We start from the raw sequence: 61,122 nt of genomic DNA, 5'->3' as shown, positions 1-61,122 counted from the left end.
ATGGTCCAAAACGTGGTCTTTCTTGGTGACTATTCTATGTGCAATTGGAAAGAATATGTAATCTGCTATCGTTGGATGAAGTAGTCTATAGATGCCAGCTGTATCTAGTATTTGGGGGTGGTGTTGAGTTCAACTATTTCCTTACTAATTTTCTGCTTGTAGATGGATCCATTCCCCCTATCCCAGAAGCACGAGGGGATTTTTCTCTGATATTCACTGTGAGACCTGGTAGAGATCCAGGAGATAAAACTCACAAAAATGTGGGGGTTCTGATAACTGGGTCACCCTGGAGAGTTTTCAACTCTCAAGACTGTCCACACTGAGCCCCAGCAATTTGTCAATTACAATTCAGGTTTTCCCACCCAGGCAATAATTCCCTGGGAGGCTCCTGTTCTGGTGGACTGTGATTCTTGGTATCAGCTGTCAGTCTCTCCAGTTTGGGGAGGGGACAATGGTTTACCTTGTGACTTCACTTCTCCTACAGACATAAGTTTGATTTTTCCATTTGTCAGCCTTTTACCTGTTGGAGGGAATGATGGCTTCTAGACTTCTTACACGCGTCTTAGCTTTTGAACTGGGTCCAAGCTTTTCCTGGTCAGAAACCGAACACGCGTCTTAGCTTTTGAACTGGGTCCAAGCTTTTCCTGGTCAGCCCATAGCCAATGACTGAGCAGACTGGGGTCTATAGGGCTTGGCTGTTTAGACTTGGACGGCTGTCTGAAGTTCTCTCTGCTTCCTCCCACTTTATCTTTCATGGGCATTACACTCTAGTACCTTGTTTGCATTCCTAACTCTGTCTCGGCATCTGCTTGCCAGGGAGCCCACCTGGCACATTTGAACATATGATCAATACTGTTTTGGTTCCAGGAGGAAAGCAGGGAAACCTGTGAACCACGGATGTGGATAATCTGACTTATAAGGTGTAACTTGCTAACCTTCGGGCTAGTCTCCACCACTCACCCTGTCACAGGTCCCTCTTTAGGTGTGGTTCTATAAGCCACCCCACATAGTGCTGCCTGGAGTGAAGACCTTAGTTAGAACCTGGCCTCTTCAGAATCCAGGTAAAGGAAGAGTTTCTGCCTCTGTGTCAAAACCAGTTTTTGTTTGAAGACCTACCTTTTCCATCAGCACCTGACACAAATTATCCTTTCTTCAAAGACAGCAGACTTCTTCTGGAAGGCTTTCATGGAAACCTTGTCTTAACACAACCAATAGTTCTATATTCTTATAAGAAGATACACGGGGAGTCATGGGGCAACTGGTGGTGGTGGGGCTCATATCATCGTGGAAAGCAATCACCACAGCGGAGCTGCGAGATGATGAAGGCTTGAATTATGGCAAAGGCTGTGGGAGTGGGGTTGGATGTGAGGCTGGGAGAGTGGGTCAGAATGGCCCAGATTTCATCACTGAGGGGAATGAAGGAGTCACTAGTGACCATCACGGCTCTGACTCAGCTACCTGGGGGATGGGGATGCATTTACTGCACTGGGGGCCCAGGAGGAGTTGGAGGGAATGTAGGGGAGAAAAGTGACTTCAGTTCAGTATCTTTTGATTTGGGGATGCCTGTGGGATATCTAAGGGAAGGCATCCCAATCGCTGCCTGACTTTTCATTTTCTTTTGTCCTGCTTGCAAAATCAGAGAGAAGCAGCATCCTGTCAGGGGCTGTTGCTTTCCCTTTGGTCCCTCTGTTGGGTTTGCTCCAACCCCTTGCCCTCAGGCAAGAGAGGAGCAGGCAGCTCAATCTGCTGGAGGCTGCAGGGCAGGCTCTTAACACAGCAGGGCCCTTCAGACGTTCCCAAACACAATCCCAGGGCTACCACCTGCCAGCATATGTTCACAGAGATGCAGCATCACAAACTCTCCGGACTGGAAGGGACGTTAGAGGTCATCCGTTCCAGCCTCCTGGTTGGCACTCTCAGATTGTCCGAATCATTTAAGAGTTCCTTTTCTGAATGCAAGAGACTCTCTTCTGACTTCTCCTTAAATATGCTGTTAAAGACACGGTCCATCCGTGCGTTTCCTTCCTCAGGAGACGTGTGCGGGGGCCTCACGTTGGTGGGTCCAGCGGGGAGAGGTGCTACAAGGCCAGATTTGAGAACACAGTTCTTTCTGTCCTTCACACTACAGCTACGATGATGGTCTCCATGGTTACCGCAGCTTCTCAGGGGTACCTGGCTGTTCGTGTTGTCTATTTCCCTAAATGTCTAATTTGTGAATAACCTGTTTAGATAACCTGCTGGGAAGTTTCTGTATGTATCTGAGAATCAAGACATAGATATATACTCAAAACAACAAAAAAAGAAGGCTGATAGGCATTTTGGGTACATTTTTTTCTTTTACTAATAACAGAAATTAGGATTGACTTGAAAAATTTCAAGTTAAACAAGATTCAATGAAAGAAACACTGCCTTCATGTTCTTCAAAGGCATGTGAGCCAGAGAGGGGCTGAGCTAACCTAATTATGTTTTCTTTAATGTGAAATAGCTATTTGCCTGACATTCCATTTGCATCTTCCCATCACATTCAAATGGCTGGGACATTGATTTTTTTTTTTTTTTCCCTCGGACTCCCTTTGAACATGAAAGTGTTTTTTCCTATTTCCCCCCCGCCCCCCGGTGAGAGCAGTGATAAGAACGGATCGATAATTACATTGTTGGATAAAAATGAATATAAATTTTATTGAAAAACAACACCAGCAACAATGTGGGGAAAGCCTACTCAACAGCCACTGGCCCACACAACTCAACACACACGTTATGAAAAGTAATCAGCTCTTAAGATTTCTGGCTACTTCTTTCCAATGAAAAGAAATGATAGACCCCAGAGAAACTGATGTGGGACACAGACGCACATCACCCCTGAACACACTACTAACAGCGAACGATGTGGCAATCAATACTGTTCACTTTGTGTTTGTTGGGGACGATCTAGTGTACTTGAAGGATTAACTGGTTTAGAGAGAATTTAGTCGTTCAGGTTAGCCTAGCATCTAAAACCCAGACCACTGGGAAAACTTTGCCAGTTTTCAGAGTCCTTTGAGAAGAGGATTTTCACAAACTTTCTTGGCACCTTGCCCCTCCTGCTTGAAAACAGGAAATAGTTCTTTATGTCTAGCCTAAATCCTTCATGCTTCAGTTAATCTATTTATTTCCTTTTAATCTCCGCAGGCCCTGAGGAGTCTGTCTGGGTGGGGCAGTGCAGCATATGGGGAACTCACAATGACCATAATCAGATTGAAACGGCGTCCAGCTGTGCTGCTGGCACACTGAAAGGAGTTAATTGCCGTTGTGGTTGTAGCCCATTTGCCCCCCACTCCCACACCCTCCCCGACCTTCTGCACCCTTCTGCCTGTGGCCAAAGCCCTGAGTGTGATCAGTCTCGGTGCTTCACCAGCGTAGTAACGAGCGCGGTCAGAGCGGTCCCTTCCGGTCCCATATCCAGAGTTTCCATTCCAAGACGTGATTTCTCCGGAAAACACCCCCGAGTATTACATGCCGTGTCTTCTCACCCTGCCAGGCAGGCCCCGAGCTCGCCTCACGGCTTGCGCGTGCCAAACATGTGCTCCGTGTGTACATGAGGAAACACCCAGTGAACTGAACATGAACGTCTCAGTAGCGAATTTCAGATTCTGCCTAAAAACCCCGGGGGATCCGCTCGCCCTCGCAGTTCTGCTCGCCGGCAGCTCCACGCTATGGGCACCAGGGGGCGCCCGTGCCATTCCACCAGACGCCGGGACTCGGGTACCAGGAAACAAAGATGGGGATTTGAATAAAAAGGCTTCAGAATGCAACCCTGAATTCTATCCTGAGCAGCATGCGTGTAAAAATTCATGAAGATTGGATTTCATTCCATGTATTTTTACTTTGGTGGAAAGAAATTCAGGTGATTTCTGACAGTGCCTACAGCTGTCTTTACAAGGGTGGGGGGCAGGTTAACACAGAGGGAGGGGTTCCGGGTTGCTCTGCAGACCTTTGGAGAGGTTGGGCCTGGTCTTTCTGGGGCAGCTCCCGTTGTGCCGAGTGGCATCCTCTGCCCACTCCAGAATGTACTGATTAGTCATATTATTTTTATAAAAAGGTACATGTTGTCCTCATCAGGACTAGCCATGGTTCTGGGTCCAGGGAGTCACATGAGTCATAGAAGGCACTTGTTATTTGGATAAAACACAGCACATTTCTTTCAGCCCATAAAATCAAAGGTGTGAAAAAAGGCTGTTTTCAGGGTGTAAGAACTCCCCTTGTTTTCCCGTCGTGGTTACTGCACAGTGGTTGTGCCTTGGGGGCGTTTGTGCATTTTCCAGGTGTGAGTGACAACAGTGCCAAAACAAAGGCTTGGGTGGCAGAGCCTGTCAGAGGGTACTGGACATAGGCCAGGGGAGAGCGCAGACCCCCATGGTGTGCTGCCCTTGTGTTCTAACCCCCCCCCCCCCGTGAGGGCTGGGTATCCCTGTCACATGGCTCAAGGTCAGGTCCAAGTTGGGTGGCAGCAGGGACCTTTGGGGAGGTGATGAGGTTTTGGGAGCCTGGAAATTTAGGCAGGCCTCTTTGGGGTGCTGCCAGGCTGCTGCCACCCACCTTGAGCTCTGAGATGGCAGGGGCAGGACCCCCTTGGTTCCCTCTGTTACCACAGTATCTCACACGGAGCCCGGTGCTTATGAAGTGCCCCGTGAACCTTTGCTGAATACACGACTGTGAGGATGATGGCAGGGAGGGGAGGCATGGGCGTCCGGCTGGCTTGGCTGTCGCTGATCCTGAGGACATGCAGAAGAGTAGTTGAGAGATAAGGGCGCTGGGCAGTGCCAGTTCTCAGGGTGAGGGCACTGACACTGGAGGGGGGCTGCCAAGCTGACAAGCCAGGAGGTAGGGAGCCCCGGCAGGGGCTCCTCGTGCTGGGAGGGTGCTGCCATGGCCACACAGGGCCTCTCCCTCCTTCCTTCTCCCCTGCCCTTGCAGGAAGGAGCCAGCCTTGCCGCCGTTGCCACGGCAACACGGGCCTGAGGTGCTGCTGAGGGCCGCTGGGCAGCTGAGGTTCCTAGGGCTAGAGAAGGCGGCGTGGAAGGCAGGACCCCAGGGGTCCCTCATGGCAGAAAAAGGCCGGAAGGGAGATGGGATGCAGACAAGTCCCCAAACAGCTCCCAGAGCAGGTGGAGGTCCCTGTGTGGGCTTTGCTGGTGGGGACCCTTGGGGGTCGGCAGAGCGCTGTTAGCTCCTGAGTCTCCTCGGCACTGTGGTATCTGCTCTACTCCCTGCCTGGCCTCCCTGCCCAGGTCTTGATTTAGGGTTATCAACAAGACCCCCCCCACCCCCCAAGGGCCTAGCAGCCTCTTGAAGCAACCCGTGCAAGTGCAGGCCAGGGCCTGAAGGAAGCCCAGCCTCTGAGAGGGCCTGGAGGGCCACCGACTCACTAGACTGAGTCGGACTGTGGGTGCTTCTGAGAGCACAGAGTCGGAGGCCTCGCATTCTCACTCTTAGGGGATGGGGCTGCTGGGGTGTCCCCGGCCCTCCCGCCATCCACCCAGGGCACCAAGAGCGGGCCCTGGGAGCCCCCTCTTGACTCTTCTATCGCCACATTCTCAGTGTTTCTGGAACTGTGGAGCCTCCAGCCAGACGCAGGCTGGCGAGCTTCCTTTTCCCACCTTCCTTCCTCTAGGGCTCTTAAAGAGCAAGAGACAGCAGGAATGCAGAAGATGGTCAGGTCCGGGGGGAAAAAATGGTAGTCTGACGCTCCCTGGGGTCCAAGAATCCGTGAGAGACGCTGAGGCTACCTGAAAGGGACTCTGTGATTCATTCAGGGTGACTCAGCCTTGCAGACCGGTCTCTCTTGGGCACGAAGGACAATTCTCTCACCATCGCGGGAAAAGCTTTCTGCCTGGACAACCTCCCTGCTTTCCCACATCAACCCTATAAAAACAACAAGAGCATTAACACGAGAAGGGGGCATCTGGGCAGTGGTGTATGGTTCACAATACCTTGGATTTACATAGCACCTTTTTCTTCTAAAGGGCCCATGCCTCCGTCCCCTTGGCCGCGGCCATAGCCAAGTGAAGCCGTGGGATGCAACATCCCCGCCTCCGTGGCCAAGTGGAGAGACTGAGGCAGAGGCCTCGAAGTGGTTTCATGCAGGCTCGGCGGTGTCCGGGGCTCTCTGCACCTCCGTCGGGCCCTCCCTGGGCAAGTGTGGGCTTGGCCCTCTGGGAAGGGGCAGAGGGGGTGGCCAGGGCACCAGACCTCACTGGGCGTTCACTTTGTACTTCAGGATGTAGGAGTAGAAGTTGTGGTTGGCGTTCTCCAGCACCATGACGTAGATCTCGCGGCAGCCGGCCGTGCTGCAGCTGCCCTCCCAGTAGCCCTCTTGATTCAGGGTCAGGGGCCACGTGTCCTGCCCCTTCACCAGGGCTTTGGCAACCCCATGGAGTTTCAGTTTGAACGAGACATTCCGGTTGGCGGGAAGCACGCCTGACAGAGGCTCCAGCAATTCATTGTCCTGCCCCCAGTTGCCAAAGCTCTCGGGGAACATGGGCCAGTTCACTTTGGTGTTGGTGCAGCACAGGAGGTAATTGAAGACGAAGACGTAGTTGCCTGGCTCCAGCCTCTTCTTGACAAAGATCTTGAGGGCAAACTTGCCCGCCTGGGGCAGCTGGACCTTCAGCTCGGCCCGCTTCTCCCGCTGTAGCTGGAAGATGTAGCGTCGCTGCGTCTCCTCGGTGATGGGGCCTTCGTCCCCATGCAGGGAAGCCAGGACGCTGATGCCCTCCTCCACATCGAAGCTGACAGAGCAGCGCCCGTCGCTGGTGTGGATGATGGGGTCGGGGTGGGAGGGCTTCACGATGCCCATCTGCTCCGAGAACCAGCTGGGTCCCACGGGCTGGTGCAGCTCGGTCGGCAGCCGGACGCTGAGGTCCACGTAGTTGCACTTGAGTGTGTACTCCAGCACTGAGCTATAGATGTCGGAGTTGCCCTTGGCAAAGATCTGCAGCTTGTGGGTGCCCACCGCTGGAGGGTATATGTCCAGCTTCATCCCGTTCTTCCGGAGGCTCAGCAGCCCATGCTCCTGCTTGCCATTGAGCATGAACATGAAGAGTGTCGGGGCACGGCTCTCAATGGTGATGGTGGCTTTCCCGTTCACTGTGGAGAGAGTGCCAGGGTCAGGGGCAGCCTGGGATGTGCCGATGTGCTGCCGAGTGGTTAACACCGGGCACTGGGGGGAAGAAGCCCTGACTCGACATCTGCTCGTTTCCACGGTGTGAATGTTTCCAGCACGATGGATTTTAGGTGATCGAGAGGATGTCCCCGAACACCGTGTACGTCAGTCGCGGCCGGCACACCACGGGAGGGGTTCCCCTCCGGGCTGCAGGTTGTTCTCTCAGGGTGAGCACCTCGGCAGAAAATCTGCCCCAGCTCTACTTGTTCGCCTCACCCAAGCGATTCTGGATTCTCATTAGATGAACGTGGCCTGGAGGCTTAGCCAGATTTGAGCAGGGGAGAGGGCGTGGGGGGCAAGGAGGGCCCGTGACTGCTTGGAGGGGCTCCCTTTGTCTCCTTCCAGTCTTAAGCCTTACTTCACATGCTCCCTCCGGCCTCTGTTTATTACAGCGGCAGTGTCTGTCGGGGAACACAGGACCTTCAAACCTGGCTGGGAGGATTTCATTGCCAGAGGCTGTGCTCGAGGGGCGGGGCTGCCTCCTTGCTCCCCCCACTGCTGCCACCCCAGGACTCTCACTTGGCTGGGGCTTGGCCTATCTCTGGAGGACTTTTGCCTCCCCTCCCCCTCTCCCCTTGCCCTCTGGTTTTGTCTTCCTCTGTCCCGGTCCCTGTTTTTCAGGGATAGGTGGTCAGTTCTCCTGCTCTACCGACCATGAGAACGCCCCTACCTGGTTGTCCCTGCCTTGCAGGACCATGGGGAGGGGCTGTGGCTCCTTGCAGAGCCTTAATCCTCTTCCTCCCTGAAGCCCCACACCTGCACCTTGTCTCAGCAACCGCCCCAGCCCAAGTCGGGTTCACAGGTGAGTGCAAAGGAAGGGGACAGACTACCCTCAGAGCCACTCTCCCCAGGAATCTTTTCCCAGTCTGAGGTCTAACGCTTTTGCTGGGGAGGCCATGCCTGGGCTCTAGAACAAGTACCTCCAAGACTTCCCCTCTAATCTGCCCCAAGGCCCTGACTCCAGGCTGCTCTGCTCCTGAATTCAGTGCTAATTCCCAACTAGCCAGTGAGAACCCCAAAGCAGCCGCAAGAAAGGATGGGCATTCACTGGCTGGCTCCCTTCTGTTTCTCCACAGACTTCTTCATCTGGAAACTTTTCCCGGCCTTCCCTTGCAGGGAACCCCTCCCCGCTGCAGTCCCCTCCTTCCCTTGCAGGGAACCCCTCCCCACTACAGTCCCCTTCCTCCCCTATAACTCATCTGGCCTCTGTCCCCACTCTCCAAAGACTTCGGTGACTTCCGTGGAGCCTCTGGGCTGCTGGCCCACCCTCCCGGCCGCACTCTTCTCCTCTCGCAGCCCCCCCCCCACTCCAGCCCTGTCCAGCCACCACTGCACATTCCCTCTGCTACCATTCCTTCTCTCTCTGCCAAACTGCTTGTGGGGTGCTTTGGGCTATCTTCTTTGGCCACTTTCTTTCTCCACGGCCTCCAGCCACTATGGGACATCTGTCTTATGTCCAAAGGAACGTGTCCCAGAGCAACAGACTTGTTACCAGTCTCTCTCGGTTGAATCTCTCCTCTCCCCTTGCTTCCTCTTATAGACAAACTCAGTGCGCAGAGGTTGTCTCAGCCTTCAACTGCTCATGGCCCCGCCCTGTTCCATCTTGCTTCCGAGTTGGCTGTGAGATGGCACAGAATTCACCTTTGATGTGGAGTCCCACCCGAGGGCCCCTGGCAAATTAGCTGCCTGGTTACTCCTGTGTTCACTTGCGTGAGTCACCATCAAACTGGAGACCAGTGAGAGTCCTGTCCCCTCCTGCCTGGCCTGAGTCAGGACCTCCTTTTTGGGACCACAGCGCATTCTCCTGCCTTCTCCAGGGTACACATCCCAGAGCCCTCACACCTGTACTTCCCTCCACCCTTTTTCCCCAAACCAGATAAGACCTTAGCACAACGTCTGACTGTAGAGAAGCCTTTTCCTGAGTCCTCAGTAAGGTCCAGCTCCCCTGGAGGCCTTTCTTGCCGCTCCACATCCCCTTCAGGAACCTTAGCATTGTTGTACTGAATTAGTTCCTGCGATGTCTATCTTCTCCATAGGGGTGAGCGCTGAGGGGAATTGGCTTCCTGCATCCTTTCCTGCGTGTCCCAGGCCTCACCAGGGTGCCCGGGCCAGCAGATTCTCTGCAAAGGATTGCTGAATGGCTGGAAGACTTGAAAGAAGGACTAACGGCCCTAGGGACTCTGTGGGAGCCTGTGACCTCTCCTGCATCCCTTCTCCCTCCACCTCCCCTTACCCCTGTTGCTGGCATCCCGCCCCCCACATCCCCTGTCCTCTTCCTTCCCTGCTTTTCACCCACCTGTTTCTCCTCCTGCTTTCTTCTCTTCCCCACTCTTAACAAAACTAGCTCTGACAAAGAAATAGTCCTTAAATATGCATCCCAGAGATGGGATCAAATTTGAGATTACTGTATATTAAGAAACCCAGTGTTTACATTCTGTGTCTCTTGCCAAGGCAAGTTCTACTCCGTGGCGTTAATTTGACTTTGGTGTGGCCTGGTCCATTCTTCCCTGTGGTTCCATGGCCCACACCAGTGAGAACAGGCTCCCTGTCTGATCTGTGCCCAGAAAACGTGTTCTTGGAGATAGCAATCTCACACTGTCATTTTAACAGCAGGAGCCGCCAGGTATTTGTAGTTTTAGAAGAGTATTCGAGAGCTCAGCAAACTGGTTAAGGAAAGTATTGTGAGGCAGAAGGAGGAAATCAGCTAGAATCAGCACAGGGATACCTGTGCTCCCTGTGCCCCTATCCCTCTACATGGGGGCTGGGGCTCACCAGCAGACCCGCTCACAGACCTCTTCATGCTAACAGCCAGTGCCAGCTCAGGTCCTCCCTTTTGGGAGTATGGGGACCCCCTACTCTCCGAGATGGTGCCAACAGGCAGGACTTTCCTGAAATGTGGGGGTGTGTGTGGGTGGCCTTGGGGGGTAGGCGCACCAACTAGGCTGTGGTGAGCCCTGTAGTGTGTCCAGGTTATGTGCCCAGCCCTGGACCAGGCACCAGGACCTTCGACATACATAAAGCAAAGTCATGAGGCTTGTGACCACAGTTCTGTACCCTCTCCCTCACAGCTGCCCCCCCCAAACCTCAGAGTGCCCAAACACACCTGGCTGGGTGCCTGTGGCCCCTGTGGGGATGTGGGGAGCAAAGGTCAGTTTAGGCCAGCCATGGGGACAGCTCAGCTATGGGTCCTGCCCTTCCTACTCCCAGGGAAGTTGGGAGGAAAAGGCTGGACTCTGCCTCCAGGAGGGAAGCCGGCAGAGATGACAGGCATCTGAGCTTGTCAAGGGAAGGAGAGAGAGGAAGGCAGGCTGCACCCCTGGAGCCAGCCCTGGTCTAGGGGTGCTTGAGTTCAGACGTTGGGGGGCTTGCCGTGTCCTTCCAGAGCATGTCTGTCCCTGCGTGTGGTGACGCCTGCTCTCTTCCAGCTCCTAAGGCCCCGCTCAGCAGCTACTCCCTGATAAAGCCTCCCCCGGTCCTCTGTCCCGGGAGACCCCTGCTGCTCTCCCACTCCCTGCTTGGACCGCCGACACACAGAGACCAGCTTGGCCGAGCCAACATGTCCTCTTGGTCTGGAGTTTGGGAGAACACAGCAAGCTAGTGAGCTTCTGTCAGGGATCCCAACTGGGAGGTGCGGACAGCCAGGCCTGAGGTGATCCTTTACCTGCTGCAGGAACTGAGAGAAACTCACCCAGCTGGGGACCCTCTGTTCCTGGCTCCCTGACAGGCTGGGCTGTAATTGGGGTCCTAAGGCCTAGGGAAACCCAAGCGTTTCCTATGCAGCTGCTTTTTGGTTTATGCTGCCGTGAGGAGGTGTCTGTCCCTGCAAATGTGACCTATGGCTGTGTCCTCCCCCGAGGGCCCGATGGCCTTGGCTGCCTTAGTGGGCATCTGCACATACACACAGCTTACAGGGAGCTCCCCGGCCCCGGCTGGGTCCCCTGGGTGCCCACATGCCTGAGGGACAGAGCTGGCTTCCCGTCCCTGCTGCCAATGTGGCAGCCACCAGCTTTGGGCTTACCTGTTCTGAGGACAGAAGTCTCTGGGTGGGCGCTCAGCATCCCTTTGTTGTAGAATTCACTTTTGTGATACATGTTGCTCTCAAACTGCCTCAGGGATTGAGGTGGCTTTAGCAGTTGCCAGTTCTTGTTGTCTGGGAAGTGGTCCTCAATGAACAGCGCAGGGTGGGTGAGGAAGTAGAATTCATTGTAGCTAGAGGTGGGGGCGAAAGCTGGTCAGTAGCCATGGGGGTAAGTAGGCCTCAGCTCTGTGGAGAAGGAGGTGGGGGCTCGCAGCGGGGACATTTGGGGACTTCTCTTGTCTAGCACCTCCACAGGAGGGGTCCTGCCAATGGGGAGAGGCACGATCTCCAGTCCTATCACCGGCACCGCAGATGGCCCCTCCATGGCTGCTTGCAGAAATAGGGGCCATGGCAAGAAGGCCTACTCCAGGTGGAGCACTGTCCAGGTGGGGAATGAGTTCTGCCTACTCTCAAAGCCCAGCAGAGATTTGAGGGAGCAAAGGCATAACCCAGGCACCCGGTGTCAGGCAGCATGATGGAGGGAGGGCAGGCAGTGGAGGTGCTGGGTGAGCAGCCCTCTTGCGATCCCTGGGCCCAGTGAGGCAAGAGCGGTCAGTGATGAGATCAAGAGAAGAATAGGGGGTGAGCGCCTGGGTGGCTCAGTGGGTTAAAGCCTCTGCCTTTGGCTCAGGTCATGATCCCAGGTTCTGGGATCTAGCCCCACATGGGCTCTCTCTCTCTGCTCTTCAGGGAGCCTGCTTCCTCCTCTCTCTCTGCCTGCCTCTCTGCCTACTTGTGATCTCTGTCTGTCAAATAAATAAATAAATAAATAATAAAAATTTTAAAAAAAGAGAAGAATAGGGAGACTCCTCTGAGCTAAAGCTTCATGCGCAGCTTGTGTTTGGCTTGTATGCCGACCTGTTGAGATTTAAACTGCAAAAATCAGAGACAACGCTCTCATTTTTCTAGATAAAAAAGAATCTGAGTCACTGAGAGATGTTATAATCCCGGGCGGATGTCACGGCTGTAGGGTAAAACCGGAGTTGGCCAGAGCCTTGGAGAAGAGACGTGCTGCAGCGCCCTGCGGCCCAGCACCCTGTCCCACCGTGGCTAACAGGGACTCTGTGCACCCACAGCACCCTTTCCCACAAACAGAACCCCTTCCTCAGTGGTGCGATGTGGCTGCATTGGGCCCAGAGAAGTGGAGGCAGGGAATTCAGACTTTCTTGTATTGTAAACAGCCAGTGGGTCCAAGGCCTGAAGGGAGTCTGCGGACGGCGAAGCAGCTCTCAACTTTCCTTCCATTCTTGTGTGGCCGGTGGGCAGATGCGGGGCTTTCAGCCCTTGGGCCAAGGCAGTGACGGGGAGCCAGAGGAGGGCTTTAGGCAGTGGACGGTGAGGGGACAGAAAGATCCAGCCCTTCCTATTGGCTTGGACCTAGCACACCGCAGAGCTGGAGGAAGCCTGGGAGTGGCCAGCAGCAAGGAGAGGTGCCCTTGGCCCTCCCAGCCCTCCCGGCCCTCCCACTTCCTTCAACCTCGTGCCTCCCTGCTTTCCACCAGTTGGACTCCCAACAGCCCTGAGATTTCTACTTACAGGAAGGTGAATTTGGAGGTGCTAGAATCCACCAGGCCACTGCCCCAGGTGCTGTCCACCAGGTGCCATCTCCCCTCCAGGTACACAGCGTTCCAAGCATGGTCAAATTCCCCCGAGAAGCTCTGCCCCGTCTGGTAGCCAAAGCCCTTGGAGTAGCCAGGCACAGTCACGCAGTGCACTCCAGCGATCCTGGGGGTGGGACGGGAGTCTGAGAGGTGGCTCCTGCTGGGGTTGCCGGACCCCTGCAAATCTGTCTATGGCCCCAGGCCTCAGGCAAGTCTGCTGTCAGTCCCTCTGTGTCTCTCCTTTTCCCTCCCTTTCACACAGCCCCATACAGACAGCCTGTGGGCTGTTATTTCCAGGGCTAAGAGACAGGGGACACGGGGCTGGCTGGTCCTGGCTGGCGCAGACTGGCTTCAGTCCCCACTGCCCGCTCCTCCCTAGAGACTGAGCAAATCACTTCAGAAACATCTTTCCCCAGATGGACCCCGCCTGAGTGCTCCACCTGGGGTCTTCAGGAGGACAATGGGTGCCGTAGCGAGGACCCCCCAAGAACATGGAAACCAGGGAAAGGATGATGTTTTTGAAGGATCAGAAAAGCTCGAAACATGTGGCTGAGGAGTTGGGTCTGGGTGACAGGGATAGGGTGTCAGGGAGGGGTGGGGTATGAGGCTACAGAAGAAAGCTGAGCCCTACTCTCTCCATGACATCATGCTCTAGGACACCTATGTTAAGACAGCCCGGGCAGTCCAGCCAGTATGTCCAGCCCTGCCCAGAGCAGATGGGCCCATGGCTCAGATCACTCAGGTCCACCTGCCAGGGCTACCACAGTGCGTTCAGGTCATATGCTGACTGACTGTCCTGGCCACAGTTTCGGTGTCCCCCACAGATGTCCTTTGAGGGGTGGAAACGTTGGCCCTTCGGCCCGAGTTGTTCAGCCCTCTCGACTGTGCTCCTCCATGGCTTACAAGCACTCTGGCACCACTTCGGGTGGCTGGGAGAGTGAGGGATGGATGGCGGTCACCTGTGGGGACCACAGAAATCATGGGCAAGCTACAGTGTCGGTGTTTGTAGCTGAAACCCTGAGGCACCACCCCAAGATCAAAGCAAGAGGCCGAGAGTCCTTCCATGAGCAGCTGGCCTTCCTCTGCAGCTGCCTGCCCACGCCACAACAGTTACCAGGGCCGGCTGCTATTCTGACCAGGGGACGCCCTGTGCGAGCCCTCTTGGGGGTCTTTGTGTGAAGGACAAAAAGGTGTTCCTTCTTTAAGAGACTTTCTTTTGAATTCTGGTAGCTTGGTATAACAAACACACTGTCTATGCTCCCCAGGATGTTCACAGTGGCTCCCTCAGTGGGCCTCCTCCAAGCATCGCCAGCTGCCCTACTCTGCGCTTGCCTCACATGAGTCAATTCTGTACTCTCTGTGTCAGCCAGGCTTGGTGGCCTCTGGGGGCCGGGGGTCTTCTGTGGACCAGCACTGCGGACTCCAGTGCCCTCAAAAAGAAGGCCAGGGGCCTCTCAGGGTGATGGAGGAAACAGCTCCACATTTGTTACAGGAACAGGGGAAATTTTCTCTATAAAAACATATGTTTCTAAATTTTTTTTTTTTTTTTAAAGAGAGTTAGAGAATGAGAGAACACCTGTATGTGAGCAAGCTGGGGAAAGGGAGTGGGGAGGGGAGAGGCAGAGGAAGAGGCAGAGCCTTCAAGAATCTCAAGAAAGCTCCACACTGGGCCGGACTCCACCTCACCACTCTCTGAAATCCAGTCACATGCTCAACTGGCTGAGCCGCCCAAGCGCCCCCAGAAAGTTTAATTGCCCACTGGAATACTGGATTAAATATTACTTATCATTTGTTGAGAGAAGCTGTGAAGCGAAATGGGGAGCCTGCTCGTTTCCACATTCCACCCTGCTTCACCTGAACAGTGTCCTGTTCCCACGTGTGCCTGGGCTTTCCTCCTCCATGGGGTGCAGGCCTCCCCTCCTGCCTGTGGCTTCACAGAGGAGGGCTGGGCCTCCCAGGCTCTCTGAGACATGCCAAGGGAACCGAGCAGCCAGGCGCCCCAGGAAGGACTTCAGGAGCACTCGGGGAACGGGGACAGAGAGCAAGAGGAACGGGATCCCGATGTCAGGTTTTTCTGCTGATAAAGGCCAAAACTTACTCCTGGAGCAGAAGGGCAGCCCAGAGGCAGGAAGCACAGGAGGCAGCAGGCCCAGCAGAAGCCCCCGGGGTGGGGTGGTGGGGAGTGGGTGTGAGGGTCGGGGGGCTGTGCATGCCTGGGGAGTCCCCCGCCTCAGAAGCTGCAGAGAAGGTAGGGGCATGATTCTGGTGGTCGGAACTGAATGTGTTCACTCAGAGAAAACAGGCGGCAGAGGGGGAGGGGCGAGAGCAAGGCTAGAAGGGTGAGATGGAGGGGCCCACTGCGGGGCTTCCCTCAGAGGCAGGGCTCCCCCAACTCAGAGTGAGTGAGAAGAAGTGTGAGGTAAGACCTGCTCCTGACACAAGAGGAACGAACAGAAGCCTATGAAATCCTGCCATCAGAACGAGGCCTGAGTGTGTGTGTGTGTGTGTGTGTGTGTGTGTGGTTGGGTGGGGCGTATGCGTGTACAGGGCTGGAGGCGGAGAAGGAGAGCAGACTGCACCTGGTCTCCTAGTAATGCCACTTGGGCAATTGTAATTTTCTTCTTTAAACTTCTGTGGATCTTCTAAATTTTCAGTAATGATTATGTGTTACTTTTAGAATTGGAAAAAAGCCATAAATACTCCTTGAAATTACATTCTTCGATGAGTTATTTTCCTTTCTTGCCCAGAAACGTCTGTGTGCATCCATTTCCGGGTGCGTGCGGAGGGATGTGGAGTCCCGGGAAGAGTTCTGCACTAAGGGACTGACGGAGGGGAGCTCTGGACCTCTGGATGTGCTGCCTATGGGGGCCTGGCCTCCGCTTCAGCACCTCGTGGTCCAGGAAAGAAGGGGAGCCCTGCACATCCCCACAGCCCTGGGGGTTGCAGTGAAACAGAGCAGGTGTCACTGTGGGCAGTGTGGCTGGCCGTGTTCCTGGGGAGTGGGCCTAGGGTACCCTCCCAGTGAGGGTGGATGTAGGCTCTGAGAACCAAGTGGGGGAGCAGCAGTGAAAGCCTGACCCCAAGCCTGGGAAGGGCAGAAGGAGGTAGAAGTGCGTGGCTGGAGGGGAAGTCACTGGGCCCAGTCAGGGGATCTGAGCTCAGTCTAAGCTCTATGGTCACCTCCAGGGTAACCTTGCCAGGCCCATCATGGGCAAAAAGAAAGGTTGGCATTACGTGATTGATAGGCAGGGCGATTCTCCTAAGACAGGCTGGAGGGAAGCTGTGAAGGCCATGGAGAATGCCTGGGGCAGAATAAAGAAGAAAAAACAATCTTAGCTGTGAGCTTACACCATGCTTGACTATGATAGGAGGATATTTTATTATGTGGCAGCAATATGCAAGGTGAATTGGACAAAGAAGTCATGATGTAAAGCATTATTGTTAATAATCCATAATTCTCATGCAAAATTGTGGGACTAGTAATTCCAGCTGCTGGTTGCTAGTCAGGATGACCCACAAACATTTCTTGCCATTGAAAGACCACTGACTTTTGTGCAAAGCATGTACCAGGCACCAGGGTTAGGGTTGTCATATCATACCATATCATATCATATAATAAACAGTATAGCCTAATAAAATATTCTGAAAGGAAAGTTCATTGACTGCCCTATATAAGTGAACCATCACTAAAATGCTAGTGATGCACACAGCCCTTTTAGGGGACCCAAAGGAAGAGGAATTTGCTGGAAAGATCTAGGAGAGCATGGAATAAGAGACAGAAGATGAGAAATGTTTCCACCTCCTCATGAGATCTGGCTGGCCATTCTAGAGCACAAAATACCATCCCAGGACATCGATTTGATAACCTCAGGCCACAGGGTCTTGGTTTGTACCCATGGTAGCTTTTAAATGGCCAACACCTGTGGTGTCAGTTGCAGAGGGGGTGCAGCCTGTCTGTGACTATTGTTGTATACAGACAGGGTCCACAGCCTGCCGTGGGAACCTGGAACACTGCATTAGCCCCACCACTGCCAGGCCCGCTCTGGGTGGCCGTGTTGTCTGGGGTGGGCCATGTGCCCTGCAGGCATCAGGCTCTGACCTCAGTGTACCTCTCCAGCTCCCATCAGCTCTCCAGGGAATGGGAGCCATATGGAAAATAAGAGAGGGAGGGAGGGATGTAGTTAATGGGAGATGCAAGAAAGCATGCTCTTCTTCCTTTTTTTTTGTACCTCGATGAAAACGCTGATTGTATTCTATCCTTTTTTAAAAAGATCTATCTATCTATCTATCTATCTAGAACACATAAGTAGTGGGGAGGGGCAGAGGGGGACCGAGAGAAAGAATCATGAGCGGGTTCCGTGCCGAGTGCAAAGCCTGATGTGGGGCTCGAGCTCATGACCCTGAGATCATGACCTGAACCCAAACCAAGAGTCGGCTGCTTCACCAACTGAGCTACACGGATGCCCCCCAAATTTTGTGATTTTTTTTTTTTTTTTTTTTGAGGAAACAGGCCCAGAGTATGGAACACTCACTCAGGCTGCAAACCTTCCATGGCTGGCCCTTTGTTTCTTTCTTTTTTTTTTTTTTTAAAGATTTTATTTACTTATTTGTCAGAGAGAGCGAGAGTGAGCACAGGCAGACAGAGAGGCAGGCAGAGTCAGAGGGAGAAGCAGGCTCCCTGCCGAGCAAGGAGCCCGATGTGGGACTCGATCCCAGGACACCGGGATCATGACCTGAGCTGAAGGCAGCTGCTTAACCAACTGAGCCACCCAGGCGTCCCAAATTTTGTGATTTTTATACCAAAGCAGAACAAGCAGAACCATAGCTTATGTTTCGCTGTTTATAGAGCCAATTTCCTGTAAATCTGACAGTGCCTCTATTTCCGCTGCACGGTCTCCTTTCCCCTTTCTCGCACCATCCTTAATGGTGAGGTCAGTAACTATAACCCGCAGTAATTATTCTCACTCTGAGGCCCTGTGTCGGGCCTTTTGAGTGTGTGACCTCAGGGCCCTCCTCTCTGACAAGCGAGGAGTCAGAAGAACAGAAAGGGAGATTGACTTGCTTGGGGACACACAGCCCACCAGTGGCCAGAGCAGCCGCAGGACTCAGCTGTCCTGACACACACTGTTCAGGAAGCTTTGTAATGTCCTTTAGTATGCCAAGATATGTTTTAATTTATAAATGAATGGGCGGAGCAAAATTAAAGGATGGTTTGTTGGAGTGACATCCTTCATCTCCGTGGGCACTAGCCTTCAGTGTATCTACAAGGGCGGGGGAATTCAGATTTCCTTTTCAGAGACTTTATATGACAAAGTTAGATCTGGGCATAACTTCAGGTAAGCCAGGACATCTGCCTTTCTCAGGAGGGTGAAATGGTCACTCTCCAGCCTTTGGGGCCTTTGGAAGCAAGTGATGTGTTGGGATCGTCTGGGACATCCGGCTGAGGAGAAGCGGGCCACTGCTCTTGCTCTTTGTGACAGCAGGAGGATGGATGGGGAACCAGCTGACACCTGACTGGTGATTACCAGTCTCCCCAGCATCAAAGCCTCAAACAAGCACGAAGTTCCAGGCTTTCCCCAGAGTCTCTGGAAACTCTGCCAGCTGGTGGCGCCAGAGTCATGATCACGGCGGGGGGTGAGGTGGGGGGGGGGTGGGGTGGTACTGGAGGCTGACTTGGTGGCAGGAATCTGGGAACTGAAGCTTGGCCCCTGCAAGGAGGGTAAGCAGAATTCATGAAGGCCGAGGGGAACTGAGGCAGAAGAGGGGACACTAATGCTGGATGATGGGAAGTCAGAAAGAAGCCAGACCAGCAGTTAAAAGCACTGCACTAACAGAAAAAACTCACATCGGTTACCTGGGAAAGACGGTGAGGAAATGAAGGATGTTGCAAAAATATCTGCGTTCCCCACTGAATGACTCTATTCAATCAGTCTTTAATGAGGCTGCTGCAAGGAGGCAGAATGGACGGGCAGCAGTAATGATGGCCGTGTGGGTACTACTTTTGCTAAGAGGCCGTGCTGACAGCCGAGCCGGGATCAATCAGCACGTGAGGATTGCATGTCTTCTGTTATTAAGGACCCAGCTAATGAATTTACAAGACCTCTGGCAATTATTCGGAAAGTAGGGGAATTAGGAAAGTGATGCATGGGCGAGGTTACTGATCTTTAAAGCCAAAGTTAAAGGGATCCAGGGAACCGTGAGCTACCGTTAACCGTCTGAGCAGCGAACAGTTTTCAGATGCTGACTGCCAGGATGGAACCTGGCTTGAAATGATGCAAAATGTTGGGATGTGATTTAATCATCAGCTGCAGCCCAGAGGAAGGCCATTGTTAAGCATCCGGATCAGGCCCCAAATTGACAGGTTCACTTGAGGCAAGTGTCAGTTTTCTGAGTCTATGTGTGTCTGCGGGACAGTTCCACTGAGTGACAGTGTTCCCATACTCAAGAAAGGCAAAGTTAAGAACAAAAAATGAAAACAACCCAACAACCCCAAAGTCAGGTGAGCAAACTCCGAGCTGCATGTTCTCACTTAACCCTAGCACTGCCAGCAGGCACTACGGTCCCCATGTACAGATGGGAAAACTGAGACTCTGAGAAGTTACTGCCTTTCCGGAAGGAATGCAATTAACAAGTGGTAAATTGAGGACTGGAAATTAAGGACGGGGGAGCTGAGGACGGCGAACGTCTTTCTGACTTTCAGTCTGGCACCCCTCAGCACCATGCTTGGAAGGCTTATAACTGGATAAAGAAGGATGTATCCTATGACTGAAAAATCTTATGCCTGAAAAATCAAGTTGGCCAGCTAAGATGAAAATTACACTTTGAAAGGTGCCAGGCACAAATAGAGCTGAAAACAGACTGAGGATTAGTCCATGATTTAAAATGAGAGGGAGGTCCATTTCATACAAATCTGCTATGAATATCTTGTCATTTCTGGTCATCCTGGGCCTATGGTGTGTAGGATTCTGAGCTGGGTATTCACAGGGGTAGCAGAAACAAAGAGAGGGCGGCTGAAGACACATAAAAGACCTATTAGCCCCACAAGACAGGTAAGGAAAAATGAGCACAGGTAACATGTATATGATAGAACAGAGTCTGGGAAGGAATGTGACAAAATGTTAAGTGTTATCTCTAAGTGGTCAGAGTGACCTAATTTTCTTCTTTTTGCTTCTGTGCCTTTTATAAATCATCTATAATTAATAAGGAATTTTTTTTATTATTTTGGAAAAGTTACTAAATAAAAGCATATGGCAAGCCCAGAGCCCATGTATATGGTGTGTTGATGATATCAAGGGAAGGGACAATGTGGGGGGGTTGGAGGGGTGTTTGACCATCCAGGAGTGGGGCTGGAAGGAGCATTAGAGAGAGGGGAGTGGAGTAAGCTTGAGGACAGAGAAGTGTGGGCAGTGTCTCAGGGTGCAGGGCTGAAAGGGAGCTAGAGGTTGGATTTTGGAGGACTTTACAGGGCAGTATGAGCCTGTGGGTCCTGTTTAGGAACCCAGGACCTAGGGAGTCTGGGCAGATGGCCAGTGAGGATCCCGTTTCCTGGAGAGGCCCCCGGGCACGTTGGGGTACCCAGGGCCTGGAGCTGGGGTAGGAATGGGAGGGGTGGGAGGGAGAGCCCACTCTGGTAGAGTGGATGGGCTGCGGAAGGGCTGGCATCCACAGGGGCCTGACCTGTCCTGGTTGCCTCTGGGACGGGAGTGTCAGGGGTGGGGCGTGGAGGTGGGGGACACGAAGAGCACGTGGTGTGGGGAGGTGGGAGAGCCCAACAACGGGGTGGTGGGGGAGGGGTGGAGGGTTAGGCCAGGAAAGAGCTGTGTGACTGCAGAAGCAGGACGTCTTGGGCTGTCTGCGTCAACATGTACACACATCCCCGACACGTCACCTGCCCACCTGTGGAACCCTGAGTGTCTGTTGCTGCACTTGGTTTGACGAATCTGCACCTGAGTCCTGGTGGGCTGACATGGGTGCCTGCGAAGGCCCACTACCAGAGGCCTGCAGACATGGTGGGCGGAGCCTCTTCATTTCCCTGGGGAAGAGGCTCTTCAGCAGCCTCCTGGGCTCCCTGTTTCCCGAGGAACCCAGCAGACCTTGGATTGTGGGCACGGGAAGCTGTGAGGTTGGCGGGGCTCCACCAGCCTGGAATCTCTCTGGAGGTCACCTAGAACCTCCAATGGTGCCTCCGCACACAAGTGGTTTCCTTAGCTGCTGTTACCCACTGGGTGGCCTGGCCAGGAGCTCATTCCCAGAGCAATGAAAATGGAGCCTAAAGCCTCTAAGAGAAAAGCCTAACTTCCTACTTATTCAGCTCCTCTAACTGACAAATCCTTTCAGGTAGGAGATCATCTGTTTCCCCTGAGAGAGGGACCCCGTGCCAGCCCGAGGACAGGCTTTCACTGTCCCCTTGGCGTCAGCAGCCACTGTCCCACTGCTCCCAGACCTGCCATTCTTCTAACCTTCAGCCAAGCAGAGATCAGAGAAGGTGGAAAAGGGGCCTTTTATAACCAAATTATCTCTGTGCTTTCATCTGCCATTATGTTAATGCATCGCGAAACCGGCAGATGGTACAAAGTCAATTATGCTGGTGTTAAAGAGGGAGAAATTGACCTTTTCAGGACTCACTTGGATTCCAGAGCAGAGTTTGCAAACTCCGTTTTCAGGCCTGGCATGTGGGCCTTGAAGGTATGTGAGGCGCTCTGGAAAGGGAGAAGTGGGGGAGGGTCGCAGTGGTCAGCCCGGATATGCCTACCTTCCGTGGGACCCCGCTCGTACCTGCACATTTTCTCAAAGAGTCCAGCGTAGCCGTCACAGTTGGTTTTCTGGGTCCGCAGGATGTCTGTGGGCTTGAAGGCCTGGCGGTCCTTCTCCTGGGCAGCCTCGACATCATACTCTGGAGGGCAGAGAAGGCTGTGAGTAAGCAGGTCCTGGGAGGCAACCAGGGGTGGTTGCCTGTGGCCTGTGACACTGTCCCCACCCTCTGCTGGCTTTTCAGCACCATTTGGACTGGCCTCCCTCAGGTCCCGAAGAAACCACCGCAGGCTGAAGGGAACCAGACCCAGCCAGGGCAAGCTATGGGAAATGTCACCTCCTTGTGCAGGTGGCAAGCTCTGGGAAATGTCATCTCCTTGTGCAGGTGGCAAGCGGGAGAGTGAAGTATCGGCAGAGCAGGCTGCCTGGCTCGTTAGGCCTCTGAGGAGAGGCTGGAAGGGAAGGGGGCCAAGACAGCACCATGGGGTGAGGCCCTTGTCCTCTGCCCTTGTCCTTCCCACCACACAGCTCCGTAAGCAGTTCCTGGGAGGCTTCTCACCACCCTGCTGCAGCTGCTACCCCAAGGTCTCATGCTGACCCACAGGGGGCGCTCTGAGCTACCGCTAAATGGGGCTGCTGGGTAGTGAAGGCCTGGCAGGAGGCCCTGAGGCAGGAATCACTGTGGCCGCTGAGGGCATGAAGGGAACGTGTGTGAGGGTGGCAGGCAGGAAATGTGTGTCTTACTAATGTTCTGTTTCTGATTCTGCTCCCTTAAGGCCCAGGCTGAACAGAGCTGCTGGCTTTGGGGAGGGAGGAAGTGGCCTCTCAGGCTCTGGTCAGATACTCTACCTGCATCCTCTAAGCTGCATTCCTCACTGCTGCTCTGGGAGGACAAAGGAAAAGCCCAGTGGCAGCAGATCAGGAGAGCCCCTCCGCTGGTTAGAAGGTCATAGGGAAAATGCTAGAAGTCCACCGTACCACCTGGCTCTTCCACTGACTGCAAGGGGCAGCATCCAGCATCCAATATCCCCCTAGCAACCCCTGGGGGGCCTGGCTTGACCTGGCCAGACTCTCAAGGCTGTCCTGTGCAGAGCTGGGGACAGGTGCACAGGCCCAGGCCCAGGCCCAGGCCCCCTGAGGTTGCTCTGAGTGCCTGGAGATGGGGCTGAGGTTGTGGGTGTGGGAACAGGGAGAGGGAGGGGCTAGCCCACTCTTTCTGGCACTGGTGCTTTAATGAACCTTCCCTGTCCTTCTTGGGGATGACCTTCTGTCCTGGGTTCTCAGGTCTGTGCTGAAGGTTTACCAGGGAGCCAGGACTGAGGGAATGCTGCCCTTGGGTAAAAGGCCTTAGCTCTGGTCACTGGCTGTGGACAGATGGCCATGGGGGATCCCCCACCCCATGACCCTTTATGGAGACTGTTAGTACAAGGCATGTTTTACCCTCCTTGGTTAGTCTTTGGTAATTCAACCTAGCCATCTGTGAACTCTTCTACTCTACTGTCCGTCTCACGCCATACACACTTGTGTTCAAGTGAATCCCAGATGGTCTCCTTTAGGAACAGGGTCCTTCAGGGAGTGGCATCAAGGGAGTCCTAGAGCCAGCGGCACCACAGGTGGGCCTACCTATGTGGTGGCAGATCCAGATCCAGATCACACGGACCCTCTCCAGGTCACTGTGGGCCTCCTGGAGCAGGTCGCTCACCAGTTCGTCCAGGCCACTCTTGACCGTCACCTGGGGGGTGGGAGGGATGGGCTATGTCAGGGCCTGGATGAGGGTTGTGGGAGCCCCAGTGCCTTGCTACTGGCAGTCGGTGCTGCTTTTCCTCCAGGCAGAGAAGGAGGAGGAGAGGGCCAGAGGCACAAGGGCTTGGCTGAGGCAGACTTTGGTTGGGGGACTGGACAGATCAGGGAGTGCTGACCAGCTGAGTCACTGGCCCTAGAGCCACACACCCTTCCTTGGCAGACCCTGGAGCCATCCAGGTGGGTGGACATTGGGCAGCTGTAGCAGCTCCTACCCATATTCAGTACCACCCAAAGTGATCTATGGACTTAACACAATCTCTACAAAATTCCAACAACCTTTTTTTTGCAGAAATGGAAAAACCACTCATATGAAATGGCAAGGGGCCCAGAATAGCCAAAACAATTTTGAAAAAATAAGAATGAAGTTGGAGGGGCGCCTGGGTGGCTCAGTGGGCTAAGCCACTGCCTTCGGCTCAGGTCATGATCTCAGGGTCCTGGGATCGAGTCCCGCATCGGGCTCTCTGCTCTGCAGGGAGCCTGCTTCCTCCTCTCTCTCTCTCTCTGCCTGCCTCTCTGCCTACTTGTGATTTCTGTCTGTCAAATAAATAAATAAAATCTTTAAAAAAAAAAAGAATGAAGTTGGAGGACTCACATTTCTGGATTTCAAAACCTACTATAAAACTATAGTAATCAAAATAGTGTGGTACTCACGCAAGGATCATATAGGTGAGTGGAATAGAATTGAGAGTCAAAAAATTAGCTTATACCCCTATGACTAACTGACTTTTTTGTCAAGGATGACAAGTCTATTCAGTGGGGAGAGAATAGTCTCTAACAAATGGTGCTAGACAACTGGATATCCACCTACAAAAGAATGAAGTAGGACCCCTACCTCATACCATATACATAAATTAACTTGGGGCGCCTGGGTGACTCAGTCAGTTAAACAGTCAACTCTTGGTTTTGGCTCAGGTCATGATCTCAGGGTTGTAGGATTGAGCCCTGTGTCGGGCTCTGGGCTCAGTAAGGAGTCTGCTTGAAATTCTTTCTTTCTCTCCCTAAATAAATAAAGAGATCTTTTTAAAAAGTTAACTCAAAAAGGATCAATGGCTTAAATAAAAGAACAAACATAATAAAACTCTTTAAAGTAAACACAGGAATAAATAACCATGACCTTGGATTTGGCAACAGATTCTTTGAAAGAATGCTACAAGCACAAGTTACAAAAGAATAAATAGATTTATTGGGCTTCATAACAATAAAAAACCTCTGGGCATCAAAGAACATGACTGAGAAAGTGAAAAGACAACTTAGGGAATGGGAGAAAATAGTCACAAATCACATTTCTGATAAGGGATTAATATCCAGAATATATAAAGAACTCCTGCAACTCAAAAAGACAAACAGCCCAATTTTAAAATGGATGAAGGATTTGAATATACACTTCGTCAGAGATATATAAACGGCCCATGAAAAGCTTCTCACATCATTAGGAAAATGTAAATCGAAACCACAGGATGCCACTTCACACCCACTAGGAGGGCTATAGTAAAAAAGATAGTAAGGAGGTGGAGAAATTAGAACCCTTGTGCCCTGTAGTGGAAATGTAAAATGGTGCAGGTGTTGTGGAAAACAGTTTGGTGGTTCCTCAAACAGCTGAGCAGGATTATCATATGATCAGTAATTCCACTCCTACGTATATGCCCAAGAGAACCCAAGAGAGCGAGACAGACACTTGTTCACCTATGTTCATCGCAACATCATCACAATACACAGAAGACAGAAACAACGCAAGTGTCCGTCACAGATGGACAGGTAAACACATGAAGTATAGCTCTACAATGAAATATTATTTATCCATGAAAAGCAATGAAGTTCTCACACATGCTACAACACGGATGAACCTTGAAAACGTGAGGCTGTACAAGCCAGACACAAAAGAACAGGTACTGGGTGATTCCACTTAGGTGGAATATCGAGAGTAAACATGTTCAGAGAGACAGTGAGTAATCCAGAGGTTACCAGGGAGAACAGAGAGTGACAGTTTCATGGGTATAGAGTTTTTGTTTGGGGTGATGGTTGTACAATATCGTGAAGGCAGTCAGTGCCACTGAGTTTCACACCAAAAAATGGTTAATGTGGCAAATTTTAAATTATACGTATTTTACCACAATTTAAAGAAAGAACATATAAGGTTTTCTTGCAGGGGCCCTCGGGAGGAAAAATGGCTGGGGTTGTAGGCAAGGCAGCCTTGACTACGTTTAATCTTTCTAGAGAAGCTGGGGCAACTGGGTGCTAAATTCTTGCCTGCGTCTCGGCCAGCCCCCACCCTACCGTACTCCCTGAGCTCCTGGATCCTTTCCACCACCCACCTCAGCACTCCAGGATGTCCTGTCTGACTACAAGGAGAACTCGACCCCGCTTCTGCCTCCCACCTACTCAGCTGCTGCCTGCCTCCTTTTTTTCAATGTCTAGCTCCAGCCCCACAGTTCTCGTCTTTGTGGCTCCTTCAGGGCCAAGGACAGCGCCTGACACATCGCAGGGCCCACACTCCAGCCTGGGTGACTCCTGACTTAACCTCCTGGCTTCTGGGCCATTGGTCCTTACCTCCCGGCTCTACCAGGGCCTGGCAGGCTCTGGACACCCACTGCTTTGTGGCTGGGTCTCTGGCCTCAGCTGGGCTCCCAGCACTGCTCTCCAAGCCTGGCCAGCAGCCTGTCCTGTCCCTTCTGGCGGCCATTACAACACATCCCACCCTCCTCAGACCCCAACACACCACCCTTCTCTCCCTCTGAGACAACCTGGCCTCAGACTCAACAAGACTCAGGCAGGATTTCCCCTCAATGAGCCTCCCTCCCGTGCAGCCAGCCTCTCCGTCAGCCTTCGGTCTGGGCCTCTTGTCTTTGCAGGCCTTGCTCTTCTCAGGCAGTGCCCTTGCTCACCTGTGTCCTTACCTCCTCCCTTCCGGTCCTGGCTGCCCTATTCCCTCCTGTCTTCACCCCCTCCCCAGATCTTCTTCTTAGGGCTACCTACATCTCACCTCCCTTTCTCTGCCAGGTTCCTGTGGGGTCTTCTCTCCACTCCCTCCTCCTTCACCCCTGCTTTGTTCCTCAGCCTGGCTGAGTCTGGCTGAGGATCTGACGCTTCTCTCAACTCCCCCTCTGGGAATAGGAAATGCTTCAATGAGGAAGTAGTGGAAATGAGTCAATCCTGACCTCACTGGACCAGACTGAACGGCTCATGCTATTGACCATCCCTGACCTCAGGGAGATCTCCTTGGACCTTCGAGAACATTGATCCTTCCTGGTCTTGCCCTGGTCTCAGGTGGCTCACGGCCCTTTTGGACCTCCTGCCCTGTCCTCCCCAAGATGACACCCACCCATGGCTTCAGCTCTTAGCTCAATCTGTTGGTTCCTGGATCAGCGTTTCCTGCCCAGATCTCTTCAGGCTGGTGAGGGTTCCGGGCTTGGAGACGGGCTGCCCAGTTGTCACTTCCCATGCTGTTCCCCAGGTACTAAGGCCGAATGCTCCAAAACAAACTCGTCACCCCTGACCCTTGCTCCCTGTAGTGAGGAGCAATCCCACCCTCCCTCCGTCCCTCAGTCCAGCAGCCTGTGAGCCCCCTGCCTTACACCTCCCTCACACACACCGGGATGTGGTCCTCCCTTCGCCTCCAGCTCAGTGCTGACCTTTCCACTCCTCTCTGCTCTCATTTTCCCCACTTAATCCATGTCACACCTGCTCCTTCTGGGACAGCGGACCACCCCCTGCTGATGGTCCTGCCTCAAATCTGACTCTGGATTCAGGTCCCTATCCATCCACTCATCAATTCACCAAACTAGCTTCCTGAGCACCTACTAGGTGCCAACCACAGGGTGGTCTTTTTAGACTATAGATGACCTCCCTGCTTACCAGCCTATGGTGACTCAACTTCGGCAATGGACCCAGCTTTGTGGCCCTTCCAATCAGACATACCTGCAGGGTGTGCACCCTGGGTGGGGGGCATGTCAGGACTCCGTGGGCAGCACTGGGGGGATGGAATGGGCTTCTGTCCTGGGTAGGGGTCTGGTGCCTTGGCCTTCTTTTCCCCATCCGTATGATGTGAATAAGCACTCTAGGCCATCTGACCAAGGGACTGCAGGTGCACTCAGAAGGCACCCGAAGAAAGGCTTCATTATCCTGACTCGGGAATCTCCAAGCCACCTTACACAGAGGGGTTTGTTCCCTTACCTGTGAGGCATAGGTGTCCAGTTTCTCAAACTGCCGCAGGTCCAGGGGCATGGATTTCAGGCTGGACCGATCCCAGGGGTAGGCTGCAAACGCAGGAAGGCTTGGTCAGCTACTGAGGCCTGCTGGCAAGGGTGGCCTGGCCCAGGCCTTTCTGTCTTTTTGAGGAGCTGGGATTGCCCGACCTTCAACATGCTTCCCAGAGCTTGAAACACTACTCCCAAAGGGCTAGATCTCCTAAAAGAGTTCTTTAGTTAAATGGGCTTGTGAACAATGGCAACTCCTCCAGTTCTTCTGGAGACTCACAGGGGATCTAAGCCTATTTGCAGACCCCAGGAAGTCAGCAGTAAAGAAACTGGTTTCCCCTCAATGAACTCAGCAGTGTTCAGATATATTAATGATGGAACCCCCTTCTCCCCATCATACAGTTTTCTGCAGATTTCCTGCTAACTGTTCCAGGAAAGTGTGCTTTGTGGGAAGCATCCAGGAATGCTGCCAGTCCCTGGCGGGCTCAAGGAGGGAGGGTCTGTGCCATAGCCACGGCGCCCAGGGTGGAGGGCACCCTGGGTATCGAAGGAGGGTGTGCTAACACCAAGCCATGCAATCTTCTGTGGGTTTGGCACTCAGACAAGCTTCCTCCCAAACCCACAGTTAGCTGGAGATTGGAGGACCCCAGGAAAGCCAAGTGTGTGCTAACGACGTGTACTCCAAGTGCTGTGGGCAGGCTTCAGAGGGAGGCTGGGCCCCACAGTCACTCATCTGTGCTCTCTTTTCTCATAGGAAGCCAGGACACAGCACAGCCCCAGTCAGCTGCTGCAGGGCTAACTGACCAGTGGTCAGACCAGCCATGGATGGGCAGCAAACTCCTGTCTCAGGCTGACAGGGAGCCTGGGCTCTGGCAGGGTCCCTCTTATTCAGGGTTCCCTTATTCAAAAGGCCGACCAAAGCAGGCAAGGTGGGTGGGAGGCCAGGGTGTAGGTGAGGAAAATGAGTCCAAAGGGACACTCATCCCAGAACTCGCTGATAACCCAACTCCCCTGGGAGGGGTGCTCCTGGGCCCCCAGGGGACGGCAGCCAGCTTGGAAACCACAGAGCAACATGGGAAAGTGGGCTGGGGGCTGCATGAAGCCTTGGTTCTCACAGGGGCCTGACCTTCAGGACCTCCCCCTCCCTGGGGGCTGCTGGACTCAGCCACTAGGCTGCAGCACACATCTGTGGGGCCCCCAGGAGAGTGAAGGAGATGGTGGATTGCGTTGTAAGGTTAGTGGCACTCTGCTCCCTGGGAGGGTGTGGGCTGGGAGTCCCCTGTGGGCAAACACAAGAGAGAAGGTATAAAGCCTTGGTGCCCGCTGAGGGGGCTGTGGCTGCTTCTGCCTGTGCATCCCTCAAGGTCTGTGAGAGACCCGTGCCTTGGTGCCACAGGCCCAAGACATGGGGTGAGGGAGTGGAGGAGCTCCTGCACAACCCTCCTGGGCCAGCATCAGCTGAGGGACAGTGGCAGCTGGTTAGGATGCTGGCCAACTTCTGGCCACAGAGGAGCTCTCAAACTCCAGTCAGCTGTCTGAGCAGGCCATGTGGGTCCGCCCGCACTTCCCCACTGCTATAAGGTCCCTTCCTGTTAAGAATCGGGCCTTCCTTCCTTACAACCCCATTAGCTCTGATACATTCCCCAAGGTTGCTTTGCGCTGCATTTTTGTTTCTTGCTGACATCTGCAGTGGCCCCTAGAGGGGTTTGGTCTCTTTGACCCCAAGCCTCTGAGTGGGTCCTCACCACCTCACGGGCTCAGACACAACCAAGATCTAAGGGCTGTTCCTCTCCCGAGAGGGGGCACAGCGCGCTGGCGGGGAAGGCAGGCTTCCCAGACCCTGAAGCTATGGTGGTCACTCACCAGCCCAGCATTTTCTTTCTGTGTTTTTCTATTCCTTCTAAAAGGGCCAAGACGTTTCCTGGACCCTTCCCAAATCTTCTGCCCAGTACACTCTTACCCTGGGGCTCCCTGGAGGCCTAGCACCATTGTGGCTCACATCTCTGATTCTGGAGCTGGGATCTTTTGTCCCTTATTACTTAGATCACTGTCAGTCCCTATCCTGTGTGGTGTGAGCACAGCCCTTGTCCAGCCACCTCCAAGGGAGGAGTTAGGGACCAGCAGCAGGCTCTCAGTGCCTTCTCCCTCCACAGAATCCGGGTCCTGCCACTCTCTGACAAGGGCTAGCAGGCTGACCTAAGTGGATATGAAGTGGACTTACATTTAACAGATTTCTGCTCAGCACAACTCTGCAAATGAGGTCTCCCCCGCCCCCACTGAAAAGAAGGATGACATTTCTAAAATAGGACTCAAAACCCTATTACTAATTTTACCCTTTCTTGGTTCCATTTTACAATATCTGAACATTAAAAATACCCACAATGATTTATGCCTCATTAAATTTACCTTCTGAAGAGATTACATAAGCTCTAAATATGATTTTGCATAAATACATTTAAAATACCAGTGGCATTAACTAAATTATTCTAATTTTAAAGCAAAACAATGGGAAGAAGTGCCAAACTCTACCAAACCTTAGACGTCATCTGGTCTACTGAGAGGAAAACTGAGGCCCACAGAAGGTGAGTGAGGGACAAAAATAGAATTAGAAGGCAGGCCATCTATCATCCCATTCAGGGTTTTACCCTCTGTCCTGTTCTGCGTATTCACATGCCTCCTACCTTACAGATGCTTGGCATTCCATTTAAAGTTAACACAGTTCTGAATTCTGTTTTTAATATGTTTTCTGTAATGGGTTGCCTTGTTATTGGGGTTTATGCTTCAGCTTTGGGGTCACATGGTGTGTGAGCTTCTCATTACCCTGTCTGTGTCCATGGCAGACATTGCTAATCAATCATGATTCTCATCCCCATCCTGAGCCCAGGGGTGGCCCCCAATTCTCACACAGATTGGCCTACGAGGCTAAACCAATTTACCATCCCACAGAATGGCCCCAGAGCAGGCATTGCAACTCACCGTGGGCATCTTTCGTTCCAGGCTGCCGGGGTCTTGTGTTTCCATTTTTATCACTTTGTAAACCTGCAATATCCCAAAGGTCAGAAGTGGAGACGCTTCAAGAGAAATCCAAATGCAAGCACAGACAATAGTCTAGGTGGTGGTCCTGGCTTCTGACCCCTCCTTCTCACTGTTTTCCCCCCGCCTTCTTGCTCCCATATCACCCACCATCTATTACTGCTGGAATGACCCTGGACTTCCTCCTGTGGTTGAGGAAGCACTGGCAACAAGGAAGGAATGACAAGAGAGAGAACGGTGATCTGTGAGCAAAGGTAGGATTTACTCTGACATCAACACTTAGTGTTCCTTTGTGAGTCTGCCTGGATCCTGGAGCTCCCGCCTTGCTCTGGAGTCCCCTGCCATCTTGGAATGCATCTGGGGTTGCTAAGATCACCAGTGCATTCATTGCCAGATAAGAGCTGACCACGGGAAGAAATGAATGTGGGGCGAGGGAAAGGCAGTTCCTATGGAGCTGAAACCCAGAAAGGTCAAGCAATCATTAAATGATTCCTCAGGAAGGAAGGCTCAAGGCAACCAAATACTATTCATCCTGGACTTTCACACAGAATGGTTGCCAAGGGTTATTAGCCTCCTCCAGGAGAGGGGCTGCTGCTTTGAAACCAGGTCAGGAAGATGTGGGTCCCTGATGGAACCAGGAGGAAGTGGGGAGTAGGGTGTAAAGGTGGGCTATTTTACATACCCTTGAAACCCACCGAAGTTTGTAAATATAACAACGGAAGGATGCAAATGAATAGAGGCACAGAGAAACAGTGGTCCTTGTGTTTCTTACATCTATATTTTATTTCCATCTCCATTCTTTGGTAGAGTGATGAGGGTTCAACAAGAAGCTAGCGTTTCTTGTGCACTTCCCATACCTGCCTTATGCTTTAGACTCTCTCATTTAACTTCACAACAGTCCTATGAAGGAAGGTGAATTATTTTCCTCCTTCCATAGATGAGGAATTTGATTCCAAAAGGAAAGTTAAGATACTTGTCCAAGGTGAGAGCAGAGATCTGAGCCCAGCCAGTTGACTCCAGGGCCTGTCTGCTCTACACCTGACTGCCTTTCTGAGACCCTGACCTCCGATGGCTGCAGGAGAGGCAGCCAGAAGGCCCTGCCTTGCCCATGCATGGACATAGAGAGAACCTGAGCCCTGGCTGCTCTGGAGTCGACATTCCTTGGCCAGAATTTCCCTAGGTCTCTTTAGCCATAAGGTAGACAGATGTCTGGAGAGGACCAGACATCTGGAATAGACATCATGGGCCTGGGTCTATGCACCTTGCACAAAAGGCAGGCAAGCATGTGGCTAAGAGTATAGGTCTCAGGCAGACCTGGTTCTGACCCCACTTCTAGCTGGTCCTTTGGGCTGGTACTTTACCTTTCTGTTCTTCACTTTGCTGACTTATAAGGTGAGGATAATGTTGGTTTATAACAAAGCACTAAAAAGCTAATGAATATAAAATCTTTACCACTGGGTCTGCCACTTTTGGGGAAGACAATAAATGGTATCTAAAAACAACACTCTTGTGATAAAATTCATCTTTAGCTAAATGCCTTGGGTTACCCACACTTAATTGCACAGACTCAAGAACAGTGGCTATCACTTATGGAGAAAAGAGGCCCCAGAATGAACCCATCATGCCTCTGCCTCCTGCCAGTGTGTAGACCTACGTTACTCTTCTCCTGCCCCCATAAGAGGCCTAGTTTGGGCTCTGGCCCATTAAGTGACTTTGATTCCTCCCTGCCAGCCCTCCACATACATGCAGCCCTGTACGTACGTACGTTTAGCCAAGGAGAACTTCTTGAGCAGCTGGGGCATGGCATCTCGAGGGTGGACCTCCACAGTCAGCTGTGTCCCTGCAAAGGAAGAGGAAGTGATATTCTCAGCTGGATGTTGCCAGAAAAGGGTGCAATGTCCCGTGACAGATGTTTGAACAACAAAACACAACTGGTTTTAAGCTTTCTTCTGAATATACAAATAACTCTTGTTTGAAAAATTAAAAAAAAAACAACAAAATACAAGCAGTTTTCAGATCCAGCAAGATGGAATAAGAACATTCTACCTTGTCTTTCCCACTGAATGTGACTATAAATGTTGGAAAGAATGCATGGAGTGACTATTTGTGGATTCTGTAAGGTAAATCAGAGAAGGCAAGCTGGGGAATAGGATTAGCATTTAAAGCACCACCAGATTTGCAGTGATCTCACCATTCCCCTCCCCTGTCATATTACTTAGACTGGACTCAAAGGCAACCCCAAATCCAGAAGTACACAAAGGGTAGAGAGAAGCAGTGCTCCATGAGAAGTCCTTTCTTCCAGCTTGTGGAGTAAGAAAGGAAACCTCTAAGAGTCAGAGAGTGTGGGGGAAATTCCTTGCTGTACTCCCACCCTTTTTTCTGTTATTTCCTCACTCAGCCCCTAGCAAATTCTGTTGGTAGCAGTGTAGCAGTGATTTTATTGGTCAGACAAAACCTTAAGCACCTGAGTCTTTGAGGGAGGGCACTAGAGAATTTATGATTCCCTAGAGTGTGGGAGCAAATACTCAATATTTTCCTCCCTCTCTTTCTGTCCCCTACTGATTGTCTCTAGGTGCAGACAGAGTTGTGAGAAGTACCTGGCAGGGTGGGGAAACTGAGGTCCAGCTTTCATGCTGGAGAACTGGGAAGTGAATTGTGAAGGGGAGGGAGCTCAAGAAAGCAAATCTATGCAGGTATGGATGAACTCTTTTGGTCACCTCTGTGTTGAACATACATGGATCTCATCCTAAGCATCATACTGCATCATACCACAGTCTTTGGGAACTAAGATGGGGCAGGCCAATGCCTCGAGTGGCCACTGGGAAGTCAATGTGCAGGGCAGGTCTACATAGCATTGCAAAGGCTGCAGTCCAAAATTACCCAGCATGGGTAGAACCAGGAGTAATTGTACTTGAAAGGAAAAGATAACAGATGGTAAGTCCAGGATGACATAGACTTTGGAATTATCAGACAGACTTTCAAAGAGCCATAGTAACCATGCTCTAAGAAGTGATGGCAAATTGTCTTGAAATAAATGGAAAGACACTAAGAATCAACAAAATAACAGAAATTATAAAGATGAAACAAATAGAAAGTTTAGAACTAAAAAATATAATGGATTGAAAAATTATCTGGATATACTAAGTAGTAATATGGAGATGACAGAGGAAAGAGTCAGTGAATTTGAAGAAAGATCAATAGAAATTATCCAATATGAACAACAGCAAGAAAAAGTGAACAAAACTTCAGGGACCTGTGGGATAAATCTTAAATGTCAATAACATTCATGTTATTGAAATTTCAGAAGGAGAGGAGAAATAGTGTGGTGTAGAAAAAAAAAATGAAGAAATACTGAGATAATAATCAATGAAACCAGAAGCTGGTTCTTTGGAAAGATCAGCAAAATAAGAACCAGACTGACCAGAAAGAAAGGGAGGTAAGACATGAATCAGGAATCAAGACACCAGGATCAGGAATGAAATATGTGAGACCCCTACTGATCACATATGTATTAAAAGAATAATAAAGAAATACTACAAACATCCCTATGTACATAAACTCTACAACTTAGATGAAATGGACCAATTCCTTGAAAGTTACAAACTACCAAAACTGATCCAATGAGTAGATAACCTCAGTATCCCTGTACCCATTTTAAAAACTAATTGTATTTCAAAATCTTTCAGAAACAAACAAATACCAGGTCTAGTCACTGACAAATTCTAAAAAACATTTGAAAAGAAATAAGACCAATTTTTAAAATAAGACCTTTCGGAAAACAGAAGAGTAGCAAATATTTCATTACCCATTTCATGAGGTCATCATCGATCTGATGCCCAAACCAGATCAAGATAGCACAAGGAAGGAACCCTACAGCCCGATATTTCTTTTCTTTTCCTTTGTGTTTTCAGACCAATATTTCCTATGAACACAAAATTCTCAAAAAATATTGGAAAATTAAATCCTGCAATATAGCAAAAGACTAATACACCACAATCAAGTGTGATTTATTTAGGCAATTCAAGCCTGGTTCAATATTTGAGAACCAATAAATGTAATTCACCTAATAACATTAGCAGGCCAAAGAAGAAAAACCATGTGATCATATCAATTGATGCAGAAAATGTGCTTGACAAAATTTAGCATTGATAAAACCTCTCAATAAACTAGGAATTGGAGGGAACTTCCTTAATCTGGAAAAGGGTATTTATGGAAAATCTATAGCTAACAGCATATTTAATAGTCAAAAATGGAATGTTTTCCACCGAAGATGGAAACAAAGCATGGATGTCCACTCTTACTGCTCTTAATAAATATTATACTGGAAGTTCTACCCAGTGAAATGAAACAAAACAAAAAGCAATAAAAGCCCTATCGATTGGAAAGAAAAAAATAAAACTCTCCTTTTTCACATATGACACATCTATCTACATAGGAAATATCAAGTAATCTACAAAGAAATTTCCTAGAACTAATAAAGTTTAGCATGGTCACAGGATACAAGGTCAGCACCCCCAAATCGGTTATATTTATATTTGCAACAAATGATTGGAAATTGGTTAAAAATTAATATTTACTATAGCCCCCCCAAATTGAAATGCCTAAGTATAAATCTAAAAAAAAGTTCAGGAGCTGAATGTTGAAAACTACAAAATGTGATTAAAAAATTAAAGAAGACATAAATAAGTGGGTGAACATACCATGTTCATGAATTGAGAACTCAATATTGTTAAATTGGCAATTCTCCCTAAATTGATCTATATAAATTTAATGCAACTTCATTCAAACTCCCTGAAGGAATTTTATATATTTTAACCCACTGAGCCACCCAGGCGCCCCAAGAATTTTATATATTTCAGATTGAGGCAAGGTGATTCTAAAATATAGATGGAAAGATAGAGCAACTTGAGTAGTCAAACCGATTTTGGAAAAAAAAAAAAAGTTAGAGGACTCCAGCCAGCTGATTTTAAGATGTGTTATAAAGCTACAGTCATCAGTGTGATATTGGTAAAGGGATAGATACATAGATAAATGGAGCACAGTTAAGAAATAGAGCCATGCAAATATGGCAAATTGATTTTTCACAGAAGTGCAAAGACATTCCAATTAGAAAACGAGTAAAAGAACAGATATTCACCAAAGAAGAGATTACAGATGGCAAATAAGCATAAGAAAAGATGTTCAACATGATTAGCCATTAGGAAAACAAATTAAAACCACAAAGAGGTATCATACCTATTAGAAGAGCAGTAATAAGACATAGTGATAACATACTGACAAAGTTGTGGAGAAATCAGATCTCACACACTGCTGGGGGATTGTAAAGTAGCAACTCTGGAAGATGGTTTGGCAGTTTCATATAAAACAAAACATACACCAAACAGATGACCCAACAACTGTAGTCTTGAAGGTTTATCCCAGAGAAATGAACACTTATGTTCACACGGAAATCTAGACAGAAATATTACAGAAGCTCTATTTACAGTGACCCCAAACTGGAAACAACCTAAATGTCCTTCGGTAGGTAAATGGGTAAACACCCGGTGCTATGTCCATATAAAGGAATACTTCTCAATAATGCAAAGAAACTCTTAGGAGAGGCAAGAGGATATAATTATGGAGATTCTGCACAAAGGAATTTTGGGGTAACAGAAGTGCCCTGTATTCTGAATGTAGGGGTGGTAACATGAGCAAGCATTATGCATGCATTAAAACCCGTTAAACTATGTATAATTCGAATTTAGTAATTTAAAACAACAACAAAAAAATAAATACCTACTGAACAAAAAAGCCTGAGCAGATGATACAGGAAGATATAAGAATCTGGATGATACAGGAAGATATAAAATAAAGAGTAAAAGTCCAAAGCAGGGTTATAGTAAACTTGTTCTTCATAACCAGCTTTCTTTTCTTGACTCTTCACATGTCAGTGAATATAGTCCTACGTCATCATTTTCAGTGGGCTGCATAGTACTCTATTCTACATAGGGTTTATAATCCACATAAGCCATCCCTTTTGGTAGGATAGTTAACTTTTCCCCAATGTTTTATTCTTATAATCAGCGATGTCTGAACATTCTGATACACATCTCTTTACGCTCTTTTCAAATCAGTTCCTTTGAATAAATTCTTAAATATGGATCACAGCTAATAGAGATTTTTAAGACTTTCGTTATATACTAGCAAACTTCCAGTGAATGATTTTATCATTTGAGGACCACACCCTCAGCATGAGAGGATGCCCGCTGTGTTTGCTGTATTTGATCGCAAAACTGGTCACAAAACTTTGTACTTCTGAGAGGTCTTTCGTTCTGTCCCTTGAATGTGAGCTGTCTGTCCTTACGATGTGGTTTGGCTAGTTAGCATGTGATGTTAATATAAGTGATGTTGGGCAAGCTCTGAGCCTAGGTCTCAAGAAATTTTGCAGCTTCTGTCCTCATTCTTGGGATTCTAGCCACAAATGCCATGTGCATGAGCCCAGGCTAGCCTGCTGGAGGAGGAGAGGCCACGTGGAACAGAGTAGAGGCATCTCAGGTGAGGCCACCCTACCCTACCTGGTCTCCAGCCAACTTACCAGCTGACCACGAGTACACGAGCAAACCGAGCCAAGACCTGCGGTGAACTGGTGTGTCTCAGGCAAGCACGCCTGGCCAACCTGTGCCCTTGTGAGCTGGTAAATGCTGGTGTTTGATTTTTATCAATCTCAGAAATTTTTATTAGTGAATAATGACATCTCATCTTTGTGTATTTAATTTTTAGTGTATTTTTCATATGTTCATTTGCCATTTAAAATTCTTCTTTTGTGAATTACTTATATTCCTACTCATGTATTTTTTTCCTTACTAATTTTGTAAGAGTTCTTTTTACTAACCGGTCCCCTGCTAAATGTATTGCAATTATTTTTCACAGAGTAACAATATTGACTTTCTTGTGTGGCTCATAAACTTGCTCTACATGCCAAAGAGGGTAAATCTCCAATAATTTTGTAAGATACAATGTGGCCTTCAAAATAGTGTTACTCTGTAGAGGTTAACATCACTTTGAGTGTAGTTTCTAGCACATTCACTGTGAAAGAAAATCAGTGTGTGATTTTATAATTAAGACTCTAAGTATTTCAGAATTCAAAGCATAATTCGGTTCTGGTCCTAGGATCGGGGTGCCATTGCCAAAAGCAAGCATTTCCTGTGTGTCTTCTCATGCTGCATGGGCCTGTCGTCCTTTGCCTTTTCACTTTTTCCATCTGAAACACTTTCAGGTGTTTTCCAAAGTGAGTGCCAAGCTGTACTTGGCTGAAAGATGCCTTACAAGAAACAGATTTTAAAAACCTGCCCACTCTCTCCCCTTTTCTCAGGTCTCAGCATGTAATGCTCTGAGAAGTCCTGCAGTGAAGAAGTCGGTATGACCCAGTACTATTTTGTGAAACACAATTCAGAAAATGCTGGACTGGAACAATACCCAGAACCTGTAAGAAGTTGCAAACCTGAACAATTTGGTTTAGGGCTCAATAATAAACCCCTTCCCCAAACATCTCACATCTAACATCTAGACCCTTCTAACCACCCCCAATTCAGCCATGCTTCTTTGTCAAAGAAGGAGTGAGCTGAAAAACAAGGGACTGTTAAAGCCCTGGCTGAGGGTGGCTGTTGAGATATTCTGATACACTGATGTGGCCTGCAAGGTCCAACCAGTCATTTCCAATCCCTTCTCTCTTTCCTGCACTTCCTCTTCTCTACCTGCTCATGGATAGGGGCTCAACTTCCACTATTCTCCTGAGCCCCATTTCCTGACTCTCTCCCAAAGCAGCATTTCTTGTCAGGTCTCTTTGACGAAAACAACAAAGTTCCCTGGTCTCCCTGATCTGTGGGAGTGCGATACCCACTCTTATCACACACACAGGTGTGTGAGGACCCTTGCCAGGGTGGCTGGAGGGGGAACTTCTCTGCCAGAAACTGGGCCTGGGTGTGCTGTCTTACAAGAGCAAGAGTCACTGAGGAGCTCTGTGCTTTCTAAAGGTGTGAAATGGTAAGATTTTGCAGACTACTACATTCCTGTATCACATAAAACTCTTAAGACAAAAATTAACTTGACCAATCTTCTGATGATAAAGAGAGGAACATCATTTGGAGCAAGATTTCAAGTAAGGACTAAAGCCCAAGTACAGTCAGATACCATGACACCAATCTTAACGGTCCTACCAAACCCACAGGAGGCCCTTCCTGGGACGCCAGGTCACCTGACTAGCTCTCCCATGGTGCCCCTCCCTGGTTCTGCCAGTTGTCACCCAAACAACATCTCCGAAGCTGCAGCCTTGGGTGTGTTAGGAGCAGCACATTCACAGGTGTCTCCTGCTCCCCTTGACAAGTGGTTGTTGGGGCCCTTTCCCAGATGCCACCAGCTTTGTTTCCTTTTCCCTCTCCTCTGAGATATGGAGACACAGCCGGCAAGCCCCAGCATGGCCATGGCCGACCGCCTGGGGTCTACCTCGTACCTGGTCAGGAGACTTCTCCCCCTCAGCAGCTTCTCCCTAGGTCTCTGCAGGTTTGAATGAGGGTTTGTCTCCAGGCCTAATTTGCTCAGAATATCTAATGCAGAGATGGCAAACAGATTTCCCGTTGTTCATTAACTCTGACTGACTGGAAGTGGCTGCCTGGAGTGTCGATTAATTAGCGAGGACTGTGGGCACATGAGTGTGTGTGTGAGTGTGCACACATGTGCGGGTGTATATGTGTGTGGCTGGGGGCAGGGGTGGGGGCTGGGGGATTCACGTCAGATCCTTGATGCCCTTGGCTGAAGGGGCCTCACTAATGCTTTTTGGAACTGGAATTTGGGTTAATAACCGGGTTCTTTGCCTGGAAATCTTTCCCTGCAGGAGTTGAGAGTCAGGAAGCCTCAGCTAAAGCATCTGTAATTCAGAGACACTCAGAAAGAGCTCCAGGGTAGGTGCTTGGCAGAGGCGTGCTGTGGTTTCTGCCCCGGGAGCAGCACGCCAGAGGGCAGCAGGGGCAGTCCAGCTCTGCAGACTCCTCACCAGCCTCCGGCCAACGCAGCGGGAAAGGCCCAGTCAGCAGTTGTCATCACCAGGTGACCCTGTGACGGCAGAGTGTGCTGAGACCACTGTGGGGGGGGGGCACCCGTGAGGCTTGGGGGGATGACAAAGGGCATCTCTCATGCCCCTAACTTGCTAACCCATTCCGGCTTTCACTGGGCTCTTGAAAACTCAGAGCTCTTCAGGGTTCCTCCTGCAGAGCAGAGCTCACTGGAATGTTCCAGGTTTGGAAGTGCAGGCAGTGTGACCCTAGTGCCTGCATCATCAATGAAGGTCCAGAGTGCCCGCATGTGGACAAGGGTGCAGGACCTGGCAGGACAGAGGCCTCAAAAGGAAACTGAGGAGTCACTTTTGGGGCCTGAAATCACAGGGACTCGGGGGATCATGCTCCTGTCATTCCACCCACCCACCCATTACAGACTGATCTTCTGAGGCAGCCCTCTCAGCCCTCTCACGAAACTCCAGGATTCCAGTGATCTGTTTGTCACCCCCTGCATTAGGTTTCTCATACCTGGTGCTCCTGCTAGAAGCTCTTCCCCGTTGCCCATAAGACTGGCCTCCTCATCTCCTCCCTTACGCAAATGTCATCTTCTCAGGGTGGCCTCCCTCAATGACTCTGTTTTACATTGTCCTCACGTGGCAGGCTGTGTGATAGCCCTTAAAGACATCCAGGCCCTCATTCTGGGGACCTGTGAATGTTACCTTACCCACCAGAGGGGACTGTGAGATGTGCCTAAGTTAAGGATCTGGAGAGAGGAAGATCATTCTGGATTATCTGGTGGGCTCAGTGTAATCCCAAGGATTCTCATAAAACGGAGTCAGGAGATTGAGCTACTTATGTGGAGAATAGGCAATGTGACAGTGGTCAGAGACAATGGAGTGATCAGCTACAAGTCAAGAAGGGCCAGCAGCCTCTGGAAGCTGGAGGAGTCGAGGAACAGATTCTCCTCTGGATCCTCCAAAAGGAAACTTCCCTGGGCACACTTAGCCCAGTGAGACTCACTTGGGACTTGTGGTCTCCAGAGCCCTTGAAGAGAATACCTGCGTTCAGCCACCAAGCTTGTGATAATTTGTTACAGTAGCCATAGGAAACTAACACGCACCTCTGGGAGCTCACTCTCCCCCCATCCTCCTCCCGGCTCTGCTCCTTCCTTCACCTCATTCAACACCCTGCACTTTACCTCTGAAGGCTCTCTGTCTCCCTCAGCAGGGAGGGGCAGGAGCCCTTGTCCGTTTTGTTCTGGACTCCAGTTCCTCCCCAGAGAGGTGCAGCCTTTTCCTCACTGGGGCTCAGGCTCTCACAAAACCCCACTGGGCCCATCTTCTTCCAACCTACAAGGCTCTGCTCCGCACCTAGGACACCAAGCCCGCCGTTCTTTCTGCTCTCTGGAAGCCTCGAGGGCTAGTAGGGGGAACGTGAGTGGCCTTCAAGTTGAGAGCATGAGAGCAAGGGTGGGCTGTGCCAGGTGAGGCTCTGGGGACTTGTGGGCCCCTTCCCACGCCCATCTTCCTGGGACACTGTGGGGGCAATGCCCTGTGGAGGCCTGGCAGGTGCATCAGGCTTGGGGACCACAGCATCCCCGGGCTCGGCTTTCCTGTGCACAAGCAGAGATAACACCATGACCCCAACGGGGAGTGTAGCCAGAACTAAGCAAGGTGAGTGATGTAGTGGTGAATCCACTTTCATGTTCATGAGGTGTTGGTTCTTTTTGATTCGTGGTGAGGTGTGTGCTGCTGGTCCGTTTCGGGGAGGCAGGGGGCTTAGGTTTGTCTGGGCGGTGTGCTCAGGGGGACGGCAGGGGGCCCGCTGAGCGGTGCCTGTTCTGGAGCCATCTGCCAAGAGGTATAGTGGCCCTGGTTGCAAGGAAGCTTGGCCTCCTGCTGCTAATCCATCTTGACAGGCCTTTCCTCACTGCCTGCCAGGGCCTGTCTGTGGGGGTGCTGGATTAGTCTGTTTCTGAGGGCAATTCCCCGAGAGACTCTGAGTCCTCCCGGGACTCCTACTTTGCCACTGCCCCCTGGACATGGTCAGATCACTTCCTTACAAGTCAGGGCATCAGCACTGAGAACAGGAGGGGTGCAAGTTTAGGGCTGAGTCTATGAGAGCTCTCAGGTCCCAGGCCCTCAGTCTTTAACGCGGAGCAGGAAACCAAGGTGGGAGGTTAGTATGTGGGTAGGGGCGGAGTGGGGTTACTGGGGGCGGTTGTCTCTAATTAACCTGGTCTCCCCTCCAGCTGTAGCTGTAGAGTCCTTCTGTCTCTACCCCTGCCGCCTCATTCCCCCCCAAGTCCACTCCCCCCCGCCCCCACACCCTGTGTTCTCAGATCATCAACTGCAGAGTCAGCATGGTGACACCCTTGTCTGAGCCCCACAGAGTCCCCCAGAACCCATCCCTGTGAAGTGAGGATCCTCAAGGAAGGGCCCTCTCACTTCCCTCTGCTGAGTTAAATTCATCCCTGGATGGAAGGCCCTGGAAGGCTGCGTCTTGGAAGGAGAGGCCAGGGAACCGCGGTGACTCAGGAGGAGGGAAGGCTTGGACAGTGAGCAGGCAGGGGGAAGGCCGCTTTCCAGAAGCTATGTCGAAGCATTGTTGTGAGAGGGTTAACAGCATAGGTCTTGGGGGTGGCCGTGGGGAGGTGGGGGTCAGGTTGCCCCCCACTCTGATGCTTTCTGGCTCTGTGCTCTTGGACATATGACAACCTTTCCAAGCCTCAGTTTACTCATCTATAAATTGAGGCCAGCTGACAGTACGGATCACATGAGTGTGAAGTTCATTTGCAGGAGGATACTTATGTAAATGGACCACCAGGGTACCTGGCACATGGTTAGCACTCATAAATGTTAGCTCTGGTGATGACAGCAAGGGCTCTGAGGACAGCTGTGGGTTCTGTGGCCCAAGGACTTGATCACTCTCTCCCATGTCATCCCGCAGCCTCTCACTGCTTCCCATGGGATGCGGGGAGAAGGAGAGGGAGACGGAGAGGGTGCTCCAGCATCCATAGGACAGAGAAGAAAGTTTGCCTCTTCCCTTGCCGTGGTTCTGGCTTGGAGAGCAGAGACAGACAGATGGGAGCTGGAGGAGAGGCCACGGGGCGTGGTGAATCCTTACCTTGGTTGTCGTAGGAAGTGATGACCTGGGTCTGCTGTGGATGCTGCTTCTCCGCCAGGCTTCCTGTGAAGCAAGACAGATCCACAGTGACCACTGGGACAATGGCGCGGAATTTTCCCCGGGCCGACCAGGGAGCTGGGTGCATCTGCAAGAAAGGCAGGCTGGTGGGGGGTGAACTCATGCGAGGCCTGACCTAAATGTGTGCCCATCTGTGTGCACACATGTGTGAATCAGCCCCTTTACACACGCAAATGCAGAGGCAAGTGACTGTGAACCTGTGGGCACACACCCTTACATCTCTCAGCGGTGCCAGCAGAAGCTGGGTTTCTTCTCGAGAAGTAGGGTGCCCCTCCCATGGGTCCCAGCTTCAGTGTGGCTGGGCTCAGCCGCCAAAGTGCAAAGGGATGCCTTGCTGATCATCACCCTCTCTGTGGAGTGGCCCGGGGAGTGGGGCTCCTACCCCCATTTTATAGTTGATAGGCCTGCAGCCTGGGCCTAACTTTTGGCTAAAGATGTTGCCCCCAGGGACTTGAGCCCCTAGTCTCCTGATTACTAGGTCAAGCTCCTGCCTCCCTCTGAGCGGAATGGGGACAGCTTGTCTTCTACTCCAGCTTAGGAGTTGGGGTGACCTGCAGTATGGGTCAGTTTCATGGATATTCGCAGGGCCCCCACTATGCAAATGTTCTAGGGATCCTGCACTAGGGATCTTTATGTCCTTGGAACATAGAGCTGTCCTCAGAGCCTAGTGGGGTCAGGCTGCTGTGAGAAAGGCCCCATTCCTACCACAGGCCATGAGGGGGGGGATCCCACAGGCTTTCCTGCCCCTCTTATGAAGCAACGCCTTTTCCTACGTCTTTCCCTTACCTGGCAGCCTGGTCTTGCTGGGTCTGCTGCAGGTATGGGGGGTGTCAGGGGAGGGGCTGGGGAAGAACCAGGGTTGTGGCAGCAGGGCCTTCCCCCACAGTGACCACCCTGGCCTGCCACCTTCTCCCTGGCCTTCCACTGGTCTGCAAAAAGTGTCGGGCCTGCCACTGGAAGTGGTCGCTAAGGGTAGGGCCTGGGTCTGGAAATAGGCCTGCCTTTGGGGCGCTGGTCTCAGCAGGTTCCATTCAGACATCTTCCTTTGTGCACCCAACCAGATCTGCCACTCAGGGCTTCCCACACCTGGGCCCAGGCAGAAGGTGGTCAAGGTGGATAGGCAGGGCTGGGCTGGATCTTTGATCCCCCTGGCAGGGTCTTGCCCTGGAGAACCTGCCTGCTCTAGTCTTCTCCTATGAGCAGGCCCAGCCAGGACCCTCACCCTGAGGGCTGAGGTCGGTGGGCTGGCCAAGGGCTAGGAGCACTGAGTGTGCCAATCCACCGTGATGTCTGTCTGGAGCTCTAGGCCAGACTCAAGCGAGGACAGAGAGGCTGCCTCCTTCAGCCACAGCTGGCTACATGTCCTGCTGGGCTGGCAGATGAAGGAAACAGGATCCGGGAAGGGAATCCTCAAGGAGGACGATTGGCTGGCATAGATGCTGTGGATATTTATAGTCAGGGCTGCACAGTTGGTTTCCCTGTGGCTATGGGGCGTCGGTCCTCATGCTGCTAGGCAGACTTCGGCCAGGACCAAGGAAAGTAGCCAATCACAGCAGGGGAAGCCCGTTGCCGGGCAAACTAGTGGGGTTGGCTGGGCCCGAACACCTGCTGCTCGGAAAAGTTTGGAGCAGTCCAGGCTCCCCCCACCCTGCCAACACCCCGGCTCAAGGAGCACTCAGGGCAGTGAGAAGGGGAGCATGTGCCTTTTTGGATCTGCCCCATGTTCGGCCACATTTGTGCACACTCCACCAGCACAAGCCATCAGCTGCCTCCTTTGCAGATGAAAGCCGTCCAATTTCCAGGGCTGGGTGCCTTGGATGCCAGTGAGGGAAGTATGTACGCAGAGTCTCACCATCAGAAAACACAGAGAGAGAAGCGGTGATTCTAGTTTCTGCATGCACATGTGCAACTTGGAAACATACATAAAATTTTACTTTAAAATACCTATACTGGCGGAGTGATGCAACCCTTATATTTTCCAGGCTCTGCAGAGCCTCTCTCCAGGCCTCCACTTACCTGAAACTCTCAGTTTTCTCTGGTGGTTTGGCAAGAACTACTTTCACCCTCCTCATTTTTTTAAAACTTATTTTTGAAAAAGATTTTTATTTTTTTAAAGTAATCTCTGCACCCAACATGGGGCTCAAGCCCACAAGAGCCGCACACTCCACCTACTAAGCCAGCCAGGTGCCCAGTGATCCTCTTTATTTTGTTGTATTTTCCCACTAAACTTCCCTCAAATCAGGGGCCTTAAAGATGGTAAAAGTAGGGTAAATTCACTGTATTTCAATCGTCTCCTAACGTAATAACATGGCTGAGAAGCCTTAAGATGAATTTCCGACAAATCAAGGTAAGAAAGCTATAACAAATGAAGATGGCTGTGTTTCTTCCCTCCCACCTCAACCCACTTTTCCACTCACCCGCTTGTATGTTGGCCAAGCGTGCATATTTGCATTGCCTGCTGTGCATTTTGTGGACAGGTTGCTGGTGGTCTGATTCTCAGAATTCTAATGAGCCTGCAGTCTAGTTTTCTAACTTGGGCATCTGCTTTGGTCCAGGTAGAGCAGGTGGATCTATTGTCTTATGGCCCTGAAACAAGGGTCAGGAAGCCATCCCACCACGTATGCCCATGAGCCAGGACTCCAAGGGCTGGTCCCCAGGGCAGGAGCATGTCTCAAGTATGATCTGTCTTCATGCATAGGGCAAGGAACACAGGAAAGCTCTTAACCTCCAGGGAGCTGGGATTCTATTGCAGTGAAAAGCATTATGATTATAATCATTAACATGGTCCCACGAAGAAGGCAGGGGGTCTTGACTGTTTTTATTCCAACACCTAGAATCCTGCCTGGCATGAAGGAAACACTGCAGACCTTTGATGAAGGAATGAATGAACACATTTACTTTTAGAATTTCATCCTTCCCTTTTGTTACTGTCAGAAGGGCAGAGCATAGCTGTTTGGTCTCATTCAGCTGGGGGCCCGATTCTCCACCTGCAGAGGATTCTTCACGCCAGCATTTGATGAGTCCAGATCTGAATGTGACCCCTAGTGGGGCCCCAGGAGTGGAGATCTGACTCTTGTTAGAATTCTCACGTGCCCACAGTGCAGTTTCGCTGATGTTTGTTCTTGGAAGGTGGGCTTATGAATCTCTGAAGGGTACAGAAAAAGACCTAGTAGGGTCAGTCCATGGATGGCATTCCTAGAGCTGTCCTGGGCCTGCAGGGTGACAGACAACCGGCACCAGAGAAAGGAGGCTTTGGAAATGGACTTCTCTCAGATCTTACTATATTCTGGGTCCCCAGCCAGACAGGAACACAGCACCCATCTCCCTAGGCCTGGAGTAATAATGTCCCCAAACAGGCCACCTCCTTTCTGAAAAAATTTTCAAAGGATGGATACCGGACCTGATGTGAGCAACCCCACTTCCAGGGGGAACGCACTCAAAACTTGGGGGATGCAATGCCAGGGAAAACTTTCTGGGGTCACAGTGGCCCCAGAGGCATGGCTGAATCACGAGCAGCCACTTTCTGATTGATTAGATATCTAGAGCCAGTGAAATCGAATGCTTCCATCATTTTTCAATGTGTTGAATTAGAGACATAAAAAATAAGATGAAAAGAGAGTTACCATGCACGTCATTTCCTTCGAATTTCTGCCATCTCCGGATTCCGTTTCTGACGCCCTGGAGTCCTGTGGAATATAGGGTCTGGCTTGAGGGTCTCCACAGTGGGAAGACCCAGGCCAGCAAGTGATGGGCCAGCTGCTAATGCATCTGGGCTGAGGTGGGGCTGGAGGAATCCAGCTCTGTCAGCATCCGGGAGAGGCTGCCCACAAATGAGACGCACTTTAAAACATTAAAGGAAAATATTAGAATAGTAGTTTTCGGGGCGCCTGGGTGGCTCAGTGGGTTAAGCCGCTGCCTTCGGCTCGGGTCATGATCTCAGGGTCCTGGGATCGAGTCCCGCATCGGGCTCTCTGCTCGGCAGGGAGCCTGCTTCCCTCTCTCTCTCTCTGCCTGCCTCTCCATCTACTTGTAATTTCTCTCTGTCAAAAAAAAAAAAAAAAAAAAAAAAGAATAGTAGTTTTCAAAGGTGATTGTCAGGGTCATTCGGGGAGAATTTTCCCAGTACAGAAGCCCATTTTTCACCCCATATCTCTGCTGCATGAATATGGAGGCACATTGTGGAAGATGTTCATCATTCATTTTGCCTACCTATTTCCCTATGCAGGGAATCTCCTGCATTTAGAGCTATGATGTAAGGTGGAGGGTGGGCAAAGAGGTCTATCCTTATAGGAAACTCAAGTGATTGTTGGAAAACTGTGAAAATTCTCCCTGGATGATAGTCTCCCAGCCTGCCTTGCAGCTATGGACAAGCTATGGACCTATGCACCATGGACAAGTGTGGCCAAGGCACAGCCACTCTGAGGGACCTGTGTCTGCTTCCACCTTAGGACCTGATGATGCAAGAGAGAAGCGCTCGCTCTCTCTCGCTTTCTCTCGCTCTCTCTCTCTGGTCATGGCTGGAAGTGGCAGCTACGAGGTCGAGTTCCTGGCACAGAAATGGTGTACGTTCTGGCAATGGGAGCAGCTGCGGTAAGATCAAGCTCCTGATGAGGAAGGAGTCCCTAGGGTCCTTTGGTGGCAAAAGAGGTTTCCTCAACAGACCAGCTCAGCTGGGCAGCTGATGGTGCTGTTCCAGGAAGCTCGGCCTCCAGCCCGGGTTTCCAGCCCTTGCAACCCCTGCAAGTCCCCCAGTCCCTTCCCAATGCTCTTCTTTTCTCCAGTGCTCTCTGCAGCCAGGATCCGGGCTTACTGCTCAGAACCCTTTCTGACACCTGTGTGGAGTGGAATGCACACATCACACCAACTTGGGGGAATGAAACCTGACTATGGGGCACTTTTAGACTGGGTGGAGGTGGCTTTAGGCCACCTCCTCCAGGGCACAGGTTAGGAGGTGAGGGTGTCCAGGCATGATTTTGAGAAGCACTGTGTAAAGAAGAATGGAAGGGCCGTAGAGGAAAGAGCAGAGAGCATCTGTTGGCCACCTGGTACACACTCTATTTGCCTCCTTGTCCTTCTGACTCTTTCTGCCACAAGGACACAGCAGAAAGCCACCCGATCACATCTTTACTTAGCCCTCTGCATTGTGACAATTATGGAGCTCAGGTCCTCCTTCACAGAGCCAAGGACCTGGGCTGGAGGGGAGATAGGAGGAGATGCCTGGAAGAGGTGTGGGGACATTTTGGATCTTGTGCCCCAACAGGAGGCCTCGGAACATGCTAATTTAATTCAGTGTTTCCCTGCCTTCAGCTGTGTGGGCCCATAGGCCGGCTTAGCCAGGGGTCTCTTGGACATCAACACTGCCCAGCAGCCTTGGAGGCTGGACACTCCCTCTGCTTCAGTACAGGCTGATTGTAAATAAGTGACACTAGTCTCTCTGCTGGCCTAGTGTCTGGGAGAAACCTCCTTCAGGAAAATTTTGGAGACAAACAGCAGAAATAACAGACCCTTGGCAAGCAGGATCTTCTTGCCTTGCATTGTGGTCATGAGTGTGAAATGTATTGGTCTGGCATCCTGTAGGGTGTGTGCTAGGGGTGGGACGCCTCAGGGAACAGTCCTGATCCCTGCCATTTCTGGGGCTTCTCTGTGTTCCTCTTCCTCTCTTTCTAGTGTTGGAACCTTTAGGAGATATGCAATCAGAGCGGGGAAGGGAGGTGGGGGCTCATAGGCTGACCAGGAGCTGGGCCTCTTGGGGGCCCTCTGGCCTTGCCATACACTGGGGGAGGCCTTCTCAACCACAGTGTCTGGAGGAGAAGCAGCTTCTTTTCAATCAAGGAGCAGGTGGACTTGCCAATTTCCTCATTACAAATACCCGGGTGGGCCATTTCCACCTCTCCTAGGAGCAGCTCTGAGAATGAAAGAACCAAGTAACCCAAACAACTGGCCCCAAATCCCTCCAGAGACTGGAATACCTGATAACATGCACAGCCCTCCAGAATCTATTTCTTTCCCCAAGAGGTCACCAGGAACTATGGGACAGCTCCAGCCTGTGTGACTGGTGGGGGCCAAACCAATCACAGCACCACTGCTTCTGTGGGGCAGGTAGAAGGTGGGGGTTCCGTGCACACAGGGCCTTTGCAGACTGAAGAGCCAGAGGCAGACTCCGAAGAGCTCTGGAGCTGGAGGGCAGGCAGGAGGCAGAAGTCATTCTACCCCATGGGTTATTAAACATCACTCCCAAAGCACTGGCCCATGGTCAGCCTAGCACAAACCTCACACCAGCCCCCCAGAAGGTTCGGGAGGGCTTCCTCCTAGACCTAGGACTAATTCCCTAACTTATGAGGGGCTTATCTAACATCTGTGATTTCCCCATCTGTATTCTCTTCAGTGTGTCCTCTTTGGAGATTACAGTGAGTGCTGCTTTCCGCAACTTCTCTATAAACAGTCACTTTATTTTTCCAGTCTACCCTTCCTCAGACTTTCCTCAGAAAGTCTGTAGAAGAGTCAAATTAATAGATCCGCAGGAGTGGAAGAAAACAGATTTTAGCTGGCCCGACCCAAGCCTGTGTGCCTTTTACACCACCCGTTAAGGCTTCTACTGTGGGAGGCCAGGAGAGGCTTCAAGATAGGGGAAACTGAGGCCAGGAGTTGTGCAAGGACACCAAGCCAGCTCCGTGTCAAAAAGTCTAATTCAGCACACAGACTTCCCTGGGTCCCCTGTGCTCCGCAATGTGCCATGTGAGGAGCAGGCCTCGGCCACACAGGGGTCAGGCCTGAGGCTCTGGCCCCCTTCCTCCAAGGCATCTTCTAACCCAGCTGTGCACCCTTCAGAGAGTGGCTGGGAGGAAGCTGGCTCCCCGGGGGTCTGACGGAAGCACCGACCAGCCCACGCAGGGAGTCAACCCCGGAGCAATCACGGGGCTGCGCATTGCCACGGGACGCCGGTGCCAGGGCGCAGAGGCGCAGGCAGCAACGGGGAGAGGGTCGGTCTCGCTGACCTCATTCGGGGGTGCCTGAGGCGCCCCCCGGCGGGCGGGCCCCAGGGCGAAGAGGCCGAGGTGCGGGGGCCGGGGGCCCGGGCCCGGCGCACGTTACCTCCTCTGCGCTGCGGCAGCGCGCCCGGGTCCGCCTGCCGGTCCGAGTGCGTGCCCTGCGCGGCGCGCCGCTTCTCCGAGTGCACGATTAGCAGCATGTCGATGGACACGGCGTTGCTGTCCTTCTTCAGCTCCATGGTGCCGCCTCGCTCCCCGCCGTGGCGCCGCGGCCGCTCTCGACGCTGCCTGCGCTGCAAATGGCCCAGTGCGCGCCGCTAGCTGGCGCGGGAGACGGTGAGGGCGCGGGAGAGGGCGCTCCCCCGCCGCCGCCGCCGAGCCGCTGGGCGCCGCGTTTCGCTGACTCTGCCAAACACGCCATTAGGGCCCGCCCGGGAGGGCGCTACCCTAACGAAGCCGCTCTAAGTCACCTTTCAAAAGAAATCCCCAGCCGAGCCCTGACCTGCACCCGGGCCGCGGGCGCCACAGCCGCCGGCTCCAGAGAGCCTCTCGCTTGGAGCACTCGTCCCGGCCTCCGGCGCTGTTCCCCAGGCTGGCCCCGCGCTGCCTCGTCCCCCGCGGGCTCCAGGGATTCTCGGGGCGCCTGCGGAAGCTGCTGCAAACATTGACACCACACAGCGCTGTCAACAGTGCGAGTCCGTTCTGGAAAAGGAAAAAAGAGCACGGGGTGGTCCCCCTTCTTCCCTGTGTGGGTTTTGGAGGTCGACGGCCTCCTCTGTAGGAGGGAGATGGGTAGGGTGTTGGGGTCTGGACCTCTGCGATTATGGCTGCACCAGGACTTGGAACGTGACCACTGGGCATCAACTTAGTTCTTTCTGGCCTGTGGTGGAAGTCTTAACATCTCTGTTCCTTCTAGAAGCCCGGCTCACGCTTGGTGGGGCAGGGGGGAGGGGCGAGGAGGAGGCTGGGGCAGCGAGCAGCCTGCCCGCTGTTCTCAGGGAGCTGGACCCGAGAGCCCATCTATTTTTAGTGGGGCCTGGCCAGGCCGGCCAGCAGCAGCAGGGCCTTTGGCTCCGAGTCTCAGGAGTGTTTACAGCCGCATCTGCCTGGTAGTCCTTGGCACAGTGAGCCCACCCAGCCGGGGCCAGTCCCCTAACTTAAGTTTCCACCATTAATAAATGCCGTGCACACAGAAGCCTTTGTCCTGGGGCCCATCCCACTGGAGGTTAATGACCCTGGGTGGCAGCGTGGTCCCTGAGGGCTCCTACCTCCCCCTTGGAGACAGACTGTATTGTGCTAGATTGCAGCTCTAGCTCTGCCACTGGATGCCCATGCGACCGTGGACAAGCCATTTCCCCCATATCCCCACCCCGCTTGTGGGCATTAAATACAGGCTCTCACAGGGCTGTTGTGAGAATGAAGTGTACTTAAGCTGCTTGGCGCAGAGTAAGTGCTCTCCCAATGGTAGCTGTGGTTCACACCTCATTTTAAAGGTGAGGAGGTGGACAGGCAAAGCGACAAGTCAGTGATGGAGGCAGGGGCCGCCCAGATACACCTTCAGCTTCTGAAGGGTTCAGCAACCCCCCACCCCAACCAATGGGACTGAGAACAGACCCTCAGCCTGTGATTTATACCCTGGGTCCAGCCCAATTCTATAGAGTCATCTCTTACTCCTTCCCTGCCAACTCACACATGCGGCAGCCACAGCTGTGACCATTACTCCCCAAACACATTTACCTGGCCTTTCTGCTTCTAGGCTTTCCTTAACATACTAGCCCCACCATCCTGACACCATCTTGAACAACTTGGAATTCAAGAATTTCCACAATCTGACCCAACAGATTCATCCACATCCTTGTTTAGGCTTTGACAAACCAGGGGCTATCTCTATTCTCGGGCAGACCTTTAATTATCTTAATCACAATGAATTGGAAATTTCACGATGCAAAAAGACAAAGAACAGTCAAAATGGTGTATTGTTGCTTTTATCCTCCATTACAGGAATGCTCAGTCATGTCCTTCTGTCATCTACACTGCTTCCACCCTTTTGAAGATGGGATATATTCGTGGGCCCAGTGTTCTGAGCCCTGAGCTGTCTTGGAGATGGGGAATGGTTGACAAGGGGAAGCTTGCTTCTGTTGATGAGATTTTCACCAGAAAGGGTGTGTCCTGACTCACATTTTAGCTTTTCCCAAGAAAGAGTGATGACCACCCATCTTAACTCTTTCAGCCCTCTAGAGATCTCAGGAGGTAGGTTTCTGTCTTCTCTAGACAGATGTGACAAACAAAGCCAATACATGGAAGGCTTTCTGCAGGCAATTTGTAGACCTGACATGGTATTCTGCATTGGTACAGTGGGGGAGGGGTGCACAGAAAGTGGGGCAACTCTGTAAAGAGCACGGACTATGTTGTAGACTCTTCACACCCTCGCTTCTGCTGATATGGAAAAACTGTTACATGAGGCACCAGAGAACTTTCCCAGAAACCTTTTCGGAAGCTGGGACTTGCTTCTTAGGCTGCCTTGACCAGCCTGGCTTGGCTTGCTCCCACTTCTGAATTTGCCATTGCTGTCACTTCTTCCTGAAGTGCATGTTTGTACATTCCTGACAAGTACGGTGTGGCCATCCTTTGAAGTCTGACATTGGCCCTCACCTCCACCCTGAAGCCTTCCTGGTCACGCTGATTCTTGGAGCTCCTGAAGGATGCCAGTTCTCTGAGTTGCCTCTCTTTTTAACCCCCTCAGTTCCCCTTTTGGAATCGGGGACATTTAAAAGTTAGTTTGAGGGGGTGCCTGGGTTGCTCAGTCAGTAAGCCTCTATCTTCTTTTCAGGTCATGATCTCAGGGTCCTGGCATTGAGCTCCCCGGCTTCCTGCCCAGCAGAGAGCCTGCTTCTCCCTCACCCTCTGCCTGCCACTCTGCCTACTTGTGCTCTCTCTCTCTCTGTCAAATAAATAGATAAAACCTTAAAAAAATGTTAGTTAAAAAAAAACCAAAAACCCAACTCTTCCAAACCACCTCAGGTCTCTTCCACTTCATAGCACAGTGTATGGTGAAGTGATTGCCTGGCCTCAGACTGCATTAAGCTCTTGGAGGGCCGGGTCATGGTCTTCCTCATTCTTGAATTCACTCCCATCTTCGTCCCCCACACCCCACACTGGGCCTTCCATGTGTATCGCACACAGGAGGTGCTCAATAAATGTTTGACTCAAACTGGACAGAATGAGCGATCCCCGCCAGCCATGACTTCCCCCTGTAGACCGGAGGCGTACCAGCCTTCTGGAGGTTTATAGCGTTTGCTTTTCTGTGCCTTTCTCTCAGACCGTAAGGGAATGGAAGAGGAGGTTAACCAAGGACAAGCAGCTCTAAAGGCACCTTCTCCCACTGCTGACAGAACCATCTGGAGCATGAATTTGGGGAGTGTTTAGTTCTAACAGCACTGCTCAGTCCCATGCGGCCATCTCCACCCTGCCCCAACCAGGAGCCAGGAGCTGTGACTTTCCTGTTAAACACCGTTCCCTTTCCCAGCCTTTCTGACCTGTCTCTCTCCCTGACCGGCCCGACAGCCTGCCTGGTTTAGTATTTCTATCTATGACGCCGTCATTGATTCTCCCTATTTTTCCTGTCCATAGCTTAGTACAATCCCATCTCCTTGACATCACAATATGCAAATACAGGAACACTACATCCCAAGTCCCAGGGAGTTTAAATTTTGGAGTCTTTATACACTATGGCATTCTTGGCCTTTTCCTGTGGATGGAGATGATGAGAATCAATTTGTCTCTCACCACCACTTCCAAAATATCTCCGGGCGTGCCAAGAGAGGTATCCAGTGGCACATGAAAGCCCATGGAGAGATTACCTCTTCAGCTTCGCCAAGTGTTTATTGCCGAGCTATTGAAATGCCCCTCGCATATTCCTCGGCCTGCCTCTCTGAGGGAAACAAGAGTCCGCACACGGACTTCCCGCAGCAGGGTTCCTTCCCTGGTGCTCAGTGATTCCTGTACAGAAGACTGCATTTTGACTTCCACAAACTCCCGGATTCCCACAGTAGCCGAAGGCTGGCCTGACACCTTTATGCCTCTTTTACTGACACTGAAACAGGATCAAGAAATGGGATGGTGCAGTTTTCCCAGGGAGTCAACATTGGCTTCTAGAGGGGCCCATGGATCCCACCGAGCCTAACACACTTGCCGTCCTGCCTGCTTTAGTGAAAAGGGGCACAGAGGTCTTTTCCACCTACAGGCTGAGATTTAGGCCAGCCTCTCCAGAGGCGGGGCCCAGGGCAGTGCTCTGAGTGACGTGTGTCGCCCCGGGGAGAGAGCACTCACACCTGGGTGCTGAGAGATTGTCTAATGAGGTGGTGAGGAGGGTCAGCCCTGGGAGACAGCCTTGGAGTGTCTGCGTGAAAACACAAAGGAAGCCAGAACAGCCTTGTGATTATTCCTGAAGACCCCTGGCGACTGTTGGAATGAGGTGTTGTGCCTGTTGACCCCAAATGGGATGGGCACCATGACCTGGATCCCAGGGGACCAGTTTCCAGTCAGTGCAGCCTCCAGCCTTGCCTGTTCCTGGGACACAGCTTCTAATAGGAGCCACGGGTATTTTTAGTCTCACGTGTGCAGGCACAGGACAAGGAGAGCTGGACAGGAACAGCTAATAAGCCGTGGTCCTTATTAAGTTGGTTAGGGTGAAATGAGGGGGAGGACAGGGAGCCCAGTGGAACTTTTGCACATGTCTCCTTTTCAGATAACTCTTTTTCCATAATTCACCGAGAAAGATTGAGGTCAGGGTGATTATGCATAGTCCCAGTTAGAGACTTCTGAAAGTGGGACGTGCTCCCCTCCTGAGGCCTGCAGGTTCCCTCCCAACAGACCCCACTCTACCCTGTGAGAGACAAGGTGAGGCAGAAGGGGTGATCAGCTTCTGGGCTTGGCTCCCCAGGTGGGGGTAACGCAAAAGGACCAGACGAGAGGCCAGTTCCCAATGAGACCCTCGCAGCCCAGCAGAGGTTTGAGCAGTATCAACTATTATCCTGATTTCACAGGTGAGGGAATGGAGGTTCAGAGAGGTGCAGACCCTTGTGCAAGGCCACACAGCTGGGAAGTGGTAAAGCCTGGATTCAAGTTCAGTGTCCTAGATTAAGGTCTACCATTGTTTTCGAATACATCCCTCTTTCCCCGAAGTGACAGTCAAAGTGTCTAAGACTCATTGTCCATTTTATTTAAACACAGACATTTTTTTCTACACCAACTCTGTGCCAGGAATTCCATCCCTGGAATGAGCAGTGAGGATGGTACAGTGGCTCTCAAGACCTCTGGGCTTAGCGACGGCGGCATAGAGACAAGTCGCGGCTGAACCTCGGCATAGCCTGCATGGAAGCTTGCCCTGTGGCAGAAGCAGACCAGGAGGTGAACTTGAAATTGACAGGTTTCCAGCCTTTGATGCTGAGCACGAGGACAGTCAGCTCTGCTCGCATGGTCAGTTCCCTTCTCGAAAGCATATTCCCAGGATGAGACTAGAATGGCCAGGGAGGGGCCAGGGTGTACTTGGCCTTTCTCCAGTCCTGTGGCTCTGAGCACTGGGATGCTGGCAGTCTGGGGGCCAGACTCCCCACGCCAGTGCTAGGGAAATCTGCAATGAAGATAGTACCAGGCTCCAGCTGCTATCAGCCACTCCCTTCTTTCCCCGCCACATCTTCACAGTGTGAGAGCAGCAGGAGACAGTGAAAACATTGATTTGGGATGAAAAGCATCGATGTGAGCGCTCTGTACCTCTCTGCCTCAGTGCAAAGCCAGCCATGACACGTGCTTCTGTCCATCTGTTTACCCTCCAACAATCCACGCTTTCCCATACTCCCTCATGTCGATCCGTCTGGGCCATCCAGCCCCCCTCTCATCCATCCATCTCTCAGTCATTCGTTCACCCATGCCTCCCTCTCGACCTGAGCATCACCCCTCAATCTCTCTGCCAGCTCCATTCTCCTATCTCTTGCATCGAACTGCTTCCACCCACCCACTCATTCATCTCTTCGCCCATTTGCTCCCCACCCCACCACCCATTACCATATCCTTCGTCCCATCCAGAACCAGACACTGTGCTCCAGGCCTTGTGTCTGGTGGCGTGGGGACACAGAGATGAATGAGTCTCTCTCATAGTTGACCTAGAAAATAGTGCGGACCCACTGTTGAAGGGAGCAGTGGAATCGAAGAGAGTCCTGGGGAGATGAGGGAGAAGAAGGGGCTGTTGGAGGCTCAGTCAAGATACTTAGACCCTACAGTTTGGGAAGATAATAATGGAAAGAGAGAGAGAGGGCGGATGGAGGATAAGAAAGGCAGGAAATAAGAAAAGGAGGCAGGGAGGGAAGGAAGGAGGGAGGAAGGGAAGGAAAAAAATATGTGTTGGGTACCTGCTCTATGCTGGACCCGTGCTAGGAGCTTTCACTAATCTTACTTATTCCAACAACCTTTTGAAGTAGTTCCCTGCATTTTAGAGATGAGGACCTGGGACTCAGGGCACGTGTTCCACATGAATAAAACATGAAGAACAAGGCAAGACTGAACATGCTTGCTAACACAGAGCATCAGAATGAGAGCCTGAAGCAAACAGGTCCAGGACAAGTGGAAAGCATGCTGTCTGACAGCTAACTTCTGGACCGCGTTGCCTGAAGTGTGTTTGGATAGGAACGCACAGTCACGCCTATGGTGACCAGCGAGAAGGTTGGGGGTAGGGGGGCGTGGACTGCTGTTGGAGTCTGATGCCTGATTGTACCTGTTTGATGTGGAACTGGAGCATCCCTTTGTGGCTGGGCCAGATCCAGCGTCCTTCTGGAAGATTCCTGGCCCTGGAGTCTCTCTGCGAGGATGCACCAAGCACCTTAGGCAGATCTACAGGCATTAGCACATCAGTCCAACGCCCAGCTTTGCTTTGCGTGTCTGGTCCAAGCTCTCTTCCTGAGAGGCTGGGGGCTCTGGAGTCCCAGCGTAGCCCCAGGGAAGAGAGCTCAGCTTCACCCCTTCTCTGTTAGGGCTTCAGCCAGGGGTCCATGAGCCCCAGCCCTAGGCCCCTCTGGCACGCAGGAGGTGCAGTTTCCCACTGACATATTGCTCTTGGCACTTTCTGGATCCATACCCAGTTCTCGTTGTTTGGTGCCACTAAATTGTTCCCTGGCCACCTGGTAAACTGTAAGTGTTGACAACCACCGTCCCAGAGCTGGAGGACTTCCAGATGGTTAGGTGGGTGGCCCAGGCAACCACGGGCTCTACGGACATTCGGGGAGAGGGCTCTGGGTGGGTCAAGTAGCTCTGCAGTTGACCAGACTGAGGGTTTCTAGAAACAGCTATGGAGCTCGTGGAGTGGGAGATATGATGGCACTGGGGGAGGAGCATGCAGATGAGAGATTCTAGAATTACACAGGTCTCATTCACCTGAGCCCTGCTGTCTCCTCCAAACTTGCAGGTCTTCTGTTCTCTGAAGTCAGTGTGTGTGTGTGTCTGTCTGTTGAGATACTATTTGGCTTTGGCTTTGCCTACCCTGAAGAGTTTAGGGGAATGGAATGCAGGCGGCTAGGTACTGGAGCTGGGTCTCGTGGCCCCAGAGTGGCTAGGAAGAGGGGATGTGTACACAGAGGGGCTGCCTGAGGCCCCGGTTACCTCAGCCGTCCTTCCTCCTCAGCTTTCTCCCTCAGCATGACCAGGCCACCCACCTGCCAGCTCAGCTGTCCTCCTTGCTCACCATGTAATCCCTGCCAGGAAGAGAGGGGGGAAACATGAGCCAGCCTTCTCCCACTGCATCCTGCCTGTCCTCCCTCCAGCCAGGAGGGATGAAGGGGGCGGGCTGGGGACAGGGAAGGGTAGGCCCTGGAGGAAGCTCCCAGGCTCAGTGGCCTCCTGGATGCATGAAAACCACACAATTAAGGCCTTCCGTCTGAGCCCACATGGCGGGGACTGCACTCGGCTCCCTAGCATCTGGACACCTGCTAGGCCGGTTCCATCCAGCAGAGCCTCTCCTGCCTCCCCTGGGCTCTGCCTTCCCCTTCACTTCCCTGGGTCTGGGGTGGGGGTAGGGGGTTCCTGCTGGCTGTTTTTGCTTTCATCCCAAAAAGGTCACTTATGAGGGAGCTCTAGTCCCAGCCTTGCCAGGCAAGTGGGAGCCTCAGTCTTCTGATCTGTAACCTGGCCGCAGTGATGTCCACAGCCCAGGATAGAAGACAAAGTGAGAGGGTGCAGGGTGCCGCCCAGCATGTGGCTGGCACTCGGCGGTGCCTGTTCTGAAACGGGGCCCGTTCTGTCCCCGAATATGGGATACAACCACAGACAGGCAGCCACTCCCTCATTGTGAGGGCACCTCTGGGACACCGGATGGGAGGAGCAAGGACAGAAACAGCCCCCGTGCGTGCACGTCACTATGGGATCTCAGGAATATTGGGAGGCCGTGTGTTTAAGGCGGTTCTCAAGACGATGCTGTCCATCTGTGCCTTCCTCAAGCAGCCTACCTCCCACCCGCAGCACAGGTTCCTTTAAAGCACTCCCAGGGGTGTGTGTGTGGTGTGTAACGAAGCCACCTGGGTGCAGTGGGACTTTGGAAGCCTCACATCACCTTTCTGGGCCTTGGTTTCTCTTCCGAACAATGGGAGTGTTGATTCCTGCCTGACGCAGCTGTTCTGAATTCAGCAGCTGGTCTCCTCCACAGCACACAGGAAATGAGGGATCCTGTGACATCCACCCCCTCTCCCCCAACCAGTGCAGAGGTTTGCCCCAGGTTGCCTTGGGGTCTGTTCCAGGGAGGAAGGGAGAGGAATGGCCAGAACACAGGATGGGCAATGGGAGTGGGGAGCCCTGGCTTCTCACCAGAGTCCGGCACTCTCTGCAGATTGAGGTTGGACTGGGCTGGCCTAAGGTCCACAGCACGAGGCCACTGCGGGTCCCACCCTTCTGGTCTGGGAAAAACCAGGCAGGGGACATCAGGGCTCTTCTTCCAGCCTGGCTTCTTCTCCTCCATGTCCTGGTATAAAAGGGGGAGCGGGTGAAGGTCTGTGTCCATAGAGGAACCCCGGGTCCCAAAGCTGTGCCTGGGATAAGCTTGTTGGGCGGAGGTCTCTGCCCCCACCCCTGCATCCCCCTGCCCTTCCGCTGAGGCCTCTGGTCCATGGAGAGGCTGTTGCATAAGCAAAGTGGGGACCTTGCCTCTCACAGGGTTACCTGAGGCAGGCTGGGCCAGAGCTGGGCCAGGCTCTGGAGCACAGTGATGACAGGGACCTGTTGGTGGCAGGACAGTTTGCACTCCCCAGGTGGTGGCTGAAAAGCTGCCACTGAGGGAGGAGCCTGTGATGATGACATGTGCCTCTGGCCAAGGCCTGACAGCCATCTGTTCCCAGCCAGCAGCCTGGAGGCCTCCAGAGACAGAGAAGACAGGGAAAGGAATACAAAGAGAAACCAGGGATACAGAGACAGAGACAGGGACACAGAGACAGAGAGAGACAAAGAGATAGAGGGACAGAGAGAGGAGAAAGGAGAGAGAGAAGCAGGCAGAGAAATAGCGGGGCTCAGAGACAGACAGACAAAGAGAGACAGAAGAAGAGAACAATAGGAACAGAGGAGCAAAGAGAGTAATCAAAAGAGAGAGAGATGAAGGGGCGAGATGTGGAAGTAGAGAGACAGGGGAAGATGGACATGGAGAGAGAGACCCAGTCAGGGAGAGAGATAAAGAGAGACCGATTCCTGGAGGCAGTAGATAAAGAGGGGGCATGTGCTATGGTAGCTGGGGTTGGAGGAGGAGAAGGACAAGGGTACTTCTTCTGGCCAGGCTCCTGGTGGAAGGAGAGGCCTCATAAACCATGACCCTTTCAGCCTTAGCACATTGAGAGGAAAGAAGTCACACTTGACCCTGGGCTCCTGGGTCTGGGGTCCTGATGGTGGTTTTTAGGGGTTAGTGGGCAGCAGAATCACTGGGGGGTACATTCAAGTTCAGGTGCCAGGCCCATCCCCGGGTCAGACTGGCTGGTCAAAAGGAGGCCAGGAATCTGCATTTCCATCAGGCTCCCCAGGAAATTCTAGTGTAGGGTCACACCAATAACATTCAGAAACATTGCACCAGGAGGAGCCAGGAATGGGTCCCCCTGTCCCCTCCCCACCTCCCTACCCTGTGGGTTCTGAATGGCCAAGGGCAAGGGCTCCTAGGGAACTTTCTCCACAGAACTGGAGGCTTCCCGTACCCCTTGGTTCACCAGCCAGTGCCCCAGGAAATGTTGGGGCCCTCTGTCTACCCCTGGATGGACAGACAGGGAGGCACCTTGGAGGTCACAAGTCAGTCCCAACCACTATGCACTTGAGGAAACTCAGCAGCCGGGCCAAGGCCATAAAGACAAGATGACAGTTAATTTATCTAGCTCGGGCTGTGGCCCGGGTTCTGTGCTGAATATTATTTCCATTCGTTGCTTAAACAGGGGAAAGGCCATCACTGTCTCTATCTTAGAGGAGAGGAAATGAGGTCGAGATGAAAAGTGACCTTCCTGAGGGCACACAGCTAGTAAATGGCAGAGCCTGGACTGCCCTCCACGTCTGTCTTACCCTAACACCCATGCTCAATTCCCAGCTTCTCCCCTACTTCTGTTAACGGTTCTACTGGCTCTCAGGCGGAGATCCCAAATGCAGCTTTCTTAGTTCCTCCCCTGTCCTCACCCAATCAGTGTCCCAGGCCCACCCGTGCCAGCTCACGGTGGTCGTGGCAGACACCAACTTCCCGCTGTAAGAGCTCATCCCCAGGTCAGCCTTCATATCTCTAGCACAGACCCAGGCAGTACCCTTCAAACACATCCCCTCGCACCCTCAAACTTCTTACCTACACCCGTGGAAGTGAGGAGGAGCATTTTAGGTAGGTGTCTTTCCAGACAGTTCTAGAAAACGGAGCCTGGAGCATATTTTTGGGCCAACACTTCCTGAGAGGGGTTGGGGTGGGCTGTAATCTCAGCACAGCAGGAGGCAAGGGGGAATGGTTTCAAGGCAATGAGAAGGGGAAGGACATTTGGGAAGCTGTGTCACTCAGCTGGCCATAGTCTCAGGAAGCAGAGCCCTTTTCTTCAGGCACATGGGCTGCTTCCAGAAAAATGAGTGGGATGTCACTCTTTGAAATGGTATATTTCAGCAGCTCACAGAACACAGGAAAGAGTTTACTTACTCTTGCTGATTTATAACACAGGATATTTTAAAGGCTAGGAATGAACAGCCAGGTGAAGAGATCTATA

At 51.8% G+C, this 61,122-nt stretch overlaps 1 protein-coding gene across 4 annotated transcripts; it reads right to left on the bottom strand.

The window, feature by feature from the left end:
- Positions 1–6,229: 6,229 nt before the first annotated feature.
- On the bottom strand, positions 6,230–50,121 carry KY (kyphoscoliosis peptidase). 4 transcript variants are annotated; one of them, XM_044255176.1, is made up of 12 exons: positions 49,986–50,121; positions 46,517–46,579; positions 42,816–42,878; positions 32,426–32,500; positions 30,604–30,666; positions 27,605–27,687; positions 23,255–23,363; positions 21,656–21,773; positions 12,816–13,004; positions 11,220–11,410; positions 6,602–7,125; positions 6,230–6,307 (listed from the first exon to the last, which is right to left on the bottom strand). In XM_044255176.1, the coding sequence occupies exons 1-12, from the start codon at positions 50,119–50,121 to the stop codon at positions 6,230–6,232; spliced, it is 1,692 nt and encodes a 563-aa protein (XP_044111111.1). The 4 variants fall into 4 exon arrangements, with proteins under 4 accessions (XP_044111111.1, XP_044111108.1, XP_044111110.1 ...); XM_044255173.1 differs by having other exon boundaries at positions 6,230–7,125; XM_044255175.1 differs by lacking the exon at positions 42,816–42,878 and having other exon boundaries at positions 6,230–7,125; positions 32,411–32,500.
- Positions 50,122–61,122: the final 11,001 nt, after the last annotated feature.

The sequence above is a fragment of the Neovison vison genome, chromosome 6 (assembly GCF_020171115.1).
Source record: "Neovison vison isolate M4711 chromosome 6, ASM_NN_V1, whole genome shotgun sequence".
Taxonomy (NCBI): domain Eukaryota; kingdom Metazoa; phylum Chordata; class Mammalia; order Carnivora; family Mustelidae; genus Neogale; species Neogale vison.
Note: the sequence above shows the minus strand (reverse complement) of the source record. Positions and strands in the feature narration are given on the sequence as shown.

Bases quoted from the DNA above. Each gene is read 5' to 3' on its own strand.
- KY (XM_044255173.1), bottom strand. From the start codon at position 50,121: ATGGAGCTGAAGAAGGACAGCAACGCCGTGTCCATCGACATGCTGCTA. The intron at 32,501-42,815 runs GTAAGGATTCAC...CTTCCTTTGCAG, and splicing joins CACTTCCTACGACAACCAAG to GGACACAGCTGACTGTGGAG. The intron at 21,774-23,254 runs GTAGGCCCACCT...TCTGCCCTCCAG, and splicing joins CTGGATCTGCCACCACATAG to AGTATGATGTCGAGGCTGCC.